We start from the raw sequence: 72,089 nt of genomic DNA, 5'->3' as shown, positions 1-72,089 counted from the left end.
GACATACCTTCAGGCAGCTGGAGTCTTGACAGAAGATGTGTTTTCACATGACTCTGCTTAGCTACAGTTTTGGGTGATCTTGGGAACATTACTTAACATTTATATACTTAATGTTAATATTTAACATTACTTAACTGAGAGCCCTGTCTGTTTAATATAAATGATAATATCCATCTCACACAAGCCTGTAGCGCTTTCCAAAGTATGTAGCACATGAAATGTGGCTGGCGTGTACTTTGTTCTAAATATCTGTTATGTTTTACAGTTACTCTCTGGTTTTGTCCAAACTCATTGATCAGCAAGTAGCCAGATCTATCTCTTTATTGAAATAAGAATTTGATGTAAGCCAGATAAATGGTGTGTTGTTAAACACATGACTGGCAAACCTCTGGCACTTACAGCAAACAGAAGCCTCTTCCTCCTGCCTGCAGAAGCCTATAGGGTTTCATACTTACCTACCTTTTCAATCTCAGCACTGCCCCAAATGGATGAACATCTTTTTATCCTTAAGGTGTACAAGCACATTTTTTATAGGCAATATTCAAATTAAAATACTAAACAAAATTGGTCTATCGAGCTGAGGCTCCTAGAAATAATAGATAGGTAGCCTCAACTGGCCATCTCTTGTATTCAGATTGATAACTACCCCAATTGTTGTCAGAGATCCTTCATCCAGTAACTGATGGAAGCAAATGCAGAGATCCACAGCCAAGTCCTGGGCTGAGCTTGGGGGAATTTTGTTGAAGAGAGGGAGGAGGGATTGTATGAGCCAGGGTGGTCAAGGTCATCACAAGAGAACCCACAGAAACAACTAACCTGGTCTCATAGGCGCTCACAGAGTCTGAACTGACAATCAGGAAGCCTACATGGGACCGACCTAGGCTCTCTGCCAATATGTGACAGTTGTGTAGTTTGTTTACCTGTGGGATTCCTAGTGCTGGGGGCAGGGCCTGCCCCTAAGGTTTGACTGGCTCTTAAGAACTTGCTCATACTGGGTTGCCCTGCCCAGCCTTAATAAAAGGGGAGGAGCCTAGACCTACCTCAACTTGATATGGCATGCTTTGTTGACAGCCATGGGAGGCCTGCCCCTTTCTGAACAGAAACAGAAGTGGATTAGGAGGAGGGGGAGGAAATGGGAGGAAAGCAGTTAGGGGAAACTGCAGTCAGGGTGTAAAATAAATGAATACATTTAATTATTAATAAAAACTTGGCTTCAACTCAAATTTAATGTATTTCAGGAAGCAACACGGAGTTGCTCAATTTCTTCGGTCCATCATTAGTTTGTGAATCACATCTATGGCACTGCTTCTGCCCCATCACATTGTTTATGACATCCATAGCATTGGTTCTATTCTGAAACCATTTACTTATTTAGCGATTTATATTCTACCCTAATTTCCTTAAGAAATTTGTCAGTAATAATATTTTAGATGGCAACAATAAGCAACAAAAAGGAAGGTTTATTACAACAGTTACTGAAACTCTTAAGGAAAGACATGCAGAACACTGTTCCCTGTTTATTGAATCAAAATATGAGGTCTTGGACCAAGCCATGTCCTTCTCTTGAGTTTATAACATAGTAAAAACAAATAAGCTCAAAAGCAAAACTTTGAAAGATTAAAGATTCAAAATAACAATAAAATACTTTTCTCAAGAAAGAAAATCATCTGCAAAGGTTTTGTTTAGGAGAGAGGTGAGAGAGACCAAGGGGAATATGATGAAGGCGTAGATGAAGAAAGGGCACAGAGGCAGAGTGTGAACTGATGGTAAGTAAGAACAGAGGAGGTAAGTGAAGGCAGTGGTTTTATCTGGAAATACCAGTTCCAGATGCTAAATTAACACCAGACAATGCTTCAGGCATAAGGTGTTCAGTTTAGAAGAAGTGAGGAGAAGCGGAATCTCAAACAACACCATTTCTACTGCCAGCCACAGGCCCGAGGACACAGGTGTGATTCTGCTAAAGCAACTCGATCAGGTTGTGGATCAGCCACATATGGAATATATAGATGTGTTTATATGAAATAAGAAAATAAGAAAGGGAGTTTTAGATTCTTTTTTTCTACTTTGACTTTCTGGACATAAACAAATTAGTCTGGCACCTTTGATTCTTGTAAGACACTTTTAAACAAGTGATAATTTTAATCTAATCTTAATCATCAACCAATACAGATTTTCACTTTTGATCTCATTAATGACTATCAATTACTCAATCCTCAGCTTCATTGGGAAGGTTTCTGTTGGCGGAGGCTGGAGATCAGTGTTATGTTACATCACTTGCCTGGCATGGGCAAGGCTCTGGGTTCAATCTACAAAGCCGTGACAACAGCAACAAATCTCTGGCTCATCTTGTAAAGCAACGATCTCTGAACCAAAATACTCTATTCTGGAGGGATGCTCCTCAAGGCTCAGCACATCCTAAGTTGAGGCATTCCCTCCAGGAAGAAGAGAGGAGGCTCATGAAACCCAGAAAGTAAAGAATGTACAAATCTCAAGCAGTTTTTGAAACTAACAAGCTATAAAGGGCCTGACCACAACTTTACAGAGGAAATAAATTCTAGGAAGAAGAACGAAGCCACCCACCTCCCAGACCTGTGGAGATTATTGCAAACCATGCACAGAGCCCCTGGGTTGTAGCTGTTGTGTGTCATCGCCTGTGTTGTGTACTTCCCAGAGATGCAACTCCTTTTCCATCATCCTACGCCTGTAAGTAAGCCTCCACTTGTTCTCTTGTAACTAGCACTCCAAAACTCATCAGTTGGTTTTGTTGCTTTAGGAGAACTGCTACTTCATTTTTCTCTGGTTCCAGGTGAAGAAAAAAATAGATCATGGTTCACTTTCTCCAGGAAAAGACTCAAGCAAGTATATAATTTGTATTTATTTTTATATTAATATTGGAACCTAACCTAAATTTTCCACTCTTATCTATTTGGAATCCCCAACTTGACATAGGGCCATGCTTTATAATTCAAAAACATAAATGTTCATTTTCTAACATGAAGAGGCCGATGAATAAGACTGAGAAGAAATCCTGGTTGAGGTCACATCCAAACAGAGGAATTACAGGGAATGACTTAGTTCCTTCCTAAGAGCATTTGGCTTGTTTCCATATTACCCCTTTCTTCTGTTATTCTGCAGTTAATACAATCTGATTCAGTAATGTCTTCTGAATGATTAAGGCATTTATGATTGAACCTGATGAAGAAAATGAAAAAAGCCTCTTAAACATCTAAATAGAATAATTCCTATTAACTGTGGTAAATCACAATCACAATGCTATTGAAGTCGATATTCGACTAAGGGCCAAATATTTCCAGAATTGAGACATTTTCATCAATATTTGTAATGAAACTCAGAAAGGAAATTAGAGATCAGGGTAACAAGAGGACTAATGCATTTCCACATAGTTGGATGAGGAAGCATCCAGGGTAGATCTGAAATTATACCTCTTTCAGAATACATTCACATTATGAAAAATTATAGGGAAGTGCATGTTTCTGTATAAGATTGGTTTGAAATGATTCAGTGTTCTATTTTGTAGTGCTCAGGTTTGAAACCAGAGCCCTCCTCACATAAGGTATAATACTCAGCTACATATATAGGCTTAATTGTTCTTTAGTCTATGTTTTAATTATTTGAAATATTAATTAACAAAATTCCACATACATACATACTACTTGCCAAGCATTAATCTACTCAAAATTGCACTGGAGCTCATAGGATATTAATATTACTACTGAAACATGGCTTCCTAATCTGGCTTATACTCTTAGTTTTTGCATGGTAAAAATCAACTTTATGTAGTTGCTTGGTGTAAGTGTAGATGTAACATGTGTCTGTGCTCCAGGTTGTACAGTGATATATTTCTCTAGTGTTCAGTTTTAGGCAAAGTGAAAGCAGGAGAAACCTGCCCTTCTATACTCCTCTGGGATGCTGGTTGGTTGTCAAACTAAGAGGGTTATGCTGTGTTGTTATCAAGTAATTTTAAAGAATGTTTTAGGCTTTTTATTTGGGCGTTTCTTGTTTAAATATATCTATGTAAGTAGTGTTTTTATTTTAGTTGACTTATTTTTATAAAGAAAATATATTACAGAAATAGGTAAAATAATTTCCCCTTCAGAATTTTAAAATAATAACAGACAAGAGCAATAAGAATTCACAAGAAATAAGACTACCTAAAGAAGCCTATTTTTTAGCTGGGGTGGATAGACTAGAAACTATAGACAATGAAACAACACAGGAAGTTCCATGCTTCCACATAGCTACTCAACACTGGAATGTGTGCTCTCTGAGTTGAGTGAATATCTGTTATTAAACACAGGCAGGCAGAGCTCTTACCTCCAAAACTCTATAGCCGAAACTCCATGATGCTGCACAATGTCTTCTTTGAAACTCTCGATGTTCCTCATCCCTGGGAAGGGGCTAGCCTGATGGTCCCTGTAGAGAGAGTGCCCTTGACTTAGGCTGAGACTCACACAGCTTGAGAAGCTCTCCGACACTCACCATCTGTAATGTTGGACAGATAGTCTTGCAAGCTCTGAGCCTCATTAATGAGGTTGGTCTGATGTTCCTCTTGCCATAGGTTCATGGATAGGCTCACCATTATGGTTGTGACAAGGTTAGTTAAATGTTTCCACGTGTCTAAGTAGATAAGAACTGAAAAAAAAATATTTTCCAAGGTCTGCATGTCCCAGGTACAAGCCTGATTATTTGGTCATTGTTTTGATGATAAAAATGTTGTACTCTTATATATGTTTTATTATTCATATTTCAAATGATCTAAGATACTTACTAAGCTGCAATGTCATTTTGAAGCACACAAAGTCAATACTAAACTAGGTATATTTGTTTCTTTCATGCAAACTAAAGCAAGTCAATGCTATTAAACACTCTGTCAAATATTATTATTATTATTTGAAGCAAACAATGAATTTGTTATTCTAACACTACTCAGAGACGTTACTGCATCACCCAGAAGAATAAGTGGAAAGAAGATACTGCAATGCATTTAATTGATACAGCGTGGTTCTGGCAAGCAATTGCTATAAAATAAGCTGCTTCAAAATTCAGTGTATTAGAGTGATAGCAATAATTTATTTTGCTCACAAATATTCAGTTTGGGTAGAGCACATCCAGGGAATGCCTTTCACCATATTATACCTCTCAGCAAGGATGGCTCAAACTGGTGGCTCACTTACATGTAACCAGAATTAGTGATGTGTGTTGGCTGTTGGCTTTGTCAAGGCTGTCAGCAGCCATCAAATCCTCTTTGGATCTTTGTTAATTGTCATGATCATAGCATAGTAATTAGAACATGGAAAGGCATATTTTCATAAGATATGTAGAAATTATTAACATCTTTAAGGCTGGGCAAAGAAATTGATCCGGCATTGCTTGTGAGGTGTTTTGTTGTCCAAAATAATCATTTTCCACCTGTATGCAAAGGGAGAAGATGATGACCATAGTTGTCAGTGGTTTTAATGTCAAAACACTGATAGCTACCTGCAAAAGTATAATTAGAATCACTGTTGGATTCCAACAAAATCTTTCAAACACCATAGAAAAATATCCACACTAAGCAATGTAGTATAAGAAATGAAATATGAAGAGGCTTCTGCAATTAAAAGGCTTTAAGGACATCCTAAACAGAAACTCGCTCTGCTTCCATGGAGACAAGAAAGAGACAAGGTTGTAAGTTTCATTTGAAGCTATATTTTGAAAGTTTAATTTCCTGTTTGTTCAATCTAATTTTAGGTTATATTCGTATTAGTTGCAAGTATGATTTCATTAACCAATGGGGGACATTTTAAGCATATAGGAGGGGACCCAGCCAGTGAAAGAGGCCCTTCATGTATTTGGACAATTGTGCACATAGCAGAACCAATCCTGTATCTAGGACTCTGTCATACACGGTTTATCTTTCTCATTTCCATATTTCACCGGTGATATTTTTACCAGTTGCTGCATTTCCCTTTATATCATGTCATAAGGGATTGATTAAAGTGTCTTTTGAAAAAGGCAGGTGAAAACAAATGAAAAAATTAATGTGAGATAAAAGCTGGAAACAATTATTCTTTGAAATTTAAGTGAAGGCAATTATTTGAAAAATCATTTTCCATGGGAATTTTCTGATAGTTTTCATGAGGACAAATCTCCCTGAGAGGTTGAGGTCAAATAACACGGGTTGAATACTATGAAGGTCCTCAACAGTGTTCAACTGTTTTCACTTGAAATGCTGTTGGAGAATTATTTTCAGATTTGGAAGTTCTGCCTATAAGCTTTTGGAACACATTCTTCTACATGCAGTATTTTCCTACCTTTAATTAATTTGGGGGGAATGTAATATAAATGAGTTTTTTTTTTACTATAGGCAAGATGGACTCAATTTTAATTTCTTCTGTGCCAAAAGCAGATTTGTGTTGTAGAATAATCTTTTTGTATACTGTGAAGATTTGTCACTCATGTTGGTTTAATAAAAAGCTGAATGGCCAATAGCTAGGAAGAGTTTTGGGGCAGAGAGGATTCTGGGAAGGAGAAGGGCAGAGATGTGAGAAATCACCAGCCAGACCCACAACAAATAGCATGGGCATCATAAAGTAAAGGTAAGCTGAGCCACATGGAAGCATGTAAATTAATATAAATAGGTTAGGTTGTAAGAGCTAGTTAGAAACAAGTTTAAGCTCACGGCCAAGCTTTCATAACTAATAATTCTCTGTGTTGTTTCTGGGGAGCCAGCATTCCTGATGAAAAGGTCTGACGACAGATTTGTGAGCAAATAATAATGCTGCATACACATAAGGCTTTAAATATTGAAAAAGAGTTTTTGATGGATCTTGAATATTGAGTTAGTAAAGCTGAACACTAATATTAACTCTGATAAAATTGATCATGGTAATCCATTCAGTCATTCAACTAGCATTATTGATTTAGAGTTTTAAGATAGGTCCAATTACATAAAGAAGGCTGTAGTAAGGGACTGGGTAAGCAAAGTTAGGTGTGTTTCAATGTGCTAGCTAAGAATAATAAGACAGTGCAGTGCTGAATTAACTGTATGTCTCAAACTTGACATTGTATTTGTGAAAATTATCTTGTTTGTGGCTCATTTAGTTTTTCACTTAGTTTCTGTGATAATTTCCTTTTCAGAGATGACTAAAGTAAGATGTTCAGAGGATCCAGTAGAAGTGCTTTATGGTTAAAACTGGACCCACTGGAGAGTATTATGCAGGAGATATTTTCAAGACAAATGTAGTATAAGAAAATTTTCATGATCTGTTGTGCACAGTATTTCCCAATCAGCATTTTTCTAAGACATTCCTCTTGCTTCCCTTTCACTTGCCATTCATTCTCCAGGTGAAAGGATGACAGACAGATCTAAAGCAGACAGAAGGAAAAGATCCAATTCTTCATATTTGAAATTTAAGTCTTCAGATTAGTTCTACAGCAAGTTTGAAAAATTCATCCATGGTAGTATTTGTGCCCTAGAGCCTATGAATTTTACCTAAATTAGAAAGAAAAGGAAGATTAAGATGGAAATAAATAACCTGAGTGGATTCCATGAAAGACTCCAGTAAATAACTCTGAAGGGAAGTGAGAAAACAAGAGAGACCAGCTAGGCAATAGATGAGGTTTCTACGTTTTGTTTTGTTTTTAAAGCTCAACAAAGTGATAAGGCTTTAGGTTTTCTTTATGGGCAAGAGGAAATAAAATTTACTGAAAGTCTGCATGCCTAGAAAAATGGAAACAAGCCCTTCTCCTATGGCATATGTGAATATGATGATTTCAGTTATTAAAGGGAGGAGGAGAAATAGTGACATTTGCTTAGCAATTTTGTCGCTTTTTTAATGGATACAGCGACAATGGCTCTCATCCAGATTTCATGAGTTTAGAGTGGCTGTTCTTTCTTTCTGACCACCCAGACTTGCAGTCATGATTTCATTCCTGTAAAAGAAAATTTAGAAAGGACAGAGTTGTTGGGTTCTGGAAAGTACAACCTGAAAGCTAACTGACACAAATTTTGTACATGGAAATAAATATGGTTGGGGTTCATTAGAAGATGGAGGTGCTCAAACAACTGTGGACATTGTCGAAGTATGTGTGCTCCACACTTTCACAGTTATAAGATACTAAATGTCTGTAAATGTGTAACAGATGGCTTTGGTGTTTGTGTCCTCAAGAGTCAAAGTGGTACTCTTAAGGGTATAAAAACAGTCATAGCTGTCAAAACCAGGGAAAACAATGAGACTAGGAAGTCTTCTGTCTTATGGTTGTATTAATAAGATCTATTGGTACGTTAATTCAGTAGCTATATTGGTAAAGAAAAGATGAAAAAAAATCATTACCATGAAGCTTGTTTGGAAAATTGGAGCACTTCCTCAAGTCTGCATACATCCTCAAATTACTTTTTGAGCCTTTTATAAAAAGGCATACAAAGAAGAGAAAAACAGAAAAAGTAATTTGCTGGACATGCAAATTGTTATCCCATTTTGTTATACTTTTAAGATATTCATAAAATTTGGCTCAGAAGTCCTCATTCTGGAAACACCATCTTAAAAATACAATGCAAATCTTAAGATTTTCATACAAATTTATTCTCCAGAAATCTATCTTTAACCATAAAATACTGACAACTACTTAATTTCCACCAAGAAAAAAAATGAATCTACTTGGAGTGTGTCTTAACTATGCTCCTGAAAGCTACTTAGTTACATAATTAAATAAATCACAAGGCAGAAAATTAATAAAACAGATTAAATAAGAAAACAATAATAAGTGGTGTGATCTAGAATAATCAGATTAGAAAATTTCTAATAATTATGTCTAACGTTAAGATTATGGGTAATTTAATTTTTATAATTTTGTTTTCTAAATAATTTTCTCTATTCCTTCATTTTTGTGACTTTTATGCTATAAAGTGGATATTATTTAAATATAAATTAAGCATTTAAAATGCAATATGTAAATTTAAAACTGGGCTGTCATCTCTTGCTATTCAGCTTATGTGGAACCAGCTTTGATTAATGCACCAAAGAAAGATGATCCAGCCTGTGGTCAATGTGCAGCAAAACTCAATAACTCTTCAAAGACTTGGCTTGGATGAGTCCCAACTTATTTAGCGACGCTACTGAGAATCAACCTGTATCTTATCCTCTGAAGTTTTTAATGCTAAAGATACATTCTGAAAATTTGTCTGAATTGAGAAAAAAAGGTGGAAAGAATGCCTAAACACAGATTGAAACTTTGTTATGTGATCACAGATTGAATTTTGTCACTATTTTTAGAGAGAGAAACAAGTAAATTTGAACATATATGTTAAAATATAATCTAGAATATGTTCATTTAAAATGATTGTATCATGCCTCATATTTTTATTTTTAATTATTGATGTAAATAGTTTCAATACTTTTGGCCCCTTTAAATATATACTTGTGAACACATCTCCATTCATTATTCAGAGGTGTAGGTATAATCAATAAACTAAATAACATATAGCAATTTAGAGATATAATAATATATAAAACATATACCACTCATTTCTGGTACTTCTATATGAACTAATGTGCATATAAATAAGTAACATTCATTACAAATATTTTATCAAATTTTTCAAGATAAACCTGAAGCCTAATGAATTGTTTACTTTTGATCTGCATAAAACAACTGCTGTTCAAGTGGTTGGGTCTCTGGTTAATGGGATAAATATTGTTTTTAACAACGGAGATAAATTTTAGTCATAGTTTCAGTAGATGGGTTACCTTTATTTTGTAAACCTAACAGCCATGTACTTTACCTTTTTACTGAAAGTGAACAAATTAGATTATCTACTGAATAAATTAATGGTTAAAGCACATTCCTAGGAAAATAGTCATTACATCAAAATTACTGAGAATGCGCCTTAAAATGTACACAAATTTATACCATGTCAGATATCATACATTTTCAAAACAAAGCATGCCATTATAAAGTAAGTTGCATTAAAGATATTCATTAAGGAAACAGTTTTAAACTAAATAAGTCCATTTAAACAAGGTTAAAGCAATATATGTAGAGTATCCCAAAGCCTAGATCTAATATAGATTTTTTTTGGTAAGGTTATTTTATGGAAGACACATTGGGTCCTAGTATATAATTATTGTAAGATAAAATCTATATCACCAAGAGCTGCTCTGTAAGAGGAACACATGCTGGTTCTGAAACATCCAAGTCTTCTCCATCTGTGACTCAATTATACTGACAGTTTTGTTTTTGTGTCATGACTTTCTCACATATGGATATCCTGCTCAAGAACCACACAATCCAGTTACAAAACAATCTCAAAAATGGCATGCACTCATAGCCATTCTCAGCCACAGGTAGCGGCTTATGACCTGCAGGCTTCAGGCTGGACACACTCGGCAGTCACTCTGCCCCCAACCCCTGTTAAGACAGAATAACAGAGATCATCTTAATCCATGAAAAAGTTGGGTGAAAATCATGAACTAATGCTTTGTAAGAAAAGCACCACCTATAATAAATAGCAGTAGCCACTTAGAGACAGCAAATAAGTGACACAAACTGTAGAAAGGATTAACTCAGTGTCGTTAGGGGAAAATACTGTTTAAATGACACCAGCAAATTTTATACGGGATTTTAAATACATAAAATATATTCAATAACAGAAAGATATACACAGGAATAGAAGCACATTGCATGGTTGGTGCATGTGAAGGAAATGCTGTAATACCAACTGAAAGTATAGTATGATAAGCTAAAGATGCCTAGTATAAATGCTAGTGCAATTATGTAAATAACAGGATTCCTAACACATAAAACTATCAAACTATCAAAGCAAACAACAATATGAGATATATTTATTGTGTTCCAAAATCCATGAAGCAAAGGCAGATGAAAAAATAAATGAAAGAGCAAATACGAAACCAATGTTTGCAGGTAGGTTACAATGCAATCACGTTAATGAATGAATTCAGTGTAAATATTCTAAATACCCAGGCTATGTCAGAGGTGGTCTTTTAAAAGTATTTCTATGTTTTAATTTTATTTTTGATATTATAACATAAATACAACATTTTCCTTTACTTTATTCCTTCCCAATGCTCCCATATGTCCCTCCCTATCCTTGGTAGTATTCTGATCTGAGACGGTCTGTTTTGATGCAAAGAAAACTAAGCTTTTTAGGTCACTCCATCTAGGAAAGCAGGTAGGCTAACTACAGATATTCACCTCTCCTTTAGTTTCTCTCAAACAAATCCTTCAGTCTCATCCCTAGCTTTAGAGCAGCCTTCCTGCTGTGGCCTCCCTTTCTCCACAATCCCAGTGGCTCACACAGACACTCTACTCTTACCATCCTCTCCTTCCTTCCCTTCCTTCCTTCCTTCCTCCCTCCCTCCCTCCCTCCCTTCCTTCCTTCCTTCCTTCCTTCCTTCCTTCCTTCCTTCCTTCTTCTACTAGGTTTTTTGATCCATTATTTTACAATTCTGTCTCATTCAATTTTTTAAGACTCTAGCAGAATGTACACAAATTCTTTGCCAGAATATATCATGAATTATATGTATTCTAATTCCTGATAGAGTACTTCATGCCTTATGAAACCTAATGAGCAAAGTCTATAGAATTCATATTTCTAGTGGTGAGTTGGTCTTACAAACACTGACTGTAATTGCCTATTAAGCTCTGCTTATGACATTTTATGGTTTCTCTAGGTCACATCTATTCCACATTCACCCCCACAAACCAGTTCCAAAGACCTAAGAACCACTCAGCCAAATCTAACATAAGAACAACTCCAATTCTCTGGGGCCAATTTTGTGTTAGTTCTTTTGCTCACAGCTGTGACAAAACACTCAACACAAGAAATTTAAGAGAATAAATTGTTCATGGTGGTAGGAAGATTTCAGGCCATCATTTTAGCAAGGTAGGGGCAAATTCACAGCAGTGGCTTGCTACATGAAAACATCTTCCTTTGTTACCGAACTTATACAGAAGTCTGGTTCTCTAAATATGACATTCTTGGTTTCTTGCTCTTGATTTTCAGGAGTAAAGTAGACAAGGAAAATGCTGATCCCAAGTTTCCCATAAGAAAACATAAGACATTTACAGTATATATATTAATAGAATGTGGCTAACATTGTCTACATATTTTTATTTTGTTTTGTTTTATTTTATTTTCTCTTATTTTATTTTATTTTTTTTTTTTACTTATAAATGCTTGGCCAGTGGCTCAGGCTTATTACTAACTGGCTCTTACACTTAAATTAACCCATGATTCTTATCTATGTTTAGCCATGTGGTTCAGTACCTTTTCTCAAAATGGCAATCTCATCTTGCTTCCTCTGTGTCTGGCTGGTGACTCCTGGCTCTGCTCTGCCTCTTCCCAGAATTTTCCTAGTCTGGTCTTCCTGTATGTACTTCCTGTATGGATACTGGCCATTTAACATTTTATTAAACCTATTCTAATGACAAATCTTTAGAGTGTACAAGAGCACTATCCCACAGTATTCCCCCTCCTTTTTTTGGACTGATTAAAAGGAAGGTTTTAACCTCAGTATAGTAAAACAAAAACAGTTATTAAGTGAGAATCACAGTAACAATACCCAATACATTTGCATTTGACAAAATTAGAGAAAATACTTAATTATCTATCCTATCTTTATGAGTCTAAAGTTTTATATCTAATGTACTTTCTTTTATAACTAAGGAAAATTATAATTATAACTATTTAGTCTTCAACTCCATCAAAGACCCTAGAAAGGTGAAATGACAGTGTCCTCAAGCTGCCTGGACAGTCACCCAAAGTTCTTCTGCAATATTGGGGCATTTATCTTTGAATGCTTAATCTTACTGCAAGGATACATGCTCAACTATGTTCATATTAGCATTATTTGTAATAGCAAGAACCTGGAAACAACCTAGATGCCCCTCAACTGAAGGATGGATAAAGAAAATGTGGCACATATACATAATGGAGTACTACTCAGCAGAAAAAAATAATGATATCATGAAATTTGCAGGCAAATGGATGTAACTAGAAAATATGACCTCAGTGAGCTAACCCAAACCCAGAAGTACAAACATAGTATGTACTCACTCATAAGTGGATACTAGATGTGAAGGAATGGATGGCCAGACTGCAACCCACAACTCCAGAGAGGCTAGCTAACAGGGAAAGACCCTAGGAGGGACACATGGATGACCCTACAAAGGAGAAGTGGATGAGATCTACATGAGCAGACTGTGTGTGTGTGGGGGTGGCAGAGGGTGAGGAGTGGGGGATGAGAACATAGAGAAATGGGAGGGTCAAGCTGGAACAGGGACAGAGTGGTAGGGCAGGGAGGGAGATAACATGATAGATGATGACATCATGGGAATAGGAAGAGGCAGTGTGCTGAGGAGGCTCTCAGAAATCCACAAGGTTAACCCCACCTTGGTCTGCTGGCAGTGGTCCAGAGGGTGTCTGGACTGGCCTACTCTGGTGACCAGCCTAGCAAATAACCTAGCTGTCATCATATAGCCTTTGTCCAGTGACTGATGGAGGCAGATGTAGAGATCCATGGCCAGGCACCAGGCTGAGCTCTAGGAATCCAATTGATGAGAAAGAGGAGGGATTCTGTAGGTGAAGGATGTTGAGATCATAATGGGAGGATATGCAAAGCTGACCGACCACACTAGTGGAAGCCCATGAACTGTGGACTGGTGGCTGTAGAACCTCCCTTTGGATTATAGAAGATGGTTGTTTGGCTCAAACTGTGTGGAGGGCACCCAGGAAGGGGGATTAGGATCTTTCCCTGATGCATGGGCAGGCTTTTAGGAATCTGGTGCCAGTGGTGTGATGCCTTGCACACTCTTGGTGCAGTGGGAAGGGGCTTGGACCTGCCTAGGGTCAGTGTGCTGGGCTCTGCTGACTCCTCATGGGAGCCCTTGATTTGGGGGATGTGGGAATGCAGGGTGGCTTGGGAGAGAGGGCTGGGGGTGGGAGAAGGGAGGATGGGGGATCTGTGGGTGGTATGTGGAGTGAGTAGAAAATTTCTTAATAAAGAAAAATGAAAACAAACAAACAAAAAACACCCAACAACAACAACAACAAAACAAAAAAGAAAAATCAGGTTTGATCAAGGAAAACCCCCTGAACAAAATCGTCTTTTGGGAATGGATGACCTAGATGATCTACTGTTTCAGAGCACTCTGTTGAAGTTTCCTCTGAGTTCTGCATCCAGAAATGTTTCAAGGCTGCTAGTTGAGACGATCCAGCCTCACAGACTACTGTAATCATGACTTGACCATAATCCTAAATTTTCTCAGGGTCCCCATAAGATCAACAGCATCCCAAATCAGCAGGAAGTAGCCTAGAAAACTACACCCACATTCCCCCAAAATGGATTATGGATGTTTGTCTTTGTTTATGGGGTTTGGTTACAAATTATTATTGGTCATAATCAATCACTAAAAGAGGAAAGAGGGATATGTATAGAAATGATGGGGGGCAAAGGGTAGATTATTAAATCTACTTTAATCCAAAAAAACCAGTTAATCTTACATATATTACATCAGTATGTGTTTTAGTTTATTGATACATACTTAAAGTTAATTTTGTTATACGGTATGTATATTTCTACTCTTGTTTAGGGTAAATGTTTATTATCTCATTAAAAAATGTAATACATAATTAAGAACTATGGATTAATAGTAATCTATAACAGCAAATTTATAGTTAAGTGTTTTTTCAAGGTCATATAGAGATACATTTCAGACAGATAGGCCATTTTTCAAACACTTCAAAGACCTGTAGAATATGGCATTTAAAATATTTTAAGAAGTTAGACTTTTCTCAGCAGTGAGACATGTCTGCTCCTGACAGCACCAATTACTTCAAAGAGGATCATGCGCATCAAAGAAACTCCATATGGTGTTTGTTTTCTTTATGGCAAAAGCTAGTCTTGTGGGCTAAGAAAGTGCCCTAGCTTCTACTGCTGACAGTATTCTGTACAAATTGGACAAGCAGGACACAAAAGAAAGTGACTACAGAACTTTACCAAGACAAGGTGGGACAGTCCTTCAAAAATTCTGCTTCACAGATAAGTCTGTCAGATATGCTAGGCCTGTATGCCGAAGATAGATGCTACCATCCTTTCTACAACTCATTGCTTTACCCCAGACCTAACCCTAGCAGGCATTTTCTAGTACACACAGGACACTCAAGGTAGTGAAGCAGGTAAGCTCACAGCAGAACTTCACATTTCCCTCCATGTGCCCAAATCCAATCCCCTAGCTTCATCCCCAGATCTGCAGCAGACCACTTGCGGGGTCTTCCATATTCTCCTGCCCCTTTCTCCAGTGGATCATACCGATCTTTAACTTTTTTTACACTCCTCATTGCTTTATCCAAGACCCCAATTCCAGCAGGCATTCTCTGGGAATGCACAGGCCACTCAGGCCAGGAAAGCACTTAGAATAAGCACAGACTTATACCTCTTCCTTCATTTTCCCAAGTCTAATCCACCTTTTCACCCCTAGCTTTGTTGCAAACCTTCTGCTGTATCCTTTCCTCACTCTCTGTTCCCATTCCCAGGATACTAAGAAGATCTCAGAGGAACAACAAATTTTCCTTCCTCCTGTAGACACCATCACTGCCTCCCTTCCAAGCCCACCCTTTTTCTTACTTGTCATCTCCCAATACCTATAAATGCATTTTGTCTGGTACCCCCATTGCCCACACTATTATGATCCCTGAAGAATTTCCTACCATGAACAAACAGCTACCATGCTTTCCTAAAAAACAAAGAGAGCAACAGAGTCCATTAAACAAAACATCCACTTAACAAAGACATCAGGTATCAGGACCTAGAACTACTTACTGTCTTCTGCAACCCAGATGCTAATGCCAGCACAAAAATAAAATCAATAACAGACTAAACAACATGTTGCCACTAGAGCTCAGAAACCCTACTAAAGCAGGCCTTGAGGATTGCAACATAGCTGAAGCACAAGGAAAAGACCTTAAATTAGTCTTTATGAATATGATAGACGTCCTTAAAGAGGAAATGAATAAACTCCTTAAGAAAATCTGTGAAAATACCAACAGTTAAAAGAAATGAATGAAACATTCAAGACGTAAAAATGGAAATAGAATAAACAACAACAACAACAACAGAAACCCACAAACTGAGGGAAATCTGGAAATGAAATATATAGAAACTCAAACAGGAACCTCAGAGGCAAGCTCCACCAACAGAATAGAAGGGATGGAAAAATACCCCAGGCCTTGAAGAAAAGATAAAAACCAGATAAATCTAAAAAAACCTAAATGTAAAATGTAAAATCAAAAAGAACCATGGCACAAAACAACCAGGAAACCAGGGACACTTTGAAAACACCAAATCTAAGAATGATAGAGGAAGGAGAAGAAACCCACATCAATGGCATAGAAAATATTTTCAATAAAATCATAGGAGACACTTTCCCTAACTCAAAAAAAAGGAGATGCTTATCAAGGTACAAGAAGCAGATAGAACCCCAAATAGACTGGACCAGAAAAGAAAGTCTTCTTAGCAAACAATAAATACAATACTCTATGTATAGAACAAAGGAAGATATTAAAAGCTGCAAGGGAAAAAGACCAAGTAACATATAAAGGCAGACCTATTAGAATTACACCCAACTTCTAAATCATGACTCCAAAAGCCATAAGGGCCCAGACAGATGTGCTGCAGACTCTAAGATACCATAGATGCCAGCCCAGATTACTATACCCAGCAAAACTTTCACTCACCATAGATGGAGAAAGCAAGATACTCCATAATAAAATCAAATTTAAACAATATCTATTCACAAATCCAGTTGTGCAGAAGGTCCTGTAAGGAAAACTCTAACCCAAGAAGGTTAACTACACCCATGAAAAATATAGGCAATAAATGAATTCACACCAGCAAAACCCTAAGAAGGGACACACACACACACCCACACACCCACCCACCCACACACACACACACAACCACCTTCACAATCACCAAAATAATAACAGGAATTGATAATCATTGATCATTGATGCCTCTCAATATCAACGGACTCAATTCTCAAACTAAAAGACACAGACTAACAGAATGGATGCATGCAAGAAACACACTTTAACATCAAAGATAAACATTACCCAAGAGTAAGGATGGGAAAAAGAGTTTTCAAGCAAATGGACTAAAGAAATAAGCTGGTGTAGCTACTCTCATATCTAACAAACTACACTTCAAATTAAAGTTAAACAAAAGAGATGACTAAGGACACTTCAGACTCATCGAAGGAAAAAGTAACCAAAATGCCCCAAATACAAGGACCCTGCTATGGGATATTCTGTATGCTGTGAATGTGTGTTGCTCTGATTGTTTGATAAATACAATGCTGATTGGCCAGTAGCCAGGCAAGAAGTATAGGAGGGATAAGCAGATGAGGAGAATTCTGGGAAGAGGAAGGGTTGAGTCAGGAGTCACCAGCCAGACACAAAGGAAGCAAGACGACAAGGCAGAACTGAGAAAAGGTACCAAACCACATGGCTAAACATAAATAAGAATTATGGATTAATTTAAGAGTAAGAGGTAGTCAGTAATAAGCCTGAGCTAATGGCCATGTAGTTATAATTAATATAAGCCTCTGTATGCTTATTTGGGGCATGCAAGTGAGAGAGGTTTGTCCCAACCATTGCCGGCTGGGATACACACACGCAAAAAAAACAAAACAAAAAAAACAAACAAAAAAAACCCCAAAAAACAAACAAACAAACAAACAAAAACAAAACAAAAAAAAAACTTCGATTACAGGCACTTGCATTTATAAAGAAAACAGTACTAAAGCATAAACCACACATGGACCCTTACACATTGATAGTGGGAAATTTCTATACCTGACTCTCACCAGTGGACATGTCATCTAGACAAAAACTAAACAGAGGAATACTAGAGCCTTGTCTCACAGGATAATTACTAGAAGTAATAAATGGATTTAGTAAATATGCCAGATGTAAAATAAAAAAAAAGTTTCTATGGACTAGAAACAAGTGTTATTAGTTTGAAATGAAGAACAAAAGAAAAGAAAATCCTGTAGCATCACAATATGAACACTTAGTGAAAACTTGACAAATATATGCAAAAGTTGCATACCAAACACAGATCAGTGTTAGATATACTTCAGTGTGTGAGGCCAATGGACTGTAATGAAAACAGAAATTAAGCTTAAATGCTATGAGAATACAAACAATTAAGTAGATAAAACTTAGAAATCTGAAATATTTCTTAAGGAATTTAGAAAAACTCCAAATATAATCTTCTGTCAGGAATGTACATTTTTACAGTAATGTTGGAAATCTTGGTAGTTAGTGATCTACTCTAGCTATATGGTCTGTGAATAATAATAATAATAATAACAATAATAACAACAACAATAATGATAATAATAATAATAATAAAAGTACTTCCACACTGAGGTATTTATTTAGAGATGTGAAGCCATATGTATATACCAGATCTTTCAAAGCAATGTTCATGATTCATTACTTATCTTTAACCTCAGGCTAGAAAATAAGCCAGATTCTTATGTGTATATGAGTAAGTTAAAACACTGACCCATCAGTACAATGGATTGCTATGTGGCTTTAGAATAGAACAGACTGTTGATAGTCACAAAATAAGTGATCCATGAAAGATAAAAGCCTGAAAAATGCACACAGTTTATGACTCTACTTACATGCAATTCCATGAAGTGAGAACTGAGTACTTAGTGAATGATAAAGCACTGCCTGCCTGGGGATTGGATAGAGGAAAGAAGGAAGCAGAGCACAAGAGGTATATAAGGCAACTTGTTTAGATGATAGACATGTTCATCATCCTGAGTAAGATTAGGGTGTCATGAGCATAGAGCTATCTCAAAACTTATCTAACTATGTGTACCAGATGTATGCAGTTCACGGAATATAGTGATCATCACCCAAAGCAGTTAAAACAGGCAAGAAACATATTTTATGCAACCATTTGTGTTAGGAGAGCTAGTGAAGTGGATGTAGCATGTTAAGTAAAATACACATGATGTACACTATGACTAGTATTCTTATTTTACTTCTCAGTGGTGGTATGCTGTGATTGCAGCTTCATAGCATACTCATTATTGAGAAATAGTTTCTACTTCTGAGGTTTAAATTTTCCTGTGGATAAACTGTAGCAGTATATTGCCATTTCAGAAAAAAAAGAAAATGATTTTGATGTGTCTAAAACCTATGAGCCAAATCATCATCTTTCCTATTGTAGTATATATGGACTCTTGTTTAAAATCTGTGAAAATATAATTTAGTAAGATTAACAAAATGGGATAGGTAGATGGCTTAGTATGTAAAATCACTTGCTGCACACTATGAGGAACTAAACTCAAATTCCCAGAAACCATGTAAAACAATACTGTTGCTTCTGCCAAGAGATAGAGGGAGGAGAAAGTAAAATCCACAGAAATGTGCAGAGTAATTAGCCTGGTTATATGTGGCGCCAAAACAGTGATAGACCCTGTCTCAATTACAGTGGAAGGCGAAGTCTGCCACCTCAAGTTGTCCTCTGCTCTCCACACCCGTGTATGCCTGCATGCACCCAGAAATATACACATGAAGATATCACACACACACAGAGAGAGAGAGAGAGAGAGAGAGAGAGAGAGAGAGAGAGAGAGAGAGAGAGAAGACAGATGCACAAAGACAGATAGACAGACAAGATAGATAGACATACACACAGAGAGAGAGAGAGAGAGAGAGAGAGACAGAGAGAGAGAGAAGACAGATGCACAGAGACAGATGACAGACAAGACAGATAGACATACACACACACACAATACACACATACACACACACACACACACACACACACACAGAGAGAGAGAGAGAGAGAGAGAGAGAGAAACAGACAAGACAGATAGAGACAGACAGACAGACAAGACAGACACACACACACACACACACACATGCACACACACACACACACACACACACACACACACATATACACACACACCCCTACATGAGAGACAGAAAGACAGAGAGGGAAGGCTGGAGCGGGAGATGAGGGAATAGGAGAGGGAAGGAGAAATGAAAGAAACAAAGGTGCAGCTGACCACCAGAGAGCCATTTCTCGGTCTTTCTAACAAGACAGAGCACAGGTTATTCCTCCTCCATGACGTACTTGCTCTTGACCTTTATCTACACAGTATGGAGTTAATGGCTTTGGTAGATCTTGCCATGCCATTCTCAATCCTTGTTAGGGGTTTGAGTCGACATCTTCTGTGAATTAGATCATGCAGAAATACACCTGTTCATAAAGCATTTGTAACACTAGCAACCAGTGATCTACAGTGTCCTTCTGCTCATGATTGAAAGGGAAAAGCTCAGACCAAGTCAATGGGTTAGCATATATCTTTTAATTTCTGAAAACCTCTGGATTCCAAAGGAAGTGTAAAGTAGCATTATGCAAGTCTACAACAGGGAATTAGTAGGGAACTGTATATACACTGTGCTATCTCTAGGGATTTAAATAATAAAGAATTTCCTTCAGATCCAAGGTTGGGAACCACTTGATTTATGTTAATGATAGTGTGCACTTAGTGTTTTCAAAAAGGATTTTATTACTATCTAAAAGCAGCACTATATTAAACCCACAAATTAGCTTCTGTTCTCTTTAGAATCTAATTATCTTTATGTAGAGCAAGAGTCCAGGAAGCTGGGGGCTAAATTTTACCTTTCTAAATGAAAGCTTGAACAGGGAGAGTGATAGCTACAGGCTACACAATGTTCACTGCAGAGTCCCTGCACAACTGGGCAGCAGATGCGGATGCTGCAAAAAGCAAGTCCTGTTTTCTGTTAAGTTTTGGTACAGCTTTCATCCTTCTTAGAATGTAACCAAAATTACCTTTTATGTCCTTGCTTCTTAAAGTTCCTTTTGGGTTCTCAATTCTAACTTAAAATATATTCGAGTTGTCATCTCTTTCCAGGCTTCTGCAAATTCATGTGTTCATCTTTTCTGGGCATAGCATGAGTTCACTGATTTAATAATTTTCATTTTTTTATCTTTCTCTTTTATGGTCTATCATTTATCCTTGATATTTTCTTTTTCAGAAGAAATGATAGTAACTGGGTAAGTATTATGAAGGTATACTTGTAAAATGTCTGTAGCTATAAACCTAGTAAAGGAAACAGTACTGTAGGTTTTTATGGACTACATCTAGTCTAGATTACCTGAAATTTTCATGGGGTATAAGCTATAGGATATAAAATGGTTAGAGTTTCTTCTCTTCAGGAGTCTATGAAAAAGAAGTAATTAAATAATATTAGAATCACATGGAAGAGTTCATACAAAATTTGCCTTTAATGAGTGGCTAAATATAAAAATATCATCAATGGAGATTTTATATTATCTACAAATTTCCCTTACTATGAAGCCAGTTAGTGTCTTTAGACAAGTGCCTATTACAGAGTTTACTATATGAGCATTTTAAAATACAATGGATATGTACTGAATACTGTTTTCACATTAGGTTTATAATAACTGCTACAGGTACAATAGAGAGACAGACATAAATACTACTCTTTTTGTGTATATGAACCTAAAAGGAAGTAGTTCAAAAATAAAAGAATGAAAAACCCAGCAGAATCAGTGTTTTAGTTGTACCTACATATGTAAATGTCTATATTACTGTAGTATACAATCTACTATTATCACACACTAGGGAGTATATTTAGCATTTATCAGTTTTAATATCTGCTATGCACTGATGTGAACAGATACATAGTGCAGAATGCTCATGGCATCTTTACAACATTAGGTTCTATTATTTTAATTATTTTCCTCTTATATGAGTGAGATGTATTGATTAAGGAGATAATTTCAGTGATGCTACCCATTATGATGCAAACTCCTCTTTGCATTTTTGTCTACACATCCACTTGGAAGTCATGTCACTGCTGTTGCCTTTACTAACAGAATAAAACAAAGCTGAAGAAATAAATGGCATGGATAGGAATCAGTGAATGTGGCTGGGAAATAAAAGAATAAGTGTAAAATGAATTGCCAGAGGGCCTTTTAAATGAAAACCCAGAGCCAAATATTGGGGTGAAAGCCAAGAGATCAGAGGAACAGAACAAGCCACAGCCACAAGTTCTAAACCTAGGAATCCTCAGCCCAAGAGAGAGCTACTTCCTGTATACTCATGCCTATATACTTTCTGTCCCTGCCATCTCACTTCCTCTCTCTGCTACATCTCTTCCTCTTTCTGCCCAGCTCTGTCACTTCCTGTCTGTCTGTACAGACCTCCAGACCTCTATGGTTAACTAGTGCTGGGATTAAAGGTGTATGCCACCATGCCTGGCTCTCTTCGCAGTGTGTCCTTGAACTCACAGAGACATGATGAACCTCTGCCTCCCTCATACTAGGATTAGAGGTGTGTGTTACTGTTGCCTGACTTCTATATTTAATATAGTGGCTGGCTTTTTCCTATGATCTCCATGCAAGCTTTATTGGAAGGCACAAATAGAATATCACCACAAATAAGTCTAGTTAAAAGTTAACACCATACAGATTGTTATCCCCTCTTTATTTCATGTTCTACATTTTATAGTTTACCAGTTATTTGATAAAAGCTACATTTATCATTTTTTCTTATGTATCAATCAATTTAATAGGTGATATTTCAAGTTTTATTCTTATCTCAATGGCTATTTATGTTTTAGGGCAAATCATATTAGCATAAATACCTTCAAATGTTAGAGAATAATAAATTGGGATAATAACAGCATCCATCTATTAAGATGATTTATCTACAACCTGTTGCTACATACTTCCCAAGTGCAATGTTCTATGGAAATTCCAAGGTAGCTGGGTATCTTTTCCTTTACACAAACTTTTTCAGAGAGATGTAACACATTTGGATGAAACTATCATTTTGTAATATGCAATATATACTAAAGAGAGACAGAAACAAAATGACACAGAAATTTGATGGTATATCTTGTGCCAGTCAACTTAGTAGTATTTCAAAATATTATCTTGTGGCCTCTGAGTTCCAAGATGTGGAGCTCAGTGACCTCAGCTTAAAATTTTTTTCACTTGGTTTGTGAAATAGCACTTTATTTCATTTAAACCTATAGATAAGTTTTTAAATTCTTTTGGTATATTATGAGGGCTGTGGTACTCTGTTTCAGGTACCATAATTTCTGGTCAGAAGTGTGAAATTATAGTGATATTTTATTTGTATTGAAATGTGATTTTATTTGTATGTCAATAAAGTTGCCTTGAGGTCAGAGCAAGCCAGAGCAGAAGCTGAGCAGTAGTGGGGCACGCCCTTAATCCCAGCCCTTGGGAGGCAGAGCTAGGCGGATCTCTGTGTGTTCAAGGACACAGCCAGCATGGCAGACACACGCCTTTAATCTCAATACCAACCATAGAAGACCTGGAGGTCTGTACAAACAGGCAGTGACGAGGAGGTCATGTGGCTGGGTTTACAACCAATGAGAAAACAGAACAGAAAGTCTTTAAATAGACAGGACACACAGAAGTAGGTCTCTGGTGGAGAGGAATAACCGCAGAAGCAGTGAAGGGTAAGGTTTTCCACTCTTGCTCTGATTTCGTGGTTTTTAACTCTGCAATCGGTTCTGTGTTTCTTATTTAACAAGCCAGTTACATCAACATTTGGCGCCCAACGTGGCAAGAATTCATTAAAAAACCGCTTGCCTTGGCAGTGGGTCCGGCTTCCCACCTGGGCTGGCCCAGCTCCCTCACTCGGGCCTAACTTGGGCCTAGTCCGGGACTAGCTCAGCTTAGGACTCAGGCCCAACCTACTTTAGCCACAAGCGGTTACCGCCACAACTGGAGTTACTTAAAAAGCCGGTGCTACGAACAACTCAGGCCTGCGGGAGCTACCGCTAATTGCAGGAGCTACACACAACTAACTGCAGATAGGCTGCTTTTGGCTGAAACGCCAGCGCACATGGACGGTCGGAGCTTAAGGAAGCCAGAGCCCAGATTCTACTCGGCTCAGACCTGAACATTGAAGCAGTTGGATTCAAGCTTTTAGCCAGAATGTGGCTACGCTTTCTTGCTTTCTCTCTCTCTCTCTCTGGATTCCCACCTTGGATGCTAGGTAGCTGTTTGGAAATTCCCTTGGATTTCTACCATTCTACGCAGAATTGGTAAGTCATTTATATCAGATATTTTAAAGGTAACTATTTAAAAGAGATTTTTTTTTCCACATTAAAAAAAATGGGTTTTATGTGTACATTGGAAGAAAATTGGGCTTTGTTTGAAATTTTAGGCAGTATGGTAATGGAACAACTATATGAGAAGATTAATGTTGATCGAATTATGTACATTGTTATTCTTCTTATCCTTATTTTACAGTTTAAAAAGACAGTCAATTTAAGTGCCAGGATAAAAATTTTAGAAAAACTTGTTAAACCTGTTAAAATGAATTATAGAGAAATTCAGATTCAGACAGAAGAAATTAACAGTGAAGTTGTTTCAGGATTGGATTATAAGGTTACAGAAAGAAAGCCTGTTTTCACACAATCACCCTTAATTTATCCGGTAACCACACAACAGCAACCTGGTCAAGTGACTACACAAAATATTTGGACTCCAGTTGAAATGTTAGACTTATGAAGGTTTAAGGAAGCAATAGTATCTTATGGCATGCATTCTCCATATGTAAAGCAAATGTTAAACTCCTGGTCAACTTATAATAGGATTATACCACAGGACTGGCGGGAGCTGGCACAGGTGGTTCTGGAACCCGGACAGCAGCTCCAGTGGCAAATGTGGTTCAAACAGGAAGCTAAAAACATAGCAAAACAATGTAGGGATAGAGGTATACAAATCTTCCAGGATCAGCTTGTTGGAGAAGGCCAATATGCTGCAGTACAAACACAATGTTTATATGATATGCAAACTCTAATTCTATGTTGAATGGCAGCCTTGAATGCATGGGACAGAGTTGAGGAACCAGGGAAGAAAACTGAGTCATTTACAAAGGTTATACAGGGCCCAAAAGAATCTTTCACAGATTTCTTACAAAGACTGACTTCAGCAGTAAAGACAATGGTCCCAAATTCAGAAGCTAGCCAGATAATAATTGAATCTTTGGCTTTTGAGAATGCAAATGAAGCATGCAAGAGAATAATCAGGCTGCTAAAGGCAAGATCTGCACCCTTGGAAGATTGGATTAGAGACACGGTTAATGTTGAGGCTCATGATCATGATAATATGTGGGTAGGAGAAGCAATTTCAAAAGGTTTGAGGAATGTCAGATGTTTTGGATGTGGAAAGCAAGGACATTTGAAAAGGGACTGTAAACAGGGTACTTCTAGAAACAATGTTTCTTCAAGGAACAATGGCAACAGAATGCCCCTTCCTTCAGGAGTATGTAGAAGGTGTGGTAAGGGAAGACATTGGACCAATGAATGTAGATCAACAAGGGACAGACAAGGTAATACTTTGCCTCAGTCTTTGGGAAACTCCCAGAGGGGCCTCAGGCAGGCCCCTACAGTGAATCCAGTACAGACCTTTCCTGCAATCGTAGAGGAGACCTCTACTCAGAACAGTTAAATAACCAAATGCCTATTGGAATAAACCAGGCTACTCAGAGTAATGGAACAACTGAGACAGAGAGAACAGAAAATTCAGGAGAAACCATAAAGAAAAATTTTTGGCAAACTTCTATAAATGAACAAAGACCAAAATTAACAATAAAAATAAATGGTGTTTTGTTGTCTGGTCTGGTAGACACAGGTGCTGATGTTACCATAATTGCACCAGAATTTTGGCATCCATCTTGGCCTCTTCAGGAGGTAAATGTTCAACTGTTAGGAATTGGAACATTATCTCAAGTTAAACAGAGTGCAAGATGGCTTGAATGTATAGGTCCAGAAGGACAGAGAGGCAGATTAAAACCATATGTTGCTAACATAGCCATGAACCTGTGGGGTCGAGACCTGTTACAACAATGGAATACTCAGATTAACATCCCTCCAACCTCAGAAATAAATCATAAACTAGCACATGTTTCTGAGAGAAATATTAGAAGGTATTATTCTAATGAGTGGTCACCAGCCATCAATATTATATAAGAACAGGGCACAAAAACTGATGATCTTCCAAAGACACCAACAGCTCTACCTTTAAAATGGTTAACAGACAAGCCTGTATGGGTTCATCAATGGCCTTTAACAACAGAGAAACTCCAGGCCTTAGAAGAGCTGGTAGAAGAACAGTTAAATGCTCACCATATTGAAGAATCTACTAGCCCATGGAATTCTCCTGTATTTGTTATTAAAAAGAAATCTGGTAAATGGAGAATGGTAACAGACCTTAGAGCAATTAACAAAGTAATTCAGCCAATGGGCTCTCTACAATCTGGAATTCCTTTGCCTACTCTGTTACCTAAAGGATGGCCTCTCATAGTTATCGATTTAAAAGACTGTTTCTTTTCAATACCCCTACAAGAAAAAGACAGAGAAAGATTTGCTTTCACGGTGTCTACTTACAATAATTCTCAACCGGTTAGAAGATTTCAATGGAGAGTCCTCCCACAGGGAATGTTGAATAGTCCAACCCTGTGCCAATATTTTGTACAACAGCCCTTGGAAGTGATACGTAAAAAATTTCCTAAATCTATAATTTATCATTATATGGATGATATTTTACTAGCTGACTCAAATGCAGATACTTTAGAAAGAATGTTTGAAGAAGTAAAGAAAATATTGCCTTGCTGGGGATTACAAATTGCTCCTGAAAAGATACAAAGAGGAGATTCTATTAATTATTTAGGATATAAAATAGAGCTACAAAAAATTAGACCTCAAAAGCTGCAAGTTAGGAGAGATCGCCTACAGACTTTTAATGACTTTCAAAGATTATTTGGGGACATTTCTCATCTACAAACTATTGTTGGGGTAAAAAATGATGAACTGAATAATTTGTTCAAAACCTTAGAAGGTGACAAGGACTTAAATAGTCCAAGAGAATTATCACCTGAAGCTGAGAAAGAATTGGCCTTGGTAGAAAAAAAAGTACATGAAGGACATGTGGATCGTATTGATCCAAAGCTGGATTGCATTTTGGTTATTTTACCTTCTAGGCATTCTCCTACAGGAATATTAATGCAGAGAGAAGATGTTATATTGGAATGGATATTTTTACCAAATAAACCAAATAAAAAATTAAAAACTTATGTGGAAAAAATCTCTGACTTAATTTTGAAAGGAAAATTGAGACTTCGTCAATTAGCAGGAATAGACCCAGCAGAAATTGTTGTACCTTTAACTAAAGAGGACATTGAAAAATTATGGACAGAAAGTGAACCTTGGCAAAGAGCTTGCAGTAATTTTTTGGGAGAAATTAACAGCAAATATCCTAAAAGCAATAGAATTGATCTTATAAAGAGAGCTGATTGGATCTTGCCTCGAATTGTACTTGAAAAACCCATATCTGGAGTTCGGACATTTTATACAGATGCCAACAAACAAGGAAAGGCAGGTTACAAATCAGAAAATTTAAGTAAAGTGGTTCAAAGTCCTTATAATTCAGTTCAAAATCAGAATTGTATGCCATTCTGTTGGTATTAATGGATTTTTCAGAACCTCTCAATATAGTTACTGACTCTCAGTATGCTGAAAGAGTGGTATTACATATTGAGACTGCAGAATTTATCCCTGATGCTTCAGAATTAACTTCACTATTTATTCAATTACAAGATACAATCAGGGAAAGGAGTCATCCTTTATATATAACTCACATCCGATCCCATACTGCTCTGCCAGGCCCTCTAGCACAAGGTAATGATGAGATTGATAAATTATTGATAGGAAATGTGCTGGAGGCATCAGAATTTCATAAGAAACATCATGTCAATAGTAAAGGTTTAAAAAAGGATTTTTCCATAACCTGGCAACAAGCCAAGGAAATTGTAAAGAAATGTCCTACTTGTTCCTTCTACAATCAGACACCATTACCAGCAGGATGTAACCCAAAGGGTACTCAGAAGAATGAAATCTGGCAGATGGATGTGTTTCACTTTGCACAATTTGGAAAATTGAAATATGTACACCATACTATTGATACTTATTCAGGATTTCAATGGGCAACTGCTTTGAGTTCTGAAAAAGCTGATTTTGTAATCACTCATTTGCTAGAAGTTATGGCCATCATGGGTATACCTGTGCAAATTAAAACTGACAATGCTCCAGCATATGTCTCTATTAAAATGAAACAGTGTTTTGCTTATTATGATATAAAGCATATTACAGGTATACCACATAATCCTACAGGCCAAGCAGTTATAGAAAGATCCAACAGAACTCTAAAGGACATGATAAATAAACAGAAAGGGGTAACAAAAACCCCCAGAAATAGACTGCACAATGCTCTATTAACTTTGAATTTTCTCAATGCTAATGAGAAAGGAACAACAGCTGCAGAGAGACATTGGTTAATAGAAAAAACAACAGAATTAAATAAGCCTATATACTTCAAAGATGTGCTGACCTCAGAATGGAAACCAGGGTATGTGTTACGTTGGGGACAAAGTTTTGCTTTTGTTTCTGCAGGAGAAGATAAGCTGTCGGTACCATCAAAACTGATAAAGGTTCGATTTGAACAAGAGAGACCTCTTAATTAGAGGAGGTGATAGTTCATCAACCAACATGACCATCCAGTTTAAACTCACTTATGCCATCAATACATGCCTTTTCATTTAATCAGATGTAACTTGCCAAAAGGAGACCTCCCCAAAATTAGTCTTGGGGAAGGGTTTTTGTTTTTGTCTTTTAGGAGAATGAAGGCTAAGGAATCTGAAGAACACTGGACAAATGAGACAACTGAAAAAAAAGGACAAATCATCTGTCCCAGGAAAAAGAGTAAAATGGCCTATTGGTATATCATCTACAAAATTTCATAAATCTTTCTAAATGTTTGTTTCTGCTCTTCTCTAAAAAATTAATACTCTTAGTCTTCTTGTAGTCCCAGTTCCATTAAAGCTTCAAGCTGATTTTGGAGTTGGAGAATGGCTCTCTCCTCCTTTAAACTCAAGCATGTTGTTAAAAGGAAAATGAAAACTCCCTGTATCATACCAGAAGAAAGAGCCATCTTCTGACATGGGACAGGAGAAAAACCAAATTAATTAAGGGACTATTCTAGTACTAATCTTAATTCTTTGATTCTATTCTGATTCTTTAAACTTTTCTTAAAGTATGAATTTTATATCAAAATTTACAAGATATATATATATATATATATATATATATATATATATATATATATATTTTAAACTTTGTTAAGATAATAATGGTCATATAGAGTACTAATTAATTCTAGAGAAAAGGCTTCGATTAGCTGCCTATACATGTCTTTGTGTTTGAGTCTCTTTTCAGTTTTCTGCAGGAAATCACAGCCAGGCCTAACTTCAACTGAAATCTCCAGGAAGAAGATGGGGTCCCACAACGACAATTCCAATTCCACGTGGAAAATAATATCACTAAGCTGACAAACATCATCTACAGATCAGCTTTGGACTACAAAGTGCTTAGAGCAATTCTGAGATGGCTAGCTGAGATGATCCAGTTATAAAGACTACTTTAATAAGGACTTGCGATAAACCCTGAACTTTGGCATTATGGATAACAAAGAATATAGTTACCTTTCCTAGAATTTGTCAATTAACCCAAAATTTTTCTTTTCAGAATAAAGATAACTTCGCCCATACCCAGCAGGAAGCAATTTTAAGAATTCGACGCCCACATTCTCAAAGGGGTGGTGTGGGGTGGGTGGTTTTTTGGTCTTTTTATGGGTATTGGGTCTGGGATAGTTTTCATTGTTTAGGAGGGTTGGTTACAAGTTGTTGTTAAGGGTTAGGAAAAGGGCTAGGCAAAAGGTGCTTGTTAAAAAAAAAAAAAAAAAGAAAGAAAAAAAAAGAAAAAGACAATTACTAGTTTTAAATACTTTACATTCAATTGGATTGTTTTATATTGTATACAAATTATTATTGAGATTGAGATTGTTAGAACATACCATACACGTATTTCTAATCTTGCTCGAGATATTGTATTTATACCATTCATTTAACAATGTAATACAATTTGCTAATCCTTGAATGTTAGTATTACCAACTATTAGGATATGTAGAAATGAAAATTAGTGGTTAGACATTATGATTGAACTTGTAGTCATATTAGGTGAGTTTTCAAGATCAAACAGATATATTTTAGATAGACAGGTCATCTTCAAACCCTTCAGAGATCTACAGAATATGGCATTTAAAATGTTTTAATAACTTAAGAATTTTTCTTTTTTGTTATGACTATGAGACATGACGGCCCCTGGCAGTACCAATCTACTTCAGAGAAAATATGGGCATTGAAGAAACTGCATATGGAGTTAACTTTCATTGTGGCAAAAGTTAGCCACTGGACAACAAAGTATCCTCTAATCAACTGCTGACAAACAGGACAGACAGGACATGAAACCAAGGACTACCAATTCTTGCCAAAACAAGTGTGGTTGTGGCTTTAACAAAAGGCATCTTCTGAAGCCAGGACAATATGGCACCATCCCTGAAGTGAGTGACCTTTGCAATCTGTAAAAGGTACCGTGCCCTTTTCTTCGAAGGCACCTGAACAGGGAGTGGGCCAATGGCTTCTGATGTGCAATGGAACAACAGATGAAACAGTTATTCTTGAAGAATAACTAAACTCACCCATCTCAATAGTAGACTGGCATTTAATAGAGGGATGTGGAGAAGAACAGGATGCCAAGATGAAGCCACATATACACAGCCAAGAAAAATGGACAGCTGAATTGAAAAGACATCAATAATTTCCAGAATTTAAAATCCTGAATCATGACATGACACTAATGGAATTCAGGTGTTTCTGGTACATGGACTGCTCTCACCAAATGTGAGGTCAAACTGTTGACCTTGTATACATCCTAGTTCACAAAAGAGTCTGTCAGATACGCTAAGCCTATAGGCTGAAGATGATGCCCCAACACTTCGGAGAAACTTCAGGTGACTGTCCAGGCAGCTGGCTGTTTCTGTCAACTCACATTTTTTTTTGGAAGCTGCTTGCATGCACTTCTTTTTTTTATTTTTTATTAGGTAGTATTATTTCCTTCTTGGGTCTCTGAGGGAGTTGAAGATCAGTTAGTTATAGTTATAATTATCTTTGTTAAGGATTTCAGAAAAACTCACTAAGAGCTGTGAGTGTATAAACTTGAAAGACGTTATAAGACAGTTCCGTTAGCAATATAAGATAGGATAAAAAGTGAATCAGGTACATTCTGGACTTACCAAAATAGAATAGATAATGGAATTATTTTCTCTGAATTTGTCAAATACAAATGGACTAGACATTGTTTAGGTATTTATTGTTTGTATATATGGTATATAGTTATTGTACTTTTGTATATAGTTTTTCTTACATTAGTTATAACTTTTTCCTTTTTTTATTTTTATTGAAATAGAAAAGGGGAAATATAGTGATATTTTATTTGTATTGAAATGTGATTTTATTTGTATGTCAATAAAGTTGCCTTGAGGTCAGAGCAAGCCAGAGCAGAAGCTGAGCAGTAGTGGGGCACGCCTTTAATCCCAGCACTTGGGAGGCAGAGCTAGGCGGATCTCTGTGTGTTCAAGGACACAGCCAGCATGGCAGACACACGCCTTTAATCTCAATACCAACCATAGAAGACCTGGAGGTCTGTACAAACAGGCAGTGACGAGGAGGTCATGTGGCTGGGCTTACAACCAATGAGAAAACAGAACAGAAAGTCTTTAAATAGACAGGACACACAGAAGTAGGTCTCTGGTGGAGAGGAATAACCGCAGAAGCAGTGAAGGGTAAGGTTTTCCACTCTTGCTCTGATCTTGTGGTTTTTAACTCTGCAATCGGTTCTGTGTTTCTTATTTAACAAGCCGGTTATATCAACATGAAATAATTCTAATTTTTATGTTCTTGTGTTCTATATGCCTTATTTTATTCTGAGAATGTTTTTCCAAGATATTTACTTTTCCTTTGCATTTTGGCAAGTTTGAAAGTGTCTAATTATTCCTTGTTGGTTTACTTTGGGCTTTCCTGGTCTTTTTCAATGTATAAATTTATATTACTTTTACCAAATTAGGGATGTTTTGTTGCTGCTTCACATAAATTTATCTGCCTTTCATTCATTCTTCTCCTGTAACTCAACTTGCATTTTTGAGTCCTCTTAACACTTCCCTACAAGGCAAACCCCCACACTTTTTCTTCTTCTAAATGTGCATACTAAAACAGGGTGAGTCAATACATGATGTGCAGCATGATATGTACACTTACTGCAACAAGAATTCTAAATATATGTAGCAATATATTATAATTATAATATATAATACAACTTATCCTTGTCTATGTCTATATACTAGCACTTCTCTTTTTCTGAATGGAAATTTTCTATACTGATTTTTAAATTTCTTGACTCACTGACATCTGTTATTTTGTAGATCAACTAATACAATAATAAATTAATAAGTAGAATATCAAGCAAGCTTAATGTTTACACTGGTACCCCAAAACTGTGTTTTCCAACCCCATCTTAAACAAATTCATTGAAGGCTAGGATTTTAAGTTCTCATGGGGCATAAGATGTTGTAATTTCCTCCCATTTTAATTAAAACAAACTTCAATTCAAGACAGCAGAGCACCTAGGTTACATGTAGCATGAGTTGTGGGGACGAGCATCAGGATGACTTTTTGTATGGTCAACTTAACCCAGACTTGTTCTCTACAAAGAGGTGCTCCAGTGCACAGACAGTTGGTAGACAGGAAAGTTCTCATTCACTTGAGTAGTTTTGTGGTTTACTGTTCTCATGTTACACAAATAGTGTAGGGCTTCTAAATCGATTCTCCTTGGTCACCTGGTGAAACACACGGACCTTTTCCTAGAGAAAGTGAAAAGCACAAAATAAAACATATAAGATTATAATAAAAACAGTTATTTTTTTATATAACTATAAAATACTTTAAAAAATAGAAATTTGAGATGTAGTTCAACATGTGCTTTTTTTATTAACATTAAACAAGAGCTTCAGCAGTGGGTTTAATCAAAACTGCAATTTTCAAGTAGTGAGGCATGCATACTCTTTTGAAATATCTGCAATAGCAACAATATTTGGCATTAAACATTTATTCATGACAGTATCATAGGGCCATTTAGTAGTTGTGCAGTTTGTTGTCTTTGTTTTCTATAAAAGAAATATAAAATTTCTACTAAAATTTAATTAATAGAGATGCAATATTTTTCTCATTAAACTTCACAGTCACCTTATAATTTTATTAATAATTCTCTGGTTAAAATCCCCAATTTCTGCCAAGATAATATTAATACCTTGTAGACTTTTTTCATTCTAAGGAGGACTGACTCCATTCCATAAAATATGTATGTACATTAATCACTGTCATAGTCAACCTAAACAGAAGTTCTTTAAAGTTAGAATTATATCCTTTAACAGAGAAGTAAACTGAGAATAAATTTAAATTTATATAAATAAGTACTTATGTAAGTAGATGGCAGTAACTTACAGTTTATATAGTAAATAGTAAAACTAAAGGACAAACCATAGATTTAAAATAATAAAAATGCATTTAATCACTGTACTTGGCAATGCAAATATACACAAACATTTTATTGTAATACTCTATAGAATACATACAGGTAGAAAAAAATAGTGATTTTTTTTAAAATAAAAAGAATGAAAACTAGAACTCATGTCTTTAGTATTTAATTTTCTTGTTCTTTCCAACACACATGCACATGCACACACACACACAATCAACATCTGGTGATGTTGCAATTCAAGAAAACGTTCTTTCTAAGTAGTCCCATGAGAGAGAGTCAGTCCTCTAAAATTGCCACATTTCAAAAAGATTTTCTCAAGAGATCCCAGAAGCAATTCCCCCATGAGAAAAGCGAATGATGAGTAGGATTATCTCCATTGGCTGACTGAAGGCTTGGCTCTGTAAGATTGTATAATCTGCACAAAAGTCAGAAAGGAAGGAAAATATTCTAAATCAAGCTCACTCTACTAAACCACATGTAGTTTTGCATAGAACACCCTAGACCTGGAGAGAGAGTAATGAAGAATTTCATGTAGATATCATTTCAAGAATGATTCCACACCAAAAGCTCATAGGTTGGTGCTGCTATTGCTTACTGATTGCTACATGCTCAACGCAAACAAGTGTAGGAGATTCATAACACTCAGGTCAATGGAGTCTTAGAAAAGGTTAGTTTAAAGAGCTATATAGGTGATTGAGATTTGCCATCAAGAAATAACATTTGTCCTAAATCTTGATAATTAGAAAGGATCTCATTAAGAAATGAAAAGACAGTGTAACATGAATCTTAAAAGGTCTTATAATAAAAACAAAAACAAAAACATGGAGCCAGACATTAGGGTAAAAGCTGAAAGATCAGAGAAACAGAACAAGGCAGCCATGTTCTTGCCTCTACAAAATCCTCAGCTTCAAGAGAGTGAGTTCCTGTTTCCTCATGCCTTATGTACCTTTTTCTGCCCTACCAACTTACTTCCTGGGATTAAAGGCACATGTATTTTCCAAGCAAAGGAATAAGATCTCAAGTGTTGGGATTAAAGGGCTGTGCCACCATGTTCCCAATGTGGCCTTGAACTCACAGAGATCCAGACGAATCTCTGTCTCCTGAGTGATAAGATTAAGGGTGTGTGCCATCACTGTCTGGCCTCTGTGTCTAATCTAGTGGCTGACTCTGTCTTCTGATCCCCAGATAAATTTTATTGGCATGAACAATATATCACCACAAGATAGACTTGTGGAATTCCACTGTTCTGCTGCAGTCCTCACAAATCAGGGAGCAGATGAGTGACCTGCCAGCTGGACTGCCACCACCCCCTAATTCTGTTCTCCAAAGACTCACTCCAATGCCCAACTCCTTCCATGTCATCATCCTCCCATCATCCATCTCTTCCCTACAACTCCAGCAGACTCCATTGGCCTAGTTACAGTCTACACCAGTCAGAAGAATAGGTGAGTGGCTGGTCTCCCAGCTGAGGTGCCCCACTCCCTAGACCCTCATCTCTAGGGCATATCCCCTTGTCTGTAGTCCCAGAAGCTTTACCAGAGACCAGGCTGGTCATTGCAACCCCATGTAAGACAGTACCCACTACATGCTAACTTAATGCTAAGTGCTTAAAGCCTCCCCAACATCCCCAGACTACACCCCTTTCCCTGGGCTCAATATTCTGGCCTATAACTTTGGAAGAAGACTTTGGCTTTAGTGGAGGCCAGGCTGGAACTAGGGACACAAGGCCTCCAGAACCCCAGTGGAGACACACTACTGGTTCTGAAGACTCACCAGTAAACAGAATGTTTGGCCAATTAGGCCAGAAGACTAGAGAAGAAACAGAAAACAAAGAACAAAACAGATATTGAACAAAGACAAACACAGGAATTAACACCTAGACCAATAATTGCTGCAAGCTGAAAAAAATATATGAAGTAGGATTTCAGCTGATTATGACATGAAAGAAGCCAAGGGCCTTCCAAAGGTCAAGCTTAGGCTTATGAAGTCTTGGTAATATTGCCTTTTGATTATTAGCCATTTCCTACTATGAATTTCTCCTGTGCTATTGTAGCTATTCCATCATTCATTGGGCACCATTTCCCCTCTACTAATGGAATATAGATAACCTTCTGTGCTGATGCTATGCACAATCAGAACTCCAGTTCAAGTCTCCCCGTAATTATTGTCATTGGCATCATAGGGCCAGGACCATCCCTGATGGATGAAAGTATCTTTTTCAGAGATAACTCTGTTCTCTCCAAGAACAGACTTAAGCACCCAGACTATCTGTTTGAGAAGGTCTGGCAGATGTGCTAATTAAGCTTAACTTTCTCTCTTTCCAAAGTCTTATCTATAGTTTTAGGAGGTCCTAGCTGGATCAGGAACAGAGTGGGAGAACAAGGAAAGAGATACCATGATAAATGAAGACAACATGGTAATAGGAAGATGCAGAGGGCTAGAGAGGTCCCCAGGAATCCACATAGATGACTCCACTATAGACTACTGGCAATGGTCAAGAAGGTGCCTGAGCTGACCTACACTGGTGATGGGATGGCTGAACACCCTAACTGTCATCCAGGGACAATGGAAGCAGATGCAGAGATCCACAGCCAAGCCCTAGGTGGAGCTCCAGGATTCCCATCAATGAGAGAAAGCAGAGACCATATGAGAAAGAGATATCAAGACCATGATTGGAAAAGTTACAGAGACAGCTAGCCAAACTAGTGGAAACACGTGAACTATGTCCAATAGCTGAGGAACCCCCATGGAACTGGATTAGGTCCTCTGGATAAGTGAGACAGTTGTGTAGGTTGAGCTGTTTAGGAAGACTCCAGGCAGTGGGACTGGGACTTGTCCTTAGTGCATGAGCTGGCTTTTTGGAACCTAGTGCCTATGCTGAGACACTTAGCTCAACCTTAGTGTAGTTAGAGTTTTCCTGCCTGGCCCACAGTCAGGACAAATCTCTCTCACCTGCCAGGCCCACAGACGCTCAGAACCAACCAAGTAAACACACAGAAACTTACATTGTTTACAAACTATATGGCTGTGGCAGGCTTCTTGTTATCTACTTCTTCTATCTTAAAGTAACTCATTTCTATTAATCTAAACTTTGCCACGTGGCTCGTGGCTTACCAGTGTCTTTACATGTTGTTTGTCATGGCGGTGGCTGGCAGTGTCTCTCCTCCCCAGCCTTCCACCTCCCACAATTCTCTTCTATCTTGTCCCACCTATACTTCCTGCCTGGCCACTAGCCAAACAGCATTTATTTATACAGAGCAATATCCACAGTACTTCCCCTTTTCTTTTCTTTCTTTCTTTTTTTTTTTAAAGGAAGGTTTTTAACTTTTACATAGTAAAATTACATATAACAAAGGGGATTGCACATGCCCCAACTGAAGGTACCAGGTTCTGGTGACTCCCCAGGGAAGACCCCCAGGAAGGAGGTGGGAATGAGGGGTATGTTGAGGGGGAAGGCTGGGAGGTAGGAGGAGGGGGAATAGGGAAATCTGTGGTTGATATGTAAACCAAAGAGCATACCTTAATAAAAAAGAAAACAAAAAAAATATAAAAAATTCAAAAAAAGTTTTAGATCTACCTTTAACTATTAACTCAGAGCTAAGGGTTTCAACTCATAAGAACGTCTAGCTGTCACAGAAGTTGCCTATTGACTGAGCACACTTGCCAGAAACAGTGGGAGCTGAGATAGCTTAGAGAGTTAAGGGTCAAAGGGATAAAAAGGTAGTTTCATTTTCAGAGAAGGACTAGATGGAGTAGAGAAAAGAAAATGGGAAAACTAGATGGGTAAGAACTGAAAGGGATGAACTGAGGTGGGGAAGAACTAGACTGAAGGGCTAGAAGAAAGTACTAGAGGAACAAGATGGAAGATGAGGAAGAGCCATATAGGAAGAACAAGATGAGAAAGAAGGAGATGGGAATGAAGGTAAGATGGGAAAGAACCAGATGGATGAGAACCTAGATGGGGCAGAACTAAGATGAAGGAATTAAGATAGTTTTAGAGGAAATAGCAGAAAGATGTAGAGAGAATCAGGCAAGAAAGAAGCTGAATTAAGATAGAAATTAGAGGAGACAGCAGATAAATACAGAGAGAAATCAGGCAAGAAAGGAGGTACGCATGAGAGCATAATAGAAGCAGTGTAGAGAAAAAACTGACTCAGAAGAAGAAAGTATATGGACTAAAGAGTTTCATGTATGTAGATTAACTTCATATTATCAAAGATTAGATTATCAGCTGGTTGTAGATTCTTTCCAGACCCTAGGAGAGTACTATCAAGGGGTAGGACACCAATATTCACCATTAAATAATCATCCCAAATCCAGATGGCTAAATGCTAGTGTAAGAACACAATCAATAACAAAAAGGCAAATTGGAATCACCAGAACCCAGCTATCCTATGATAGCAGGACTGGAACATTTCAATGCAGGTGAAACACAAGAAAATGACCTTAAAACCAACTTCATGAAGATGACACAGGTTCTTAAAGAGGAAATGAAAAATAACCCCTTAAAGAAGTTGAACAAAAGACAAACAAAAAATTGGAGAAAATCAATAAATCCCTTAAAGAATGGCAAGAAAGCCAAGAAAAAAATGAATAAACAGTTGAAGGAAATGATTCAAGGCTTGAAAATGAAAATAGAAGTGACAAAGGAAAAACTAACTGAGGAAATTTTGGAAATGGAAACTCTGGGTAAGCAAACAAGAACTACAGATATAAATATCACCAACAGAATGCAAGAGATAGAAGAGAAAATCTCAGGCATTGAAGATATGATAGAGGAAATGGGTTCACTGGTCAAAAAAAAAAAATGTTAAATCTAAAATATTCCCAACACAAAACAGCCAGGAAATCTGAGACACTATGAAAAGACCAAACCAAAGAATAATAGGAATAGAAAAAAGAGAGGAATCCCAGCTCAAAGGCCCAGGAAATATAATTAACAAAATCATAGAAGAAAAAATTCCCAACCTAACAAAGGACATGCCTATAAAGGTACAAGAAGCTTATGGAACACCAAATAGACTGGACAAGAAAAAAGTTCCCCTTCCACATAATAATCAAAACACTAAACATACAGAATAAAGAAAGAATATTAAAAGCTGCAAAGGAAAAGGGCCAAGTACATATAAATGCAGACTTATCAGAATTATACCTAACTTCTCAATGGAGGCTCTAAAACTAGAAGGGCCTGGGCAGACATCTTGGATGCCAGCTCAGACTACTGTATCCACCAAAAATTTTAATAACCATGGGTGGAAAAAACAAGATATTTCACGGTAAAGTCACATTTAAACAATATCTATCCACAAATCCAGCCCTAGAGAAGGTACTACAAGGAAAATTCCAACCTGAGGAAGTTAGGTACACTCAAAAACATGGACTGTAGATAATCTCACCCAAGTAGACCCCCAAAAGAGAAACACACACACACATCAACACCACAACCACCAACAACTATAGCTACTACCACCACCTCAAGAACAACAACAAGAAAATAACAGAAATTGGCAATCACTGATCGTTAATGGAATCAATTCTCCAATAAAAAGACACAGGCTAGTAGAATAGACATGAAAACAGGATCCATATTTCTGCTGCACATAAGAAACACACTTAAACATCAAAGATAGACATTACTTCAGAGTAAAGGTTGGTGAAAGACCTTCCAATCATACCTAAGAAGCAAGCTGGTATAGCTGTCTACAAAGTATCTAATAAAATAGATTTCAAACCAAAATTAATCAAAATAGATAGAGAAGGAAATTTCATACTCATCAAAGGAAAAATCCACCAAGATGATGCTTCAATTCTGAATACCTATGCCACAAATATGAGGACACTCATATTTCTAAAAGAAACATTACTAAAGCTTAACTCACACACAGCTCTAGGTGCCTAATTTAAGAACTTGGAGAAATCTCATATTAGCCACTTAACAGCATACCTGAAAGCTCTAGAACCAAAAGAAGAAAACATAACCAAGTGGAGTAGATGGCAGGAAATAATCGAATTGAGGGCTGAAATCAATAAAATAGAAGCAAAGATAGATACAAAGAATCAATGATGAAAAGTTGATTCTTTGAGAAAATCAACAAGATAGACAAAGCTTTATCCAAACTAACTACAAAGCAGAGAGAGAATACCCAAATTTAAAAAATACCCGAAACAAAAAGAGGGAACATAACAACAGACACCAAGGAAATACAGAGAAATCATTAGATCATACTTAAAAAACTGGTACTCCACAAAATTGGAAAATCTGAAAGAAGTGGACAATTTTTTTGATAGATACCACATAAAAATCAATTAAAATCACATAAACAATTTGAAATAGAACTATAATCCCTAAGGCTATAGAGGCAGTCATCAAAATTCTTCCAATGAAAAAAAGCCCATGGCTATCAGTGTAGAGTTCTACCAGACTTTCAAAAAAGAGCTAGTATCAATACTCCTCAAATTATTCCAAACAATAGAAACAAAAAGAATGTTGCCAAATTTTTTTATAAGGCTACAGTCACCCTGATACCCAAACTACACAAAGACTCAATAAAGAAAGAGAATTAAAGACCAATTTTCCTCATGAGCATTGCTGCAAAAATGCTCAATAAAATACTGATGAACTGAATCTTAGAAAACATCAAAAAGATCATCCAGCATGACCATGTACCTGACTTCATTACAAAGAGGTCAGGATGGTTCAACACACAAAAATCTGTCAATGTAATCCAAAATGTTAAAAAAACAAAACAAAACAAAAAAAAACTGAAGGAAAAATACCACATGATCACCTCATTAGATGCTTAAAAGACTTTGACAAAATCCAATACCACTTTATGATAAAATCTTGGAGAGATCAAGGATACAAGGAACATATCTAAACATAATAAAAGCAAAATACATAAGTCAACAGCCAGCATCGAATTAAGAAAGAATTAACTGAAAGAAATTCCACTAAAATCAGGAACAAGACAAGGCTGTCCACTCTCTCCATATCTATTAAACACAGTACTCAAAGCTCTAATTAGAACAATAAGACAACGTAATGAGATCAAAATGATATAAATTGGAAAGGAAGATGGCAAAGTATCACTATTTGCAGATGATACGATAATATACATAAGCAACCCCAAAAATTCTGTCAGGGAACTCCTATAGCTGACAAACACCTTTAGCAAAGAGGCTGGATACAAGATTAACTCAAAAATCAGGAGCCCTCCTATATAAAAATAATAAACGGGCTGAGAAAGAAATCCTGGAAACAATACCCTTCATAATAACCACAATCTATATAAAATATCTCTGGATACCTCTAACCAAGCAAGTGAAAGACATGTACGACAAGAACTTCAAGACTTTGGAAAAACAAATTGAAGATATCAGAAGATAGAAAGATCTCACATGCTCATGGATTGGTAGGATTAACATAGTAAAAATGCCTATGTTACCAAAAGCAATCTATAGTTTCAGTGCAGTCCTCATCAAAATTCCAATACAATTGATTAGAGACCTGGAAAGAATAATACTCAACTTCATATAGAAAAACAAAAACCCAAGGATAGCTAAAACAATCATATATAATACGAGAATTTCTGGAGGTATCAATATGCCCAATTTCAAGATCTACTTCAGAGCTATAGTAATAAAAACAGCATGGTATTGTCATAAAAACAAACAGGTAGATCAATGGAACAGAATTAAAGATCCCAAAAGTAAATTCACACTACTATTAACACTTGATCTTGACAAAGAAGCCAAAATTGTACAATGTTAAAAAAGAAAGCATAAACAGATAATGGCATGTAGAAGAATACAAATAGATCCACATCTATCACTGTGCACAAAACTCAGTTCCAAGTAAATCAAAGACCTCAGCCTAAAACCAATTATAGTGAACCTGACAGAAAAGAAAGTAGGAAATAGTCTTGAACTCATTGGCACAGGAGACAACTTCCTGAATAGAACACTAGTAGCACACACAATAAGGTTGACCATTAATAATTGGGACCTGATGAAATAAAAAAGCTTTTGTAAGGCAAAGGACACTATCAAAAGGACAAAACAGCAGCCTACAGAATGGGGAAAAGATCTTTCTTCACCAACCCCACATCTGACAGAGCTAATTTCCCAGATATATAAAAACTCAAGAAACTGGAGTTCAAAACAAAATAAAACACATAATCCAATTTAAAAATGAGCTACAGATCTAACCAGAGAATTCTCATCAGAAGAATGTCAAATGACTGAGATACACTTAAAACAACAACAACAACAAAAAACTTCAACATCCTTAGCCATCAGAAAAACGCAAATCAAAATGAGATTCTGAGATTCCATCTTATACATGTCAGAATGGCTCTGATCAAAATGCAAATGATAGCTTATTCTGGAGAGGATGTGAAACAAAGGGAATACTCCTTCATTGATGGTGGGAGTGAAAACTTGTATAGCCACTTTGGAAATCAATAATGCTGTTTCCTTAAAAAATTGGCATATACCCAAAGGATATTCAGTTATACCACAAGGACACTTACTCGACTATTTTCATAGCAGCTTTATTCATAATAGCCAGAAACTTGGAAACAGCTGAAATGCCCCTCAACTGAAGAATGGATAAAGAAAATATGATACATTTACACAATGAAGTATTCAGCTATTAAAAAAATGACTTCATAAAGTTTGAAGGCAAATGGATAGGACCAGAAAAAAAAATCATCCAGAGTGAGGCAACCAAGACCCAGAATGAAAACATGGTATGCACTCAGATATAAGTGAATATTAACTGCAATGTAAAGGACAACCATGTTACAATCACAGACCCAGAGAGGCTCAATAACAAGGAGAGCCCAAGGGGGCGGCATATGGATCTCCCTGAAAGGGGGAAATAGAAGAGATCTCATGAGTGGATTGGGGAAAGTTGTGGATGGGAATATGAAGCATCAGGTTAGGGGAATGTTGGAGGGGGTAATACTGAAAGTGATGACTGGAAAGGGGTGCATTCCAGGGTCAGATAAGGACCTGGTACAAGGGAAACTCCATGAATCTATAAGGATGACCCAAGCTAAGACTCCTAGAAATAGGGTATACATAGCCTGAACTGGCCATGTCCTGTGACTAGGCAAGACTTCCAGTGGAGAAAAAAGACTTTCAGCCACACAGCCTTTGACCTACAGTCTGTCTTGCCTATGGGATGTACTGATCTAGGGCAGCTCAGTGAGACCCATGTCATGAGAGTTAGCCCACCTCTGACACTATCTGGGATGCTAAGACCTAAAGGCTGGATGGCCCAGAGACTTAGAAAAGAATCAAACATGACTGGGGAGAAATAATAATGTCAATTTAATGATGCCTAATGATATTCTGTTATATTCATAGAATGGTTACTACCCCATTGTCATCAGATATCCTTCATCCAGTAACTGATAGAAATAGCTCTCACTGTTAGGAGAATCACAAAGTTGTGACCTTTGTGTAGCTTGGTCTACTTGTGATTCTCCTAACAGTGAGAGCAGGGGCTGTCTCTTATGCTTTGACTGGATTTGGGGAACCTATTCTTCATACTGGGTTGCTTTACCAAGACTTAATACAAGGGGAGTGCCTAGTCTCACTGCAGCTTGATATGCCATGCTTTGGTGATATCCATGGGAGCCCTGCTCCTTTCTAAACAGAAACAGAGGAGGAGTGGATGGGAGGAAGGGGAGAAGAGGTGGGGAGGGAAAACTGTGGTTAGGATAAAAATAAATAAATAAATTTAATTAAAAAAGAAGTGATAGACTTTTTGGATAAAATGTAAACAACATTGCAAACAAGAGAATTCTTAATGATTCTTATTAGAAATTTTGATATGGGCTTGGAAGGACTTGAGTAATGGAATGAAAGGTCTAATAACAGTATGGAAGGTCATATGTAAAAGACAAAATAACAGGTATTAGAGAACACTGAGAAAGAAATTGAAAGGTAATATATAAAAATATGTGATATGTGGAAGTTCTCCTAGAAGAAAATTTAAGATTAAAAAGACACTCGGGGAATAGAAGCTTTGTGTGCTGAAACAATTGCATGTGGGATGAGAGAGGAGACAGCCGCCAAGGGCACCAGGAGTGCTTGGTAAGGTTGGTGAGTTAAGATGACATTTCCAGAAATAGGAACTGAAGTACAGCAGGCTAGCGAAGAGATATGATTATCTCATTAGTCAACAGCAAAAGTTTGAAGTGCTCATTAGAGAGCTTTGTAAATGTGTTCCACAGAAAGTTTTGAAAATGTTGTTAGACTTGAGAGAAGACACTGGAATCAGTCACAGTGACTGGGATACTAGAATGACCTGGACAAAAGACAAGAGTCTAAGAATGAATGGCGTGGCAAGGGAAGAGCAGAGCAGAGGACCATAGACAGCCTCATGAAAACATGGGGAGTCTGCAGTTAAAGTTAGGCAGAGTCCCAGGAGGGAGGAGAAGCCTGTAACTGAGAACAAACATAGAAACCTGAAATGTGGAGAAGCCCAAGACTTACAGAAAGGGAAATGGACTGTGCCTTCTCCTCCATTCAAACAGGCTTAACCAGTTCTTCTGCAGTGGTGACCAATGGCAGAGCACTGATGTTATGAAATGGCCCCAATGATGAGAAATGTATGTTAAACTGGAAAAACAGCAAGAGTTTGTGTTCTGGAATGTGGCTCTCTATGTGGGACACTTCTTGTAGACACTTTTTATTAGTTTTTTTTATGTGTGTATAAGTATGTATGACTATGTCTCTCCCTAGGCCCCTCCCCCCCAGTGTCCATGAATTTATCTATTTATTTAGTTTTGAGAAAAGCTCTCTAGCCCACACTGATCTTGAACCTCATCTAGGATGTAAATGAGAAAGACCTTGAACTCTTGATGCTCCCGGCTCTACCTGTCAATGGTGAGATTAAGGACATTTGCCACTTTACTTGGTTTTATAGCAGTCCTGGATCTAGAACACAGACTCTTGTGCATGCTATATGATCACTGTACCAAAAGAAATACAACCTCATTTTTTTAAATGTTAGCCATTGTACCAATGTAAAAAAAAAATCAGATTAGTAATTATGCATAAGCTAGTTTTCATTGCTGTTTAATAATTGCTGACCAAGATGTATATTCTCAGAAGTATGTGCCATTTGAAGTTTCATTGATTTCAATGTATAAAATACTTACAAGGTTATATAACCATGAGACATTTATAAATACTATTTTTGGATTTCATATATACATGTATATACATTCAGTTAACAGTATATCCCTTAATCTAATTTTCAATACTTATCTATAGTGTTCAAGAGCTATTGGAGTTACTAGAAATGAGTTTGAGGAAGTCAAGATAGCCAAAAACATATGGGATAGATATGAATAGAAGAGTAAAACTGTTCTTCAGAGAAAGAAGAAGTATTCATTGAGCAAATTCATCAAAGCAATATGAAGGAGCAAATTTGAGTTGGAAGCATGGCAATGTTTCCTGTCCAAAACAATCTGAAAAGCAGAATTCATTCTACATTGTACTATATAGCTACTGATCATTTCATTATAGTACTAATATCCTAGTACTTTATACATTACCCATCTAAACTGATTCCATTATCCAGATTCATTATGCATTCTGGGGACTACCACTCATCCTACTGTCCAAGATAGAATTTTAGTGGGATGGTTGATCTTGGGCCTCCACTGCTAGTGCTCTGATAAACACGGAACTTTGGTTCCTATATTTTTCTTAGTATCATACATTATTCCCATTAATCCTTTCACTTTACATGGTAAGTCTGAAAGAGAAGAGACTGGGACTTTATACTCCATTGTGGAGAGGTAGGAGAGATGTGTCTTTTAGAGACATACACATGATAAGCCATGACCATCAAAAGGTAGAAACTCTATTGGTGTCTAAAGTCTTCAGAGTTTATCTATTTTCTACAAATTGATCTTCATTTTATTAAACACCTAAGTATGTTTTCTTCTTAATGATTATTAATTAGGGTTTTTGAATTTAATAACTAACATCAATACTGCTTATTGTTTGTAATTCAGTCACATTAATTTTACTGGGCTCTGTGGAAAATAAATAATTAATTTAGCAAGTTCTGATTCTGTATTTGTGTTAATCAGGTTAGGGCAAAAGTTAAATATTTTGTCGTACCAATAGTTTTAAAAATAACAAGGACAACCAAAATTATACAGCAATATTTTACCCAAGAGAATGAGCTCTCTGCAAGGAGTTTAAATTAAAACTGTGGCAAATACTAATGGTATTTGATGTTTTATTTCAATATAGTTCAATGAACATCTACATGGAAATCAGCCTGCAATTTTGCTAGAAAGTATTTGATAATAAAACCCTCATTTTTATTGTTGTTTTATAAATGATGAATGTATCTTAATTTTTTATATCATGAGACTCTAGTCATTAAGTTTACGTTTCTGTTGATGAACACACAGACTAAAGCAGACAGATATTCTGGCAGGAGAACTAGCTCATCTCATGTTTACTTTCTGAGATTATGTCTTTCAATTCCTATTCTTATAAACATTTACAAAAATATATAGTAGCATATGTTTTGTAACTGTTTTTCTGTTTGTTGGAATTTCAGCAAAGCTGTGACATGTTATGTAATATTGGATCCTTTCCATTCATTAATATTTGTAGATTTTCCATCAAAATACACATAAAATAATCATTTAAAATCATATTTTCTATAATATTCATATGCGATAGTTTGCTTAACTAAATTCCTTTTTAGTAGGCATCCAGGCATGCGTATCAGTGAATGGTTGACCATATTCTCTGCTTGTTCCCAGCAGCAATGTAACATGCCTGTTGGTTACTTCTGAGCCCTGGCTACTCTTATTATCTAGTCATTCTATTACTAAACTCTCCATGTGGAAAAAAAAAACACAACAACATTATGCAGCTGTTTTGCCTGTGCACCATTTTCATATTTTGTGCTCTTGGAGACCTGAAGAAAGCATCAGATCATGTGAAATTGGAATTACAGACATATATGAGCTGTTATGTGGAGGTTGGGACTCCAACTGAGGTCCTTTGAAAGAGCAGCCAGTGTACTTAACTTAAGTTGCCTCTACTATTCACATCTTAAGAGAGCAGCACTGCTTGGATGGCAAACTCCCAGTCTCATTCTATAAACTGTAAAGAAATATAAAATCTCTAAAGTAAAGAGAGTTAATAATGCCCTGAAAATAAGTAAGGAAAAATAAAATCTCAGACATTTTAGAAAAATAGTTTGACTCTAATCTTTAGTAACCTAAAATTTAAAATAGTTCCATTCCAAAGTAGGATGAGGGCTAGAACTGTAGCTCAATGATGCCTCATTTGCCTAGCATATACAAGCTGCTGGGCGATCACCAGCACTAAATACAAGAAAAAGAAAGAATTTAATCTCAGGCTGATTATGGCAATGTAGAGCCCACATCATGGTCAGTGCTCATAACCAAATTGCTTATGTTGCATTTTATCATATTCCCTTTTTATAAGAATGGCCTGTGAGTAGGAAGTTCCAGATTTCTGTTGAAAATGGAATTATGGTTTCCTGTGTGCTATTTTTGTATGATAGGACTCTAATTAAGTCTTTTACAGAACTGTATAATAATGATTGTTCTTGAGGTCTCCTTAGATGTCAGATGTCTCCCAATATATCTATAGATAAAATGGTCTCATGCATGTTATCTCAGGAAAAAAAAATCACTAACTTTGAATGAGGCAAATGCTTCTGAATTCTGCTAAAGTCATGTGGTCAATAGAAAACTTCATTGACATTTTGAATATGCTGTTTAATTTCTTAAATGATCAATAAAAATTGTTCATTGGGCCCAGTCATTTTGCAAGCAGATAGCCAATGTGAGCAATAATAGGACCAGTTCCTATGTGAACAACAGAGAAATGGGAAAACTAAAGCAGTGGTGACCATGGCAACAAGCACAAAAATTATATTCTAGGAGGCTGAAAACATCTGCTGTTGGTTTTATTCAAGTATTATTTTTTTTTAAGTAGGGCACTTTGGAAACAATTAAGAGGATTCTTTTGTCAGACTTAGAAACTGAGCCATTGAGTGAAATAGAATAGGCACTAACCTCAAATGGAGGTTCATTTTCCAACCAACCACCTTTTTCTACTGTATGGAGTCCTACCATCTAGATGTATGCTGGACTGATTAAGAGGAATATGTGAGCAAGGCTTTGCAATTGAACATTCTCAAGTATTTTGGTTTTTACCAGTATAGATCCAGGAAAGCTGTAACATAAGGGGAAAAAAAGAAGGACAGAAATATGACAGCTTAATGAAATAAAATATCTGGACAGACAGAGAAGTTTTAAAAGGGGCTATAAAACCCCAAACTGGGAATCATTGCTATGCTTTCCATACACACACACACACACACACACACACACACACACACACACACACACACGCACACACAACTTTCTCCAGATTAAGACCATAAACAGAAACTCCAACCATAGGGAGTTGCCAGAAATCAAGAAGATGTTAGGAATTCTGAACACCTTGTTGCAGTTAAGTCATCTAGGAACACATTCTATTTATGAGGTATAACAGCTATCTTTTATCCTCTCCCATTTCAGATTTAATCTTGTTGTATTATGGAGCTTGCATTTTAAAGGAAAGCATTTTATGAGCCGAACAGATGGTTCTGTTAATATAACACACTTGAGTTATTTAAACCTGCATCATTGTTTATACAGCAGTGATCTTAAATGCACCTCTATAAGGATATGAATAGCATATTTTAATTATATTTAATGAAATGTCAGAAAACTATACATTACCCAGAGACATGAAAACAAAATTAGTCCTACAAATTCATAAATTTAAATTATTGTGGAAGGTACCTTTGATGTTTATTGCATAAATTAAGCTTTATTTTTTATAAAAACTAAAAAGAGTATATCAGTAAGTATCCAAAACATAAATATATGTAAAAACATTCAAATGTTCTTGCTTTTTTCCTTTCATGTGAAAGTGTTACTCTTTTATTCCTTATAGGAATATATTTACATTTTAAAAAGGAATATAATAACAATATTTAAAGTTAATAACAACTTGTCCTAGTTAAGATTATTATTGCTAGGATGAAACACCATGGCCAACAGCAATTTAGGGAGGAAAGGCTTTATTTGGCTTCCACTTCTCTAAATCCATCACTGAAGGAAGTCAAGACAAAGAACTCAAACAGGGTAGGAACCTGGAGGCAGGAGCTGATGCAGAGGTCATGGAGTGATGTTGCTTACTGGCTTTCTGCCAGTTGTTACTTACTGGCATCATGGTTTTCTCAGTCTGCTTTTTTTAATAGAACCCAGGACCACCAGACCAGAGATGAGCCCACCCACATTGAGTTGGCCTTCCTGCATCAATCACAAATTAAGAAAATGCCATACAGCTAGATCTTATGGAGGCATTTTCTTAACTGAGGGTCCCTCCTTTCTGATGACTTTAGTTTGCGCCAACTTGACATAATGCTAGCTAGCACATAACCATTAAATATAGAAATAAACTTTAACAAGTAAAATAAATGGTTAAGTAATTAAATAATAATAAGAGTACACTCAAAATTACAATTTTCTGCACATCATACGTAATGGTTGAATATATAGTAAAATGTGAAAAAGCAAATTTTCCTCAGCCTCTCTGTAACTGTTAACCATAAAAGAACCTGTCAGTCATTCTGCTTCATAGGTGGGAGGGTTGTAGAGATAGGGGCTAGCAGAAGCACCTGACTGTCTGGGTGCTTTTTCTGTCCTGAAGATTTACATTGTGAAGAGGAAGCCAGTTTTCCATAATTCCATGTGAAATGATCACAGGGAAATTTAGAACCTGTGGGAACTGAGCATCTAATTTGTATTCATTTAAAACTGCCAGTCTGTTCATGCAATTATATGACAGCATTTTCCTGCACTAAGCGTTTTGAAGACAGTCTCTCATGATGCATTATATATAGTTGTAATCCACTTGTATACGTGAACGCTTGTATAGCACATAATTCAATACCAATATATGCAGATGCCACCAAAGAATTAAAACCAGGATACTATATAAGTGGTAAATCACTGTTATTTTTACCTTGTAAAAGTCAAATTCACATGATTTTCTCTGTTATTTTTTTAAGATACTTAAGCTTTTTTCTTTAATATTTATCTTTTTATTTATTTTGTGTGAGAGGAATGGGGATGAACTCCTATATGTGAGTAGTGGTCAGAAGAGAACTTGTGGGAGGTGGTGCCCTCTTTTCACCAGATCCAGGCATCAAATTCAGGTTGTCAGGATGGTGGTAAGTGCCCTTACCAACTGACCCATATTGCATAGCCCCCAAATGTTTTCCACAATATTTCTTCACTTATTTTTAACTATTTGTATTACTTTTCTTTTATCACGTTCCTCCTAGTCAAGTGTACAGCCAGGAATAATTTTATATTGTATGATTTCTAGCATTCTGGACCAGGACTAGGAAATAAATAAGAAAATCAATATTGATAGTATGCAATATACTAATAAATATTTATTTTATTGTTTGGGATCCCAGAGAAGTCCATGTAAATGGTGTTAGGAGCAATTTTCTCAGAAGCATATGTCCTTTTGCTAGTGACTCCTTACCAAGTTTTACAACATTTTTAATTTTTGAGATTTTTATGTATTATAAAAAAATAGGCACTGGTGTACTGAAGGGGGGAGGAAATTTGTTTCCTATTAATAATTTAGAATTAACTGCAGGATCTCACAATGAATGGTTAGAAGGTAATGCGCAGACTGACTGGAGTGTTGTGTAGAATGCCAATAAGTCAGCAGAAGGAAGAAACAGCAATGTAATCTTACATAAAGGTCCACTTGCTTACATATATATGGATGAACCAATGTAGCTGAAACATAGTGGTAGCATTGCTGGCTATTAGAATTGTTGCCAATAGCAGAGTGGGCTATCTGGAAAAATTTAAATTGTCTGTCAATAACGCATTCAAGCACAAGTTGCATAACTTTTAGCTAAAAGAAAGGTATTTTTATGTAATTGGCATAGCATGGCATTTTGGTCTCTTCTAATTATGAGATTTTAATACAATGAAGTGAGGAGTGAAAATAAGATCAAGCGATGCACACATTTTATGATATCACAATAAGTCTCTTTTGCATTGAAATGAAATATTATTGCTGCCTTTATTTGCTTAGTTATAAGATATTTATTAGTAGTGAAATCAGTAATGAAATATTATCAATAATGAAATCCACATTTATTTGAACTTACAGAGTAGAAATATAAATAAAACACAGGGTTTTATTTCATTTATATGTTCCTGTAAACATAATGTTTATCATTTTATCCCTATTTTCCCTTCTCAGACTTTGGCATTAGTTCATTAAATATATTGGCTCCAGTTCCAACTGCTGAAACAAAGAAAAAAAAACCTCCCAAATTAAGACTATGCAAGACATTGCATTTCCTATTTTTAGTACGTTGTTAAAAGCAACCTAGTAACAAACCATTGCTTAAGCATAAAAATAATGTGCTAGAAGAAGGAAATAGGGAGACTAAAAAAGGCTACTTGCTTCAAATTTACTTCTACTCATGTAACCAGTGAGTAAGCCAGTAAGTATGTTAGAGCTAATTTGATATTCCTTTTGCTGTTAGTGGTGGTGGTGTTTTTTCTTTACTCTTGTCTTTCATTTTTGATTTTGCTGCTTCTGTGATGCCTCTATGGTTCCTCATTTTTCACAGATCTCTTCTTTATTATATATAGTTTGGTAGTAATCTAGAGTTAGGACAAGTTTCTAGCAGTTGAATTTGTAGCCACTGTAGGAGAGTCAGGTGTGTAGATTCCTCTCAACTGACATCTGACAAAAGATGGCCATAGTAGAAGCTAGCTCAAATATAAGATGATGTTCCAGACTGTAGGGAGAACTCTTCCAGTAGAGTTTACTAAAACAGTTGCAGCCTCATTTTTTTTTAACAGAACATTACAGCTTTACCAGAACATTATCAAGTTAAAAATCTTAGAAGAAAGAAGTGAGAGAAAACTGCAGCTACAGCAGGGTATTTACTGAATCATCATTAATATTTCAGATTTTGCTCTTGCAGAATAATCAAATGGTGATTGCTATGTTTTACTTGTTTTCTTCCACCTTTTCTTTTGTTTCTTTGGAAGATTCTTTAGAAAATAAAAATAAAATTTTGCTCATTCATATTCTTTCTTCCTTCATGTGTGAAGACATAGAATTTAAGATCTTCCAAAGTGAGAGAGAAGGAAGAAGGGGGAGTTCAATTAGCATAGAACCTAAAGATATAAAGACATTTTTCATGCATATACAGAGAAGTCAGTGCACCAACCTCCTGAGAACATTAGATGTTCATGATTTAAGTAAGTGGAAAGCCTTTAAAGACCTCCCAATTTGGGATGTGTCTAGGCAATCTGTACTCTAGAAATAGGGCCACATAAACAAACTTGGCTTGTATGATGATTTGAATGAAAATAACTCCCATAGACTGGGGAATGGCACCATTTGAGAGGATTAGACATGTGGTCTAGTTGGAGTAGGTGTGGCCTTGCTGGAGAAATTATGTCACTCAGGTAGGCTTTGAGGTTTCAAATGCTCAAGCCAGGCCCAATCTCTTCCTGCTGCCTGCTGATGCAGATATAAAACTCTCAGCTCCTTCTCCAGCACCATGTCTGCCTGCATGCTGCCTGCTTCCTGTCATGGTGATAGTGGACTAAACCTCTGAAGTGTAAACCAGTACCAATTAAATGTTTTCCTTATAGGAGTTGCTGTGTTCATGATGTCTCTTCACCACAATAAAACCTTAACTAAGGCATTCTGCTGTGCCAAAGGATTATATAAACGTTTACAGAAAGTCAGGTGGATAAAGTAATTTAGACTTCTGTCTGTGTGCCCTGTGTAGGGCTATGGAGGTATTTCTTTCATATTTCTAAAACAGGAGCACTCATTGATCTCAAAGCTCTTGCTATGGCTGGTGGATGAGGGCCATTCCCTATTAGATAATTGTGCAATAAAAACAAGTAGAAGAGTGTTTTATAAAAATAATTATCACACTTGAGATGATGCACAAAGGTAAATACTACACGACATTATGTAGGAACTAAAGGAGCTTGTTACAATTCTCCAAACAACAAATTACTTTAAACAACATTGTTTATGTTTTAATTCCTGATATCAAGTAAAAAAGCAAACTCACCTTTATTTACATCTATAAGTGAACACATAGAAAATTAAAAAAATAATTTGTATGACATTTGATCTTATCTGACAATAAATATCCTCCTGAAGTAGATTTTAATTACTAATCAATATAACAATTAATTAGGACACTTATAAATCTATACTGGAATTGTTTAAAAAATGGGAATTACTTTTTTTTCATGATGGGAAATAAATAAGCATACTTTATTTACATTCCATAGCCTAGATAGACTTGAATACTAGATGAATCTTAGATATATGTCATTAAATATAATAGTTAATTATATAGTTTTTGGTGAAAACATAGTATATTTTGTCATAATATTTGAATGCAGTTTTTGTAATTCCTCCAAATACTGGATACACATTGTTCAAAAGTTGCTTTTAAGCTAATTAATTTGAAAAGCTCTTAAATTTTCTGTTACATTTCTCCCAGTAGTCTGATGATAGTCGTGGAAATATCTGGAATTTGGATGATGGATTATTTCAAATAGTAATATTCCTAGAAATATATGAACCAGGAGCTCATACCAAGAATCAAAAGCAGGACCAGTAATTTGAATCCAGAAGCTCCAAACTCAAGTCACAACCCTTTATTCTAAACATCTGTAATTATTTAAAATAGACTATCTATTGACTTTGTAATATGTAATGTTCGTCAATTCAATGAACAAATATTTTTTATTCTTGTGTGGCTTACAATTGCTAATGCAAATGATGTTAAAATCTTAAAAAGACATTTAAGAAATCACTTGATTTAACTATATATATGTAGTCTTAACATACTCTGCTTAACCCATCAATGCATGCACTTGCTGTAGCCTGGTCCTTTACTTCCCTGACTGCCAGCTGCTGTGAAATAGGTAATTACATATCTCTGAGTCTGGAACTATTCAGATAAGCTCAACAAATCCTTAGCAGATAATGGCATTAAGACACATTAGGCGTGAGTCTGTCACTTATCTGATTCTTACATTAGGTTAAATGTCCTTATAAAAGGCTCACTTGCTACAAAATGTGACCCTGTCTATTGTCAGTTAAATTGCCTTTATACAGAAGCTAAGAGTTCATCAGAGGATGAGGAAGAGATTGATGGGCAACAATGCAAGACCTCATAATGTGTGTTCACTGAAGTCAACATAAGTATCAGAGGAAACATTTGTGTGCGCACACACACGCACATGCACACACACATGCGCGTGCACAAATATACACAAATATATCCCTTCTAAGATTCATTCAAATGATCAAGAATTGACTCTCTGATTGTTTTCAAATCATATTTTAAAAAGCACAAAATTCAAATCAGTATTACCATCCATGTGCCACACTGTATTATATTAACTGGTTAATAGCAAAGGTCTTAGTAGAGCTTGGTGGCACTGTTGCCTTTGGAGGCCATCACAGCCTACTCCGTGGTTGTTATCTAATCATGCATTTGGAGACTAATTTGGGGTTAAAGGTTGTAAAGTATTAAGGTAATTTAAGTGTGGACTGTTTTGAGGTTAAAAATGTTGATAACCAAGGTTTTAAAAACAAGAGATTATTACTTAGTCCATGCTTATAGAAAGAGGATATTTTGAGAATAAACCAGCTCAATGTTATATCATTAAATGTGACAGTTCTGGAGATTTTTATGTGTATTTTCCATCAGTGTTTGGAAACATCTGGTACCATTTGCAAACGACAATATTTAATCAAGTTGTTTTTAAAAGAAACATCTTCTCACCCCAGTTAATGATATCAATGCTATTGAACACATATGAAGCTAGATAATCCTTTAGAAGCATGATCAAACACAGTTAGGAGCTTCTAGAACAAAAGGACCACATAAAACATCCTCCTCCCACTAGAGTCAGAAATAATGTCATCTAGTTCTTTTAAACAAGGCCATGCCTTCAAACTGAAGGCCTTTTTCAAAGCACTCCTGAGAAACCTATTTATAATAACCACAGTTGTTGTTATGTATAGGCAAGGATGCTCAGTCTCCAGCACATCACAAAGTGATGGTTTCTGTCTGGAGCTTTTCAGATCAAGGGATTTTTTTCAGATTTTTACCCTAACTTTGATTGATAGAGTATTATGACTGTTGTTCCTCATGAATGCTAAGTACAGAATGAGAAATACATACCGTCAATGATGTATTTGAGTTCTGGTTTGTCCTCCTTTTTCCAATGTGTATGATATCAGCTTACCAGGATGCTTACTTTTATCTATTAGCATATGTATGCTCTAATACCATAAACATTTTAGACCATATGCTTTGTGGTAGGAGGTGGATTTGGTACCAGAGATCTGCTCCTCGCTTCTCTTATCAACTTAACATTCAGTAACACTTCCAAATGCCAAAATATTTTGGTTTTAATAATGTCACAGAGAGTTACTTTTACCCACTGAAATCCTTGAGAAGTTCGTTTGATATTTTCTGTATAACTGCCTTCTGTCTTCTCCTAACTTCATTTATTGTGATTATTTTAGCATCTCTGTTTACTGTTCACAGAAAGTGATTGTGAGATGTGGAGCTACTTGTTCTCTCTCTTCCAATTTCCTTCCCCCGTGCCCTTCCTCTTTCCCTCTCCCTTCTTTCCTTCTCTCTCTCTCTCTCTCTCTCTCTCTCTCTCTCTCTCTCTCTCTCTCTCTCCCCTTCCCTCCCCCCCTCCCTTCCTTCTTTCCTTTCTATCTGTCTTTCTTTCTTTTTTTTCTGGTGCAGAGTTTAGGAACACTAGGCCCTTCACCCTATAGATACTTTCTGAACAGAGCTGTTCCTCAAAGACCTCAGACCTCAGGATCAAAGATGTCAGATTGCCGCATTTCTATAGCCATATTATTAGAGTTAATGAAAGAGACTAAAAGTAATTTTCAAATTAATAATAGCATTTAGAGTCTCTGTTTATGTGTGTGTGTGTGTGTGTGTGTGTGTGTGTGTGTGTGTGTGAGAGAGAGAGAGAGAGAGAGAGAGAGAGAGAGAGAGAGAGAGAACAATTCAGTTTAGTTGGGAGGACACAGCTGACAACAATCAAAGGAGAAGCCTCCTCATCAAATATCCCAGTGTTTGCAGTTAAGGAGTTTAGTGGACTGTAGATTTTAATCAACTATATTGTAGATTTTAATCAAGCATATTGCGATCAGATTGTGAAGATACTTGAATGGCATTAACTATCATAGCTATATAATTTTTAAAATTCTGTAGCTTTCCTGCTTGAGAGAATATTGTATGAGAGTTCTCAAAACATGTCTTTGGGATAGCATGCCTGAGCTTGGATCAGGTGTCTTTATGATAAAGTGTGCCAAGGCTAAATTTTAATGCTTGTCATAAAAAGCCACTGGACATATTGCATACCAATGATTAAGTAACTTTTCTTCTGGAGGGTTAACACAATAGGCTATACTGTTCATTCAGCTTTTAATAAAGATAATGTGTATTGTCACTTAATTACTAATATAAAACAGCATGCTTCTATAAATGCCATGTGAACTTGAATGACAAACTGTGAAACTTGGTCTATATACAAAAACTGCTCCAAGTAGAAAAAAGGAAAGCAAGATTTTTAGCATTTTTATTAACCTTAAGAAAAAGGAATTTGAATCAACTACACACTGAATCAAATACACTTACCAAATTAGATTCTTGTCTCTTGGTTCAACTTTGATGTCTTGGATTTGTCCCATCATTGTAACACAAATTGCTAAATGGCCTTATTAATAAGAGCCAGATATTGGGGTGAAAGCTGAAAGATCATAGGAGTAGAACAAGCCAGTCATAAACTCTTACTGCTAAGAAATCCTCAGCCCAAGAGAGAGCTATTTCCTGTAGACTCACGCCTATATACCTTTCTGTGCCCTGCCATCATACTTCCTCTCTCTGCCCAGCTATATCACTCTCTCTTTCTGCCCAGCTCTATCACTTCCTGTCTGTCTGTACAGACCTCCAAACTTTTATGGTTAACTAGTGCTGGGATTAAAGGTGTATGCCACCATGCCTGGCTCTATTCACAGTATGGCCTTGAACTCACAGAGATCGGAGATTTGGATGAATCTCTGCCTCCAGAATGCTAGGATTAAAGGAATGTGTGCCATCACTATCTGGCCTCTATGTATAATCTAGTAACTGGTTCTGTCCTCTGATCCCAGATAAGTTTTATTTGTTAGAATACACATAAATATCACCACACATCTTAGCGAATATAGGGCAAGTACAAATAATCTCCAAGTGGTCTTTGTGCTTGTAAAATCATAAGGAAAGCATAAAAGCTTAGGCTCCCTCTGTGGTATTCTAGAGTACTGACTCAGATCACTACACATTTATAGGAAATTATGATTTGGATCTAATAATGTTTCCTTTGTTCAATTTCCAATAAAAAATTTAATGTTGAGAGTAATGTAATAGCTTTGATTATTCCCTCCCTACTTTGGTAGACACTTTATAAGACAGTAACATAGATCACCAAACTCCAAATTCTATATGCACCAAAAATCATTTAGTATTTTATTTTTGATGTATTTTATTAAAAGTTAAGGCAGTTTTATAAAAGGTTGCCTTTAAATTAGCTTATGCAATTTCAGCAAAATAGTTGTTATATAAATAAAAAGAAGTCATTAGTTTGAATGAATAAAATTATATTAATGGAACATGATTTTGTCTTATCTTGAAATCTTATAGATTAATAAAAAGAGTGTATTTGATTTTATTTGACTTTTAAAAAATGAATCAGTTGGATGATGGTGTTGTATGCATTTAATCCCAGCACTCAGGAGGCAGTAGCAGTTGAATCTTTATGAGTTCAAAGCCAGCTTGATCTACAGATCAAGTTCCAGGACAGCCAGAACTACTGTCTTAGACAACTCTGTCTTAGACAACTGAGAGAGACAGAAAGAGAAGAAAAAAAGAAAGAGAATGAATCAAATTATTCTAGATTTCTATTTACAAAATAAATATTGAATTTATATCTATTTTATACATAATTTCCAGGTCAGTATCAATTGTTCACTCTCTAAATACTAAAAAAAACAAAAACAAAAACAAAAAAAAAAAACAGCTGTTAAGGGAAACAGGATCATTAATCCTCTCGTTTTCCCTGGTATTCTAAAATTAGACAGCCAATTTCACACACCAAACCAAGCAAAAATTGAAAGAACTCCTAAACTCTGCTTCATTTTTCTACTCCTTTTGTAAAAAGTGTCTGTTTATGTAAATCCAGACATTAAAATGTCAGGGGACTCTGAAGTCATTTTCCAGTCGCAGATGAAACCTGTCACAGCATTATGACATGTCTGAGAGCTGGAATGTGAGGGGACAGGCTGCGACACTGCTTCTGCTCTGCTGATATCCAAAGGGGCTGAATATTTCATGAATCACCTTGGCACAGCTTTTCATTCTGAATCTGTAACACATGGGGGTTAATGTATAGTTGAAATATAGTTCTTGTTTGTGGGAGCAGGAGTCATATATAGTATCCTAGTATCATATTTAGTTGGTAATTTTAATTTTAGAAGAAATACTGGATACAGAAGAAAATCATATATAAATTAAGGAATATAAAACATTTCATTTTATAATTAGATTTTTTTCTCTCATGATATATTCTCATTACAGTTTCCCCTTCCTCTACTCCTCCCAATTTCTCCTCAAGTCCCCTTGCATCTGAGTCACTCCCTTTCTGTCTCTTACAGACTGGAAAGGAAGAAGTCAAAGTATTGCTATTTGCAGATGATATGGTAAATGACCCCAAAAATTCTGCCAGAGAACTCCTACAGCTTCATCCATGTGGCTGGATACAAGATTAACTAAAAAAAAAAAAAAAAAAAATCAGTTTCCCTCCTATCTACAAAGGATAAATGGACTGAGAAAGAAATCAAGGACCCAAGATTCTTAGCAATAGTCACAAATAGTACAAAATATCTTGATGTTATTCTAATTGAGCAAGTGAAACACCTGTATGACAAGAACTCCAAGTCTTTGAATAAACAATTGAAGGTATTGGAAGATAGAAAGTTCTCCCATGCTCATGGATTTGTAGGATTAACAGTAAAAATTAACAAAACCTTAACAAAAGCAATCTACAGTTTCAATGCAATCCCCATCACAATTTCAACACAATTGTTTACAGGCATGGAAAGAACAATACTCAGCTTCATATGGAAAAAACAAAAACCCCAGGATAGCTAAAACAATCCTGTACATTAAGGAAATTCTGGAGTTGTCACAATTATTGATCACAAGCTCTTCTACAGAGCTGTAGTAACAAAAACAGCATGGCATGGCAATAACAACAGACAGGTGGAGCAAGGGAATCTAATCAAAGACCCAAAGTAAATCCATACACTTATGATCACCTGATTTTTGACAAAGAGGCCGAAATTATACAATGGATAAAAGAAAGTATCTTTAATAAATGGTGCTGGCATAACTGGATGCACTCATGTAGAAGAATGCAAACAAATTCATATCTTTCACCCTGCATAAAACTCCAAGCCAAGTGGATCAAAGTCCTCAATATAAATCCAGTTATGCTGAATCTAATTGAAGAGAAAGTTGGAAATAGCCTTGAACTCACTGACACAGGAGACAGTTGCCTGACCAGAACACCTGCAGCACACACACTAAGATTGACAATTAAAAAATGGGACCTCATGAAACTGAAAATTTTCTGTAAGACAAAGGACACTGTCAACAGTTAAAAATCACAGCCTATAGAAAGGGAAAAGGTCTTCACCAACCCCATATCTGACAGAGGGCTAATTTCTTTCTTTCTTTCTTTTTCTTTTTTTGGTTTTTCAAGACAGGGGTTCTCTGTGTAGTTTTGGTGCCTGTCCTGGATCTGGCTTTGCAGTCCAGGCTGGCTTTGATTCCAGAGATCTGCTTGGCTTTTCCTCCCAAGTGCTGGGATTAAAGGTGTGTGCCACCACAACCTGGCAGAGGGCTAATTTTTAAGATATATAAAGAACTCAAGAAACTAGATATGAAAAAAGAACCCAAAACAAAAAAACAAATAATCCTATTAAAAATGGGGTACAAATCTAAACAGATAATTCTCAACAGAAGAATCTCAAATGGCTGAAATGCATTTAATGAAATGTAAACATCTTTAGCCATCAGGGAAATGCAAATCAAAAGCACTTGAGATTCCATCTTATATCTGTCAGAGTGGCTATGATCAAAAACACAAATGACAGCTTATGTTAGAGAGGATGTGGAGCAAAGGGAGCACTCCTCCATTGCTGGTGGAAATGCAAACTGCTTTGGAAATCAATGTGATTGTGCCTCAGAATATTGGGAATCAATCTACCTTAAGACCCAGTTATATCACTTTTGGGCATATAACCAAAGGATGCTCCAAAGGTATATAGCACAAGGACACTTGCTCAACTATTTTCATAGTAACTTTATTCATGATAGCCAGAACTTGGAAACCAAAGAATCAATAAAGAAAATTAACATTTATACAATGTAGTATTGTTCAGCTGTTAAAAACAATATCATGAAATTTGCAGGCAAATACGAATGGGACTAGAAAAAAAAAGTCCTGAGTGAGTTAAACAAGACCCACAAGACAAACATGGAATGTACCCACTTATAAGTGAATATGAGTTGTAAAGTTAAGGACAACCCTGCTATAATCCACAGACCCAGAGAAACTAAGTAACAAGGAAGGTCCACTTTGAAGATGCATGGATCTCCTAGGGAAGGGCAAATAGAAGAGATCATGTGGGTGGACTGGGGGTGGGTAGAGATGCGAACACAAGGGATTGGGTTGAAGGGTGAATGGAATGGGGAAACACTGAAAGAGATGACTGGAACATATGTGCATTTGTGGTCAGATAGATACCTGGTGCAAGGGAAAGTGCCAGGAATCCACAAAGATGAACCTAGCCAAGACTACTAGCAATGGCAGATGCCTAGCCTGAACTGGTCATCTCCTATGGCCTGGTCGGACTTCCAGTAGGGGGATTAGGTTGCCAGACCACCCAGGTAATCTTTGACCCACAGTCTGTCCTGCCTATGGAAAGTGTGTGCATGTGTGTGTGTGTGTGTGTGTGTGTGTGTGTGTGTGTGTGTGTGTTTGAGGGGTGGAGGGGGGAGGATAGGGAGATATGGAGATTCTTAGTGTTACCAACTATCAATTGGTCTAGCCTCAGACTCAAACCATGAGTGTTAGTCCATTCATGACACTCCATGGAGTGCCAGGACCCAGAGTCTGGATAGCCCAGAAACCTAGGATAGAACCAAACATGACTGAAAAAAAAGTCATGTTTTTGAATTTGAGGTTTGTTTCTTGTATGCAGCTAAAAGATGACACAGAAGACAGCTTATACTGGAGAGGATGTGGAGCAAGGGGAACTCTTCTCTACTGCTGGTGGGAATGCAAGCTTGTACAGCCACTTTGGAAATCGATATGGTGCTTCCTTATAAAATTGAGAATCCATCTCCCCCAAGACCCAGCTGTAGCACTCTTGGGCATATACCCAAGGAATGCTCAATCATACCACAAGGGCATTTGCTCAGCTATGTTCATATCAGCTTTGTTTGTAATAGCTAGAACCTGGAAACAACCTAGATGCCCTTCAACTGAAGAATGGATGAAGAAAATATGGTACATATACACAATGGAGTACTACTCAGGAGAGAAAAACAATGGCATCATGAGATTTGCAGGCAAATGGATGGATCTAGAAAAAATCATCCTGAGTGAGGTAACCCAGACTCAGAAAGGACAAACATGGTATGTGCTCACTCATAGGAGGATACTAGATGTAAAACAAAGATGACTAGACTGCTACACAACTCCAGGGAGGCTACCTAGAAAATGGGACCCTAGGAAAGACACAGGGATCACCCAATGACAGAGAAATGGATGAGATCTACATGAACAGCCTGGATGACAATGGGAGTAATGAAGGGCAAGATTTGAGGGAAAGAAAGCTTAGGGGAGCAGGAGATCCCAGCTGGATCAAGAACAGAAAGTGAGAACAAGGAATAACAGACCATGATAAATGAAGACCACATGAGAACAGGAATAGGCAGAGTGTTGGAGAGGTCCCCAGAAATCCACAATGATTTATCCTCTGTAGACTGCTGGCAATGGTCCAGAGAAAGCCTGATCTGAACTAGTCTGGTGATCAGATGACTAAACACCCTAACAGAAGTCTTGGAACGCTCATCCAATAACTGATGGAAGTGGATGGTGAGATCCTCAGCCAGGCCCCAGCTGGAGCTCCAGGTGTCCAACTGTCGAGAAAGAGGAGGGACTGCAAGAGTGTGAATTGTTGAATCCAAGATTGCAAAAAGCACAGGGACAAGTAGCCAATCGAATGGAAGCACATGAATTATGAACCAACAGCTGAGGAGCCCTCAGCTAGATCAGGCCCTCTGGATAAGTGAGACAATTGAATAGCCTGATCTGTTTGGAAGGCACACAGTCTGTGGGACCAGGACCTGTCCTTAGTGCATGAGCTGGCTATTTGGAACCTTGGGGTTACACAGGGACACATGCTCAGTCTGGAAGGAGGGGACAGAACCTGCCTGTACTGAATCCACCAGTTTTAAATGAATCCCTAGGGGTGTCTTGATCCTGGAGGACATGGGAATGGAGGGGAGGAGCTGGGGGGAAGGTGGGGGGGGGGGCGGGAGGGGGGAGGACAGGGGAACACATGGCTGATATGTAAAATTAAAACACATAATAATAATAAAATAAATTTTAAAAAGTCAATGTCATGATGCCTAATGATATGCTGCTATATGCATAGATCCACCAATTTGTCATCATTGACTATCCTATTTTGTCATCAGAGAGCCTTGATCCAGTAACTGATGGAAACAGATGCAGAGATCCACAGCTAAGCATTTAGCTGAGCTAGGGGAGTACTATTCAAGAGAGGGAGGAAGGACTATAAGAGCCAGGGTGTCAAGGTCACCACAAGGGAACCCACAGAAACAACTAACCTGGGCTCATAGAAGCTCACAGAATCCAGACAGACACCCAAGGAGCCTGCATGGGATGAATCTAGGCCTTCTGCATTTGAGTGATAGTTGTGTAGCTTGTTTTACTTGTGGGATTCCTAGCGTTTGGAGCACTTTGGTTGACTTTTGGGAACCTACTCCTCGTACTGGGTTGCCTTCCCCAGCTTTAAAACAAGGGGAGGAGCTTAGTCCTATCTCGACTTGATATGCCGTGCTTTATTGATAACTTTGGGAGGCCTGTCCCTTTCTGAACAGAAACTGAGGAACAGTAGAATGAGGGGTGTGTGTGTCTAGTGGAGGTGGTGGGTGGGAAGGGGAGAAGAGGAGGGAGAGGAAACTGCAGTCATGATGTAAAATAAATGAATAAATTATTTAAGTTTCGTTTTTTGTTTTTAAAGGAAAGAAACAAGCAACATCCAATTCTGGAAAGATGTGTTTGGCACAGCTTCAACTCTGGATTCCTAGTGATGGCAAGGTAAAGGCTGAGCGTGCATCCTCAGTGGTCCCCTCCAGCAGAACTGAGCTCTGAAAGCTCCACATGTACAATAACCTCACCCAGAATAAGGGTATTTTTATACCTTAAGATGAGAAGAAGGTGACATAGTACTTCAATGTCTCAATGTCTATGATTCATCTCACTTGGGACTTGCCAGGTCCTACATCTCTTTTGACATCCTGAGGAGGTTACTGAAGGGTTCCAATGTGAAGTCTTTTTACTGCTTGCACATCACAGACGTTGATTATAAGGCAGAACTACCTATTTGAGCAGTATCGGGAACAGACCCTCCTATCTGCCCATTTCTGGAAGAATGTCCATGCTTCCCTGACATATTTAGTCAAGTTAAGAGAGAAAACTGATACCAAAAATAGACAGATGCTGGAATGGACTCAGAACTCTGAACCTTGGCACAGAGTCACAGGAACAGGCTATGCACCCTGGCCCCTCTGCCTTCTCCTCTGTAGTGTTCCCTGATTCCTGAGGGGAAGGAATTGATGGAGACATTCTGATTAGGACTGAGTGTTCCAAGGTCTCTCATTCTCTGAAAGGAAGTCAGGCTGTGGGTCTATATATTTGTTCCCATCTGCTACAGGAGGAAGCTTCTCTGATCATGACAGAGCAAGGTCCAGATCTATGAGGGTAGTAGAAGGTCATTAGGAGTCCTTTTATTGATACATTTTTGTTTGTTGTTTGTTTGCTTTATTTTAGAACAGTAATGTTTGGTTTACCAGGTCCCTGGGTCTCTGATTCTTGGTCGCTTAAGCAGTTGGGTATGAGTTCCCTTAAGTCAAATCCAATATCTATGAATCCCTCAAACAATTTCTGTTAAAAACTCGGCAACAAGAATACTTAAACAAGAGCTGAATGAGAGCAATAGACATGCTAACTTGTATAGTGGAGAGGCCAGTAGAGTTCAGACCTACTCGAAGAACATTGCTAAGGACAAGTCTTTCTTGGGGAAGAGCACAACTATTGGTTATCTAATACCAAATGGAAGTCTTGATGACATACATACAAGTAAATAATCTTATACAGACTGAGCATGTTGTACTTAGCATTTAGGAATATATAGATGTATATGGACCAACTATTAGTTAAGAAAAAACCATGAGTTTGAAAAGGCACTAGAAGTGATATATGGAAGGGTTTGTAAGAAGGAAAGAAATAGAGAAAATGATGTTATTATATTCCAATTTCAAAAAATTTTTAAAAAATTAAAAATTTTAAGTTATATTTATTTGCTTAACCAAACATAAATCCCTCCTTTTTTCCATCTCCCTACAGATATAATTATAGATTTAATATAAATATATACATCCATAAATATTTTGACACTGATTAGTTTATACATCTCTTTGCAGCTTGTTGTATTCATTTAACTATGAGAGTTGGAAACATTTCTATTCCACTACTTTAGATTTATTTCTGTTCGATGGTTAGATATTATTCCATAGAATAAAATGCCACATCCCTAAGTGCAGCTAATTTTAAGTTTCATAAAATTCTGCAGTAAATATTCTAAATATATTTATACTTTTATATTTGTAATGCTATTGCTCTTACATAAAATCAGAATTTATGACTATACTAGTTTTAATTTTTAAAGATTTTAACTTCTAAACCAGCAAGATTTTTAAAGTTTTAGTAATAAAATATGCCTACTCATCAATAGCCTGAGTATTGACCTTCTCAACTACTAATAATCTTCTAATTTGTGCTAGTCTGGCAGAAACAAATTTGCATCCCATCTTAATTTGCATATCCTAATCTAGATTGTTAAAATGCTTGGAAATTTGTTACTTTGTCTAGTATATTTCTCTAAAGTGCTTATATTTTTGGCATTTTCTTCATTAGCATAGTTTATTGTCTTTAAAAACATATATTAATAAGAATTTTAACTTTCACTTAGCTATGTCACATGTTGCAGTTTGGCAGGCAACATTGCAATGACAGATTTTAAATAAAGTACTTAAAGAATTGTAGCAGATATATCATTCTATTACATATAGCTTTAGGGTTGTGTATGAAATTTATTAAATTTCATTTCTATGCACATATTTTTAATACAACTGGTTATACATATGTAACTTATTTCCCCCTGTTTTTGACAGTCTATTAGTGTAAGTGTCCCCCTATTGTTTGAAATGCCATATTTATTACATAAAAGTCTATAAATGCATGGTTCCATGTACATATTTATTGATCTTATGGGAAAATATTTCTTGAGACTACCAGTAAAGTTGGGGAAGTTAGGATTAGGATGCTGATGTGGAGTAAAGCAAGAGCTTCTGCGGGAAGGTATTTGCTGAAACACAGAGGTTGCAATCTACCCCTGGCCTGGAAGCTTCTCTCAATAGCTGATCCCTCCAGTTGAAATTCCTGCCTCTACCTGCCCTTTCTGGAGAATGTTGCTGGGCCTGGAAGACTGTCTTTTTTTGAAAGCTGTCTCTAAACCAGATGCCTGATTTATCTTTATCTTGACCCTTGACACAGATTTCTGCTAAGAAGACTTGTGCTCTGAGCTCTGCTATAGGAAAGAACCTTCTAACACATACAAAACCTTGTGATAGAAGTGTGCCACTTAATGAAATTTAGGGTTTGTCCCCATATTCCCCAATCCTACGTATTCTTTACACTCTGGAATAAAGTTGAGCTGATTCACTGAAATCTGTCTCCCAGAGGGCTGTCTCCATTGTAACCACAGCCATCTTAACCCTGTTCCCTGCTTCTGTCCCCTCCACTGTTATGGACCAATGCAGCCAACAATCTGGAAGAAGCAGAACCATGAACCTCCCATCTGTTATGGAATTATTTCTTTTTTAAAGAATTGGAGTAATGGCCTTACACATAAATATTATATCCATCTATAGAGATAGATATAACATTAATGAATCTATAAAATGAGGAGAACATTAGGTTTCTGGTGAGAGTGGGGTAAAACATTTTGTATTAGTTGGTCACCAACATTCCTTAACGATTGATATTTAAAAATAAAAAAAATGAGCAAATATGAAAGAGAAAATGGCAAACTTAACAAAGTCTGTGCTCAGTGGGAGGATACTGTGCCAGAAGTGGATAGAAACACAGCTGTGAGGAGGCTGGAAGACTTCCATGGATGAGGTTGATGTCAGAGGTGTTCAGACACCCAGTAACACAGGGCGCTTCAGTACCTTTTGAGGACTTGTTCTGGAATGTTGCAGAAAAGGGTAAAATTGTGAGACTACATCTTTTTTTCTGTTTTTTATTGAAAATAGATTTTTAAGCAGAGAATGGTGGTGCATGCCTTTGATCCCAGTACTCAGGAGGCAAAGGTAGGTGAACTCTATGAGTTAGAGTCCAGCCTGGTCTATAAAACAAGTTCCAGAATAGCCAGGACTACACAGAAAAATACTGTCTCAAAAAACCAAAAAAAGGTTTTTTTCATACAATGTATTCTGATTATGTTTTCCCCATACTCAGCTCCTCCCAGCTCTTCTCCATCTCCCCACACACCCAATTCTACACCTGTTCTTTCTTTCTTTCATTAGTATACAAACAGGCATCTGAAAAACATCAAATGAAATAGGGTAAAATAAAAACAAACAAACCTGAAAAGGAAAAAAAAAAAAAAAAAACGGGAAAATTAAACCAAAGAAAAAGAAGAAGAAACACATCTAAATATACAAATGCAGAGAAACACACATTTACACACAAAGAAAACTCACAAAAAATTGAAAACTGTAATATAAAAAAAGGTCCAGACTAAGCATTATGAGCCAAAAATCCTCCAAAAATAACTTTTTTTTTTTTTGAGACAGATACCCCTATGCAGTCCAAGGCCGAGGATGAGATACTGGCTGGTGTTATGTTTTGGTTTTGTTTCTTATTATGCTGGAATAGCGTCTTCTAAGATTCACACTGGAGCAATCAGAACAAGAAATTTGGTCTCATCATTTTGTTAGTGTGAATTTTAAAAGTTAAAAAATTATTTTGACCCAGATCTACAAGCAACCAAGAGTTGAGAGTAGGGATAATACTGTTCCCAGGAATGAGTTCCTCAGCAGGTTATTCTAAATCTATTGTTATCCCAGAAATTATATACATATGAGTAACATTATATGGACTTAGTAGATTGTATACACATGTATGTACACACACACGCACACATACACACACACACACACACACACACACACACACACACACACTGATGTACAACTTTAAGCAAAAAAGAAAAAGTGAAAATGATGTAATTATATTTTACTTAAAAAAAAAAGAACCAACCCTGTGTCATAGCATGGCAGAATGTGTGGTTTTCTATGACCATCACATAAATTCTCTCATTGTTTGCCATTTATCCACACTTATACATGTGATCTTTCCTTCCAGGTGAGTTCTTTATACCTTTTCTAAAGAGCCATTTCTTCAGAAGAGTTGACAACTACCTGACCTATTTCTCATGATGTTTTTCTTTTCCTTTTTAACAATATTAAATACAAGTTTCTATAAAAAAATTGAGATTTTTTTTCAGAGCTTAATTAGTGTGGTTGACAGATTTTAAGATGACTTCTCCTTATCACTACCTCCCACTATTCATGGTCTTGCATAAAATCCTTCTATTGCATGTGGGTGGGATGGCAGATTATGACAAAGGTGACATGATGCCGCTTCTGTGATCAGATTACATAAGCTTGTAATGAATTCCCCCCAAGTGCCTGCCTTGAGGAGATTTCTATCAGGGTCCAGAACAGATGCTACAAGTGGCTAAGGATATTAATCTGAGGGATATTCAATGAATCTAAGCACACCGAGCTCCTTAGTCCATTCACTTTATTCTTCTAAGTCAATTCCATTTACACAGTTTCTTTCCTGTTCTCATACTTAGCTCTTCTCAGTCCCTCCTGCTCTCAGTCCCTTCTGCTGTTCTCTCATGTCTATCCAGTTCTTTCCATCTCCATCCTTATCTTTGTTCTAAATCAATTCTCCCCAGTGCTCTCAGAGAACCAGTATATGTATACACATGCAGTAATTCTTTGGCAACGCAATGCAAGACTTGAAGTTTTCAGGGCCAGAGAGAGATGATAAGGATCCACACATAAAGCAATAAATGTCAGCTTTCAATTACAACCCAAAGAGGGGAGTGACTGAAGGGGAGTTCTTTGGTAGGGTCAACTAAAGGCCAAGATCAATTAGGGAATCTAGGAATAGCACCTAGCTGAGGAGGAGTTAAAACTTAGTTTACACAAGAAAGAAGCTTGTCACCTATCACCCACCTGGCCTTGAAGGCAATCTCCTTGGGTCAGTGGGAAGTAACTGCACATCAGAAGCCATTGGTCCACTGCCTGTTCAGCTGCCTTTCCAGATTGCAGTTGAACTCAGTTAACTAGCAAGTGGCTAAAACATCATCCCAGGAATGTGAGCAGTAAATCTCTTAAATTAGAGTCTTGTGTAAATAACCCGGGGCAAAGGTAAAGGGTTGAGGATTTAATTGTTAATGGTTCTTTACTCTACCTGTGGGTGAGATGAGCTAATGTTTATCTATGTGCAGTTTTGTCCTTGGAAAAAGGTTTCTTTGCTGAAAGACTTTTGTCTGGAGAATGGCCCTGGTCAGATTTGTTGATAAAAAATAAACACAGCTGGGGACAGTTATCCAATTACTCTAAATGTATAGGGAAAGTTGTGCCCAATATTGAGGTGCAATTGTGAGATTACATGTCCACATAACATAGAAATGCATGGTAAATGGGGAGAATCATAGCTGTTATTGCACAAGAAGTTTACAACAAGAGACAGCCAGTTCATTCAAAAGGCAGTAATTCCATAACACCATGAGTGATGGTTTCCCCTAACAAAACCCTTAGTTCTGGTAGGTTGACTTTCTGAATTCTAGTTGTCACTGCTGTATACTCTCATGGACTTTTGCTACCAGTGGCTCTCAATAAGGTTGTGATGTTCATGTTGGCTAGGGACTCTCTATACTGCTGCTATCAATTAAATGACCATGTATGAGACAGCCCCATGAAACATGGAACTGAAGCAAGTTCCTATTTGACAGAAAGAAGTTAGAGTTCTCATACCGCATGATCCCTAAAAGAGAAGTCCCATCAATCTCTTGAGCCAGCAACCAGATCCTTCCCCAGTGGAACATCAGATAAGACTTTAACACTTGACAGAACCTTAATTCTTGCTTTGTGGGATGTCCTGAAGCAACGGAAGAGCTAAACCTTTTCTAGACTCTTTACTGTGGAAACCCACACTGTAGGACATGTGCATTGTTCTATGGCACACCTTTGAGGTCATTTGTTATGTAATGTAAGATAATCATCATATTTTTTAAAAGACCCACACATTATCATTCAGTGAAAAATTCACTTCAGTATTTGAATTTTGATCTTTTCTTGGGATAGTGACCTGTGTAACAGAGCTTTATCGCTTGTTTAAAAAATTACATTTATTTTACATCTCAACTGCAGTCTCCCTGCCCTACTCTCTTCCTATTTCCTCCCCTAGCTCCCCCCATCTCCCCCAATTCCCTCCTCTGTTGTTTCTGTTTAGAAAGGGGCAGGCCTCCCATGGGTGTCGACAGAGTTTAGCACCTCAAACAAAGTTGAGGTAGCAGTAATCTCCTCCCCTTGTATTGAGGCTGGGCAAGATAAGGCAGTATGAGGAATAGGTTCCCCAAAGCCAGGCAAAGCCTTAGGGACAGTCCCCGCTCCCACTATTAGGTGTCCCACAAATAGATCAAACTACAAAACTGATGATGCATATATGTAGAGGGTTAGGCTGGTTTATGTAGGCCTCCTGGATTTAGGTTCAGACTCTGTGAGCTCCTATGTACCCAGGTTAGTTGTTTCTTTAGCTTTTCTTGTGATGATCTAGACTCCATTGGCTCTTACAGTCCTTCCTCCCTCTCTTCAATAGGATTTCTCGAGCTCAGCCCAGTGCTTGGCTATAGGTCTCTACATCTGTTTCCGTCAGTTATTGGATGAAGGTTCTCTGATGACAACTGGGATAGTCATCTATCTGGTTACAGGAGATGGCCAGTCTACCCTACTTATCCACTATTGCTAGGAATTTTAGCTGGGGTCATCCTTGTAAATTCCTGAGAGTTTCCCTTAGACAAGGTTTTTACCTGACCTCAAAATGCCTCCCCATAGCAAGTCATCTCTTTCAGTACTCCCCGCCTTCATATACCTCCCCAACCCAATCTCTCATGTTCCAATCCCCACCCACCTCCAGTCTACCCAGAAGATTTCTTCTATATCTCCTTCCCAGGAAGACCCATGCATTCTCCTTTGGAACTTCCTTGTTACCTAGTCTCTCTGCATCTGGATTGTAGCATGGTTACTTTTTACTGTGTAGCTAATATACACTTATGAGTGAGTACACACCATATTTGTCTTTCTTGATCTGGGTTACCCCACTCAGGATGATGTTTTTCCTAGCCCCATCAATTTGCCTTCCAATTTCATGATGTCTTTTTTAACAGCTAAGTAATACTGCATTGTGTAAATGTAACACATTTTCATTATCCATTCTTCAAATGAGGGGAATCTAGGTTGTTTTCAGTTTCTGGCTATTATGAAAAAAGCTGCTATGAATGTAGTTGAAGTGTCCTTGTTGTATAAGTTTGCATCATTTCAGTATATGTCCAAAAGTAGTATAGCTGGGTCTTGAGGTAGATTGATTCCCAATTTTCTGTGGAACTCTTATATTGATTTCCAAAAAGACTGTTTGCACTCCTACCAACAGTGGAGGAGTGTTCCACTTGCTCTATACCCTCTCCAAAATAAGTTGTCATTTGTATTTGTGATCTTAGTCATTTTGACTGGTATAAGATGGCATCTCAGTGTCATTTTGATTTACATTTCCCTGATGGCTAACCATGCTGAACATTTCACTAAGTATATCTCAACCATTTGAGATTCTTCTGTTGAAAATTCTCTGTTTATATTTGTACCCATTTTTAAATTGGATCATTTTGATGTCTAGTTTCTTGAGTTCTTTATATAGTTTGGAGATCAGCCCTCTGTTGGATGTGGGATTGGTGAAGATCTTTTCCCTTTCTGTAGGCTTGGGTTTTGTCCGATTGACAGTGTCCTTTTCCTTACTGAAGCTTTTCAGTTTCATAAGGTCCCATTTATTGTCAACCTCAGTGTGTGTGCTATTGGTGTTCTATTCCAGAAGTCGTTTCCTATGCCAATAAGTTCAAGGTTATTTCCCACTTTCTCTTCTAACAGGTGCAGCGTAATTGGATTTAAGTTGAGGTCTCTGATCTACTTTGACTTGAATTTTGTACAGGGTGATAAATATGGGTATGTTTGAATTCTTCTACATGATAACATCAAGTTATGCCAGTACCAGTTGTTGAAGATGCTTTCTATTTTCCATTGTATGATCTTGGGTAGTTTGCCAAAACTAATGTGTTACTCGGTGTACGGATTTACTTTCAGGTCTTCAGTTCAATTCTACTGATCCTTCTGTCTGTTTTTATGATAATACCATGTTGTTTTTATTACTACAGCTCTTTAGTAGAGCTTGAGATGATCAATGGTGGTGATAAGTCTGGAAATTCCTTTATTGTACAGGATTGTTTTAGCTATCCTGGGGTTTTTGCTTTTCCATATGAAATTGAGTATCGCGTTCTTTCCAGAACTGTAAAGAATTGTGTTGCAATTTTGATGGAGATTGTAGTGAAATTGTAGATTACTTTTGGAAAGATAGGCATTTTTACTATGTTAATCCTACTGATCCATGAGCATGAGAGATCTTTCCATTTTCTATCTTCTCCAATTTT

The sequence above is a fragment of the Onychomys torridus genome, chromosome 21 (genome assembly GCF_903995425.1).
Source record: "Onychomys torridus chromosome 21, mOncTor1.1, whole genome shotgun sequence".
NCBI classification, from domain to species: domain Eukaryota; kingdom Metazoa; phylum Chordata; class Mammalia; order Rodentia; family Cricetidae; genus Onychomys; species Onychomys torridus.
The sequence above is the reverse complement of the archived record's forward strand: the minus strand, read 5'-3'. Positions refer to the sequence as shown.